Genomic DNA, 72,089 nt, shown 5'->3' on the forward strand with positions numbered 1-72,089 from the left:
AAAAATATCTTAAGAGCAATTTAAAATATTTTGATAGTATTCACACTATCTGTGAAGTTGTATCATGTTACTTAAAAGTCGACTTAGATTAATTGTAAATGTATATTGCAAACTCTAAGATAACCACTAAGAAAAACAAATTATAAAATTTGTGAGAGATAGTAAAAACATTTCTCAGAGGGAAATTTACAACATTGAAAGCATACAAATTGTGACAATTAGGCTCGTGAACTCATCCTAGAAAAAGTGCTACATAACTCGTTGCTGAATATCACTATGGTCACCTTCAAAGTACTCCCCTTGGGAAGCTATGCACTGATGCCAGTGCCTAGTCCACACTTCAAAGCAATTTTGGAACTCTTTCTCTGGAATGGCCATCAGAGCTGTTGTCGTATTACGCTTGATGTCCTGAATGTCATCAAAATGCCTTCCTTTCAATATTTCCTTTATCTTTGGGTAAAGAAAGAAGTCATTGGGGGCCAGATCAGGTGAGTAGGGAGGGTGTAACAATACAGTTAATTGTTTACTGGCTAAATCCTTCACAGACAGTGCCATGTGAGCTGGTGCTTTGTTGTGATGTAAGAAACATGAATTGTTGGTGAAAAGTTCAGGTCATCTAACTTTTTCACACAGCCTTTTCAGTACTTCCAAATAGTAAACTTGGTTAACTGCTTGTCCAGTTGGTACAAATTCATAATGAATAATCCTTCTGATATCAAAAAAGTTGAGTAACGTCATTTTGACTCTTGATTTGGACTGATGGAACATTTTTGGTCGTAGAGAATTGGCTGATTTCCATTATGCACTTTGATGCTTTGTTCCAGGGTCATATTGGTACATCCATGTTTCATCACCAGTGATAACACAGCCCAAAACATCATCTTGCCTCTCCAAAAGGTCCTGGCAAACTTTGACTCTCCTTTGCTTTCGTTCATTGGTGAGCTCCTTTAAGGCCATTTTTGCACACACATTTCTCAAGCCAAGATTTTCAGTTAAGATTTTCCTAACTGTTTCTCTATTGATGTTCACTTGGTCTGCTATGATTCTTACAGTCAGCCGACGATTTTGACAGACAATTCAATGAATTTTTGCAACACGTTCATCAGTTCTGCTCATTTTTGGCTGCCATGACCTTTCTTTATCGGTGATGCATTCTCTCCCCTCAGAAAAACGTTTGGTCCATTTTTACACTGCTGTTTTCTTCATGGCATTATCCCCATAAACTTGGACTAACATGTCCCTGATTTCACTTCCAGTTTTGCCAACTTTAACAAGAAATTTAATGTTTGTTCACTGCTTTAATTCAAGCTCAGACATTCTCGCGATGGCACACAAAAACACGCAACAACAGTAATGAACACCACTCAGCAAGACACCAACACACATCTATATGAACACAGCTGTGAGACACTGATACATTAAGGTTATGAAACCTTACCGAGCTGTTTGTACAGTACTGCAAATGCGAGTACACGGTGGCAAGTTCACGAACTTACTTGTCAGACCTTGTATATGTCTAATTAAAAAAAGTATTAAAACCACTAAACTTTTTTTACTTATATTTCTGAGCATGTTTTTGAACAACTAGAATCCTCGAAATATTCCCAATGCATAGAGTGGATTATGACTTTTGTTATCTGTTACATTTGATTAGTTACTTGCACAATAGTCCATTGTATTTTATTTATGTATTTATGTATTTATGTATGCATGTATTTATTTATTTATTTATATTTAGATATAACTGATACTTGACATTATGTTAGTTTCAGGTGTACTATATAATAATTAAATATTTGTGTACATATTTATTTTAACTTATGTGTTCATATCATAGGGTATTGTAATTAAATCTCTTTCAAAGTGCAGCTTAACTCTAGCAGCACTGGGTATTTATGAAGTACATTCAACAGTAATCTAGAATTTGCTACTTGTGACTATTTCCAAATTCATTAAGGTCTAAGAGGGTTGTGTATAAATACAAACTATTATCACATCACATAGCCAGCATTTATCAGAGACAAGAGGTAAAAACTGTTCCTGGGTTCCTCTCTTTGTTGAACAAACTATTTGATGAACATGTAAACAAAGATCCCTCCAACAGTCATTAATTCTGAAACTGCAGACTTATGGAAAAGTGAACGTATCCAAATTCAGGGTTTGAAAGTATAAACCCTTTTTCTATAACCTACTTTACTGCTAATTGCTGATAGATCCCAATCTGTAATTCAAGATTAACATCAAGAAGTATGGATCCCACCTACGTAAAGGTAGTGAGAAACAGCACCAGCATGCAAGTTGCGGAAGAGCCAGATCATATCTACTTCAAATATTTATCAGAGGCCTAACACAGTGATGAGTGTAAATTTTAGCTGTAACCTAACTAAAAATAACCAAAACAATGTGGGAAATTAATTCACTAGCCAAAGTCCAAGGATAAAGCAGCTGTAGATTTGGTTAGTTCATTGGCAAACTGAGGTCAAGAATTCAGCTTTTTCCCCACGTTTTTGTTCTGCCATGCTTAGTATGTTGGATTTCTTCATGGGTAAAAATGATTATTTCATTTTTAGGAATCCTTTGCAGATATGACAATATCAAGTGGAAAAATAATCTGCTACTTCCCAGGTATGGCTTTTTAAAAGTTAGTAAATCTTTCTTAGAAAGTACCTAAAATACTTTTTTTCTCACATTTCCTAGGCCATAACTAAGTCATATGCCTACTCCTAAAATAATATTATCGAAGAATTTCCAGGATTGATTTATACTTCTCTGAGGGATGAATATGGTAACACAGCCAGGGTTTTGGCAACAAGAAGCTAGGGAGAATTTTTCATAGGCAAACATGGGTATCTGCTAACAATTTAGTAAATATTTCTTCTCTGATACAAATATTAAGTCAGCAAGGAATCCACAATTGACTCGGAACCATGAAAGTATTTTTATGAGATTTTAAAATAAAGGAGAAAAACAAATAAAAAAATTGTACCGTACCAAGAACACCGCGGTTTAAGTCAGATATTTTTGCACAATTAGATTTTACAAGTATCATGAAGAAAGGCTAATGTCTTATAACATTTCTGCATTCTACTGTCCCTACTTTCCCCTCGAGTTTCTTTGTCATACAAATGTCTTACCGAGAAAATCAGCTTCTATTTAAAAAAAACGGAACTCTAAAAGTTAGATGTAAAAGCTGGCAGACATGAATCCCTTTCATTATCCTTGGTCCATACAGTCCTGACAAATCAATTATACGAGATCTGACAATTAAGTTCATAAACTTGTTGATGTTGCTAACCTTTGATGTTGCTAAACAATGATGTTGCTAAACTATTTTTTTTTTTATCAGAAGGACTATTCATTATGAATTTGTACCATCGGAATAGTTAACCAAGTTTACTATTTGGAAGTGCTGCAAAGGCTGCATGAAAAAGTTAGACGACCTGAGCTTTTCGCCAACAATTCATGGCTCTTGCATCATGACAATGAACCTGCTCACACAGCATTGTCTGTAAGGGAGTTTATAGTCAGTAAACAAATAACTATTGGAACACCCCACTTTACTCACCTGATCTGGTCCCCAATGACTTCTTTCTTTACCCAAAGATAAAGGAAATATTGAAAGGAAGACATTTTGATGACATTCAGGACATCAAGGGTAATACGACAACATCGCTGATGGCCATTCCAGAAAAAGAGTTCCAAGATTGCTTTGAAGGGTGGATGAGCCACTGATGTCAGAGCATAGCTTCCCAAGGGGAATAATTTGAAGGTGACCGTAGTGATATTCAGCAATGAGGTATGTAGCACTTTTTCTAGGGTGAGTTCATGAAGATAATTGTCAGGCATTGTATGCATTAATATTTGAATATTTCAGCCTTTGAATGGTATTTTATTCATATGGTTAGCCAGAAAATACTCAGCTCCTCGCCAATCTTTGCCCTCAGTAGAAGAGACTGGTACGGGATATATTTCCAGGGCTAGGAAGTTGCTCTTGTTTTCTATTCTGATTTTCCATAGGATCATATTTTCCATTTTAAATATAATTGCTTAGTTTCACATTATGTGAGAAGAGACAGAATTAGGATAGAAAAAATACATAGTAGGAGATGACAAGATGTGATATAGGAAGCAGTGATTTTGAGATTAAGCAAAGAGAAGTGTTCAAGTTAGCAAATATTTCAGTTTAATCATCCTTCTCAGTCTGTGACGCCAGTGTGGTCTGCAGCCCCAGTGCTGGCTCACAAATTGCTAGGTGTCAACAAAAAAAAAATAGAGAAATTGAGAGTGAGCCTTTAGAAATACACTGTGTCAACATGGAAATTACTCTTCTTATTATAGACCAGTTCTACATCTGTTCAGGTATTGTTGACCTTATGTGCTGATTCCCATGTAATGTGAACAACATGTATTGGTCTATGAAGAATTGGAAACTTAAAAATTAAGAACAAAAACAAAAACTTATCTTATGCCACAAAGAGCTTGAGAAACCTTCCTGTAGAAGATTTAACCTAAGAATCCAAAGGCCCCCTTTAGTCTTAAACAGATGACCCATAAGAATGTATTCATGAATTTATAAGTGAATTATATAATCGTAGTTGTAAACGTAAGGTAAGCAATAACAGATTTTTTTTATAGGTAGTTAGTGTAGGCCATCTACTCAAATGTGAAACCAGTCGTGTTTCTTTCAACCTTGTAACAAAATATTTTCGAAAGTCACGTGACCATGTTCACTCCTAAAGCTTTTGATTCAATAGTGTATGAAGTAGGTCTTATCTGTGTGATTAGAAACAAGCAATAAACAAGACATACTGCTTTGCTTATACTCCCAGAGATCAAAGTCTGAGACTCGGTGCACTACACCCTTGAGTCAACTTTAGTTAAGACTGAGACTAGCAAAATCTTGACCATGGGGATGAGTGCTGGAATTGAACCCCAGAGGTCAGGTGAGACAGGGACAGGCTAGTTGACAAGGGGCATCCACAAATTGTGAATGCAGATGTTTTCTATGTAACTAAGATGGGTTACATAGTGAGAAAGGGAAGGTCAATTATGGAATATAAAAGACAAGAAGTAGAGAAGAATATGAGAACTGCCCCATCCCAAATTAATGTTTTTAGAGCAGCTTGTAGATCTTGCAATAGTAGAGACATAGACCCTTTAAATGAAATACATTATCATATTAATAAGCAATAAAAATACAAACCCTAAATTGTAAGTGTAACTAGTTATTATTTGTTATACATAATTTCATGATGTCTTTATTCTATATTAGGTATGGACTATTCTGTAATTTTTATAATGCATTTTAAAAACAGGAAAGCACACACCAGAAAAGTAGAACTGATAGCCCAGTTTTGTAAAGCAGCATATGGGAAAAATAAAAAGTGTGGAAAACTCCAATATTTTTAAGGGTGCAAGAATGCAAACTCTCATACATTTTAGATAGAAATTGTGAATGCTTACAATAATTTTAGAAATATGGCAATACTTGTAGAAATACGCATTTTCACCAAGTCATCATGTTTGGGAAATGCCTTTATTTTAATTAAAGAAGTATCAAGTATATATGTGTAATATATATATATATATATATTTATATATATTTATATATGTGTATATTTTTATATTTATAAATATGTATAAAATATTACACATATATACTTGATACTTCTGTTATATATATCGCACCTTTATAATATATTATATATAACATTATATATATAATGATATTTATTACAACATTATTTGTAGCGGAAAAAGATTAATAACCTGAATGTCAAACAACTAGAGAAATGGTTGAATAAGCAGTGAGTCACTCCATATTACAAGATATTAAACAACTAGTGAAACAAATGAGCTACTTCTATATGTATTAAACTTAACAGATGTTATTGATGTATTGATCCAAGTTACAAAATAATGTGCAAACAAATGATTTGTGAAAACAAAACCTCAAAATTTACATGCGTGTACTCACGTACACATCATACTGTACCTACAGTAAGGTGTGGAATGATGCAACATTTCTGCTTGTATTTATTAGCCCAGGAGAAAAAGAATGGAGGGGTAAAGTGAGGGGCAATTTAATAACTTTGTGTTTGTATATTTGTGGAAGATTTCATTTATTATAAAAAGAGCATATTACTATTTCAATTTGAGAATTTTAATTAATTTTTTCTTATCTTGAAATAATTTTAAATTTATAGTAAATTTGTAAGAAGAGCACAGGTGGCTCCTATTTATTACAATTCACCACAATCTGCTTTTTTACATAATTACAAAGATCAAAATCAGAAAATTTAACACTGATACGATGCTATTATCAACACACAGGACATATTCACCAATTTTCCCCATATTTTCTTTCATATGTTTTCCTATTCCAGGATCTCAAAGCTATATTAAAGGTTTTATCAGTGTTAAATAGTATCTGATGATATAGAACAGCGCTAGTCTCTTTGTCTTTCAAGACACTCGTATTTTTTAAGAGTTTGGTCATTTTTGTAGAATGTTCTCAAATTGGGGTTTTGCTGATGTTTCCTCATGACTCGATAGATACCGGCTATGCACTTTTTCTCAGGAACATCATAATAGTGACATTATTCATGGAGTTAATGTTTTTCACTTGGTTAAGGTCTCTGCTAGATTTCTCTACTATAAAGTTACTGTTTTCCCCTTTATTATTAATAGCTAATTTCTGGGGTGGGGAGATATTTTGATATTATGTAAATATTGTATTCCTCATTAGATGCTCACCCACTAGTTTCAACATCAATTGGTAATTCATTGTTACTGTAACGGTTGCAAGATGTTGACCCTCCAATTCCATCATTTATTTTACATTGAGTAATGCTGTGCAACTGTAATTTAAAAATAACAATGTTTAATAAAGAAAATACAGTAATAGTTGCCATAACATATGGCAACATATACTGGACGTGGTCGTTGAGGTTTAACCAGATTTAGGACAAAGTGAGGTCAATAGTTGACCAATCCAAGCTTTGGCTCAAGCCCTGGCTCTAACAGGGTGACCTCTGATACATTTCTTAACCTTTCTTTCCCTTAGTTCCTTTCTTACCTTAGTTCCTTTCCCACCAAAATAAGGTAAATTACTACTAAAGCACTATTCAGAATTAGATTTCTATGAAATCTGCTGGAATTGATTAATACACAGGAATTGTTGCACTGAAAGAGGTAGCTCAAATTTAAGAGCTTTTGATGAACAAAGATGGGGGCAATTTTCCTTCTTACTATGCTTTGGTGGCCATGACTGCATTATGCACCAAGGAGTGTGATTCTGGGTAACTAGGGTACAGTATAATTTTTCTGATGATCGATCAAATTATACCTTTTGTACCAGAGCCAAAACAATAATTTGGAGAGACAGAGGCAATCTGAGCATTTAAGTATTTGTTCCATGCTTTAAAAAGATCGAATTGCATATAAAGGAAGCATTTACTGTGAAAAGTACACCTCCTCTCCATGCAAAGGATAATAATAAAGTGATATCACACCTCAATGGAACACGTCTTATTGGCAATAAAGTTTAAATAATCATCCTACAAAAGAGAGAGCTTATGCTCCACATAATTATACAGCTAGAAGGAATCTTAGACATCATGTAGTCCTACCTCTTTCTTTCACAGGTGATGAAATGAGGTCAGTTGAGATGAACTGCTGAAGGTCACGGAGAAGAGAATGCAGATTATTTGTTGTCTAGTCCATGCCAATTCTAATGCTCTTGCCTCCTTTCACAACTAAAGCTTAATCATTATGAAGTTCCAGAGACAATATTTTAGGATAAATACATTAAACCCTTTCTTGAGTAGCATGATATAAAATGTAAGAAGGTCCATGTATCCCTCAAATTATCCCCCACACGGATGACACATTATTTTCCCCTGTATTTCTAACATTACAGTTTGATTTTTGAAAATTCATTCTGTTTATTTGTGTCTTTTACAATTTCGCCATTAAATCTTCATTTCATTGAGACTTGCTAATTTATTAACAGAAAATCGTGTATTTCCTAAAGGTTTTTGAAAGACTTCCTTATATTTCCTTTATCATTTTAAATATGCATTAGTATTGGTCAGAACAGTACTAGTTTTGGTGTCAGGCAGATCTGGGTGGAATCCCAGCTTAGCCCTTATGTGCAGTTTGTTTTTGAGACAGTTACTTTAATTTTGAACCTTAATTACATCATTTGCAATGTTGTAATATTGATGGTAGACATGGAGAAACAAGTGTGAGCTCTCCTTCGCTTCTCAGCTTTTTGGCTAATATCCAGTTTAAAAGTATAAGCTCTAGAATCAGGCTGTTAGTGTTGGAATCTGAGACCTCTCAGTTATTAATTCTGTGACCCAGGGTAATTTACATAACTATTCTGATCTACTATTTACTTATCTATAAATAGACCTGATAGAAGTATCCATCTCATAGGTATGTTTTATGTTTTAAATGTGTCAGTGCAGGTAAAACATTATAGAATATTATGACTACACAATGAATATTTTGTTGATTAAATTAGATAGTCCAGGAAAACTTGAACCACATTGCCTAGCATATAGCAGATGTCTAGCAAATTTGTTATAATTTTTATTACTACTAATCATTTTTCATACTTAGTAATTGGAATTTTTCTCCTCCGTCCCTCCCTCCTTTCCTTCTTTCCCTCCCTCTTCCTTCCTCCTTTTCTCCTGCCTTCCTCCCTCCCTTTCTTCTTTTTTTTTTTCTTATTTCCAGTGTTTTATCAAGGAATAAGTGCTATGAATAAGGAATTTATTATGGGGATTAAATACCATGCAATTGTGGAAGTTAATGGAGACATTTATGGGTTAGTGGTGGCGTTCCTGGACTTAGCAATGTCACTATGGCTAGCAGTCAAGAAGAAAAGATGGAAGTAAAGAAGGACAGCAAAGACAAAAGACAAACTGGAATCTAAGTACCAACTAGAAAACTGTATCCATTTCTTATCAACTTTAACCTCAGAGAGAACCAAAATGTTCTCCAGGGGATGTTCCATATTCCAGACTTGCTACCCCTTACTCCCACTGTGTATTGGCAATTCAATTTCCCCTCATTGAGAGGATAGATAATGCAAATCTGAATTTTGAGATTTGGTTACAAAAGACTGTGACTTCCATCTTGCTAACAGACTCTTTCGTCCTCGTATTGGCTTTGATGAAGCTGCCTTGCTGGAGAGGACCACATACATATGAAAGAACTGAGAACAGCCTCTCCGACAGCCAGTAAGGAACTGAGGCCCTCAGTCCAGCAGCCCATGAAAAATGACTCCTATCAACAACAACTGAATGAGCCTGATGAAAAAGATTCTTCATTAGTTGAACTTTGAGATGTCCTCAATTCTAGCCAAAATCTTGAGTACAGTATTGTGAGAAACTCTGAAGCAGAGGACCCAGCTAAGCCATAACTGGACTTCCTACAAAGAGAAAAAGTGAGATAATAAATGTATGTTATTTTAAGCTAGAAAGTTTGGGAGTAATTTGTTACACAGCAGTATATAAACAAATATACTCTTCTTAGCACTAAACTAGTCATGAGGAATGCAGTGAGGGGAGATTTTAGGGGAAATACATTTTCCAAAAATAAGACTTTTCTTTCATTTTTTGAGAAACATCTTCAAATATATATGGGGATATAAGACATCAACATTAAAGGAGTAATGCGAAATACTACAGATAATAAAACGGCAATTAAGACAATTAAAGAATATATATATATATATATATATATATATATATATATTTCTACAATTAAATATATATATATTTCTACAATTAAATATATATTTCTACAATTAAATATATATATATTTCTACATTCTAGTCTCCACTGCTTTCAAATAGTCAAGACAGATATGCAATTCATATCCTTTCTCTCTTTTCTACACCCACTACTCCAATTCAGTTATGTCTTTAAAGGGAATGTGATGGATTGTGTGTATTTGGGGGAAGGGAGATAACTTTGTAATTTTTAAGATACTTTCAAAAATAACCTTAACCAGGGAGTGGATCTGTAAATGTCCTCTCACTGTCATGCAGGAAGTGGAACTCCTCATTATGTCTGTAATTTACATCTGGGGATTGACAATGCTGAACATCTGTTTATGTACTTACCAAACTTTTACTTATGAAATACTTATTCAACAATTCTAGGGTTTTGTTTTTGTTTGTTTGTTTGTGTTTTTTGGCATAACAGTACTTATTTATTTTTTAATTTAAAAAGTATATTTAATTTAATTATTAGTTTCAGATGACAACAATTTTATGTTTTTTAAAAATGTGTTGTTCATAATTTCTATTGACTTATAAAGTCTTCTTTTATTTTCTGGGTACAAGTATTTTGCAAATATTTACATTGTCTTCGCATTTGTGATTCACTTTTTAATTCTTTTAATAAAATCTTTCAATGAATAGAGTCTTTCAACGTTAATAAAATTAATCTAATCATTTTTTTTCTTTAGAACTATGTTTCTGTATCTTATCTAAGAAATAGTTGCCTACCTCAAGGTCATGAAGATATTTTCCTAATAGTTAGTGTTTTGATTTTCTCTTTAGGTCTAATAAAGTGATTCTGTGGAGTGATGTTCCAGCAGCATTTATTAAAAGATAGTTGATTTCCCCCACAGATTTTCAGGGAACATTTGGTATAAATGAAGTTGCTTCACATGTGTAGATATTTTTTTCAGGACCCTAGTCTGTCCTATAGATCTCTCCTTATACCAACATAGTCAGTTTTATTACTATAGTTATATAAAAATTCCTTAACTGTGGTACTATTATTCTTCCAAACTGTTATTCCTCTTTAAAATTGCTCTGGCCATTATCTGTGGGGGGTCTGTGCCAAGACTCTTAGTAGATGCCTGAAGTGGATAGTATTGAGCCCTATATATACCATATTTTTCCTATATATACATACCTATGATAAAATTTAATTTATAAATTAGGCACAGGAACAGTTAACAATGATAATTAATAAAAAATAGAATCATTATAACAATATACATGAAGCAATGTTATATGAATGTGGTCACTCTTTTCAAGGGACCCCTTGCTGAAGTCTTTGTATAGGCTTGATACTTTTTGGAGCAACATGCTGCTATCAATAAGAACACATTTTCTGCTCATGTCTTTCACCCATAAATTTAATGCTTTTTCCATCTGAAGATCTTAATATGCAATGTAGCTGTAACTTATGAAGTTTGAGGTATGATAATAAAACTAGCACGAATTTATTTTTCCTTCACAATTTCATGGGTAGAAGATTTGTTCTTGGAGATCTTAGGAACCTCAGCATATGATTTTTTTCCTTTTCTTTTTACATCAAGGACTTTCACCTTTTCACTTAAAGGAAGCTCTTATGGCTTCTCTTTGGCATATCTTTGCCAGCATCACTAATCTTACATGTTGGGGCCATTATTAAGTAAAATAAGTGTTACTCGAACACAAGCAGGGCAATACTGAGACAGTCCACTTGAAAACCAAGATGGCTATGAAGCGACTAACAGGTGGAGAGCATGCACAGTGTGGACACGCGGGACAAAGGGATGTGTTGGGTCCTTGGTTGGACAAGCATTGATGTTACAATATTTCATTACACTATCAGAATGGCATGCAATTTAAAAGTTATGAATTGTTTATTTTTGGAATTTTCCATTTAATATTGTTAGACCATGGTAGACCTCAGATAACTGAAACCATGGAAAGTGAAACTGCAGATATGGGGGGACTACCATATACCCTTTAGAAATCATGAGGAATCTCGAAGTAATTACAGGAGGGAATAAAATGTACTTTGTTACCAAATATCTAAAACAATATTTGGATTCCTCCCAATTGTGGAGTCTCTGAGTAATTTTTCCATTTCTATTGTTTTCCTATCATTTATAGAAAGACAGAAAAGATAGTACATTTGATATATGAGGTCAGACAATTAAGTTTGAGAACTCATCCTAGAAAAAAGGATACCTCATTGCTGAATATCACTATGGCCACCTTCCAAGTACTCCTCTTGGGAAGCTATACACTGATGCCAGAGCCTAGTCAATCCTTCAAAGCAATTTTGGAACTCTTTTTCTGGAATGGCCATCAGAGCTGTCGTCGTACTACCCTTGATGTCCTAAATGTCATTAAATGTCTTCCTTTCAGCATTTCCTTTATCTTCAGGTAAAAAAAAGAAGTCATTGGGGACCAGATCAGGTGAGTAGGGAGGGTGTTCCAATAGAGTTATTTGTTTACTGGCTAAAAATTCCCTCACAGATAGTGCTGTGTGAGCTGGTACATTGTTGTGATGCAAGAGCCATGAATTGTTGGTGAAAAGTTCAGGTCATCTAACTTTTTCACACAACCTTTCAGCACTTCCAAATAGTAAACTTGATTAACTGTTTATCTAGTTCGAACAAATTCATAATGAACAATCCCTTTGATATTAAAAAAGGTTAGCAACATCGTGCAACAAGTTCACGAATGTAATTGTCAGGCCTCGTATGGATGGATGCAGAACTTTCTGGGTAGATGGGATTTGAATAGTTATGCTCAATTAGAGTTTTTGGGTAGGAAGGAGACACACACAGAGAAACTAAATATTCAGACAGTCAAAAAAACCAAAGGGAAATGGAAATTTTCTTCCAATTCATTTATGATGTAGTAAATGTTCGAAAGGCTTAATAATAACATAAAGTTTGCCCATGTAAGTGAGTAAATGAAGGCAAAGGAAGCTCAGAGCCTATTTCCTAGGATAATTAAAACTTGTTTTGTTAGACGGAAATAATTAGTGTGGAATTAGGAAAGGAAGATAGCCAGGTGGATGTGTCATTACAGAACAAAAGTTTAGGATTACTTTTTTGAACTTCAATAATGTTTTGCTTAGATTCATGGACATGTGGCTAATATCCAGAAGATTTACAAGAGAAGTTTATAATTTAAATGCCTAATTGGTCAAAGATATATTAAATTTCTAGCATCTTTAAGAAAATATCTTGTCTATTATTGAGGCTAAAATTGAGAAAACACAATTTAACAAAGGTTTTGAAATTGAAAACATTAAATACTTAGAATTGATTATGTATAAATTTATTAAATTTCTATTAAAAAACTCTAATAAGATTCTTTTCTAGAGGCTAATATAAATTATTCAGAACTTAATCTTAAAATGAAAACAGAGGCTTATAGATGAAAAATAAAATTAGAATAGCTGACTCCTCTACATAATAAAATATATTCTAAAGCAAAAATAATTAATTTCACAAATATTCTGGCAGATCATTGAATTAAAAAAGAGATAACTGAGGAATTTACTTCAGGGTAGGTAATAAATGGCTATAGATTTAAACAATATTTATCTTCTTGGCTTGCTATCATGAGATGGCATTAGTGACAAACAATACACTGGTAAACAATATACTGAGACTTGGAGATTTCAAATAAAGGAATTATAACCTATCGAGATCTAAGCTATTTATAGGTAACAGCTCTCCTGTCTATATAAAGCCTTAATGTATAAAAACAAAGATTTTGCTACACATAATCCAAGAAGGAAGTTATGGTTTAATAAACAAGTATATGTTAATGTGGAATGCTAACCCAGGTTCCTCAACATATTGATTATGTAAAGACATCGAGAGAGAGGAAGAAAGAGAGACAGACAGACAAACAGAGAGAGAGAGAGAGAGAGAGAGAAGGAAACAACCAGAAGTGAATATTTTATTAATTTACTGATTGAAGACTTGGTGGTATTGGCAATTCTAATGAGAAATGTCATCAGAATTGGTTCCTCAATGCAGTCAGTGTGGAAAAATCAATGTGATAAAGAGAGTATTTGGAAATCTTTGCTATTTAAGACCCTTATTAAATGGTTTCCTCTAATCATTCATGGCTTTGAATATTAAACAGAACCTGATTTGATTCTGGAAAATACAATCTTTAAGTAGAATTTAACTGCTTATTTAATAAATTCCAAAGGGGCATGAAATGTATGCATTTGCAACCTGTCTTTGTTGTTTTTGCTATTCTAAATGAGACTGTTTCCAAATGCTCCGATTTTTCAGTTCTGTTTATCGTTTTGCTAATGATTTGAGTGCTCATTTTTGTTGTTGTTGTTGTAATTCAGCAGAACTCCCCACTCCAATTTTCAATTCACTCTTTTTGTACTTTCCATTCGTTGCTAGACTATTTTATCTTCTCACAAAAGTTAGAAAAATCTGTTTGTAATTTATTTGTCTGCCTACAATTGTGACAATTGATTTCTAATCTGCTGACATCCTTCGGGTTGAGTACCTCTGTGTCAAAGAGAGCTCATGACAAGAAGAATGTATGAAATAGAACTCAGAGTAAAATGTTCTTCCAAGACTTTGGGGCAACCTCACTATTTCCTGTTTGTTAGTGTCACTGACCTCTTCTTTTCCAGTTTCTGTCTGCACATCTAATACCTACTTACTCCTTGCTAACTTGACTGAGCTCAGTCTCTTCTCCTTTATAGCAACTGAAATAGAGACTGACATAATCCCCAGACACAACCCCCAAGACCTGCCTTATTGGCTTCTGGATTTGTCCTGGTCTGATCCTGTTGCCAACTATTATTTAAATCAACTACAACTATTGCTTCTATTAAATGTCCCCAAAATATCATTTAGTACCTAGCACCATGCTTTTTAAACAATAATTCATTTAGTCTATAATTAAGCCTGAAATACAAGTTTTATATATCCACATAGAAGAGGAGAAAACTGTTACAAAGGTTAAATAACTTGCTTTGAGACATATGCAAATTATGGAAGCAAGTGTCTTGTCCATGTATTCTGATTTCAATACTATTCTCAATTTACCACATTTCTAGTCCAGCTCAACAAAAGACCTCGTCAATTAATCCATGGACCAAAAATGGGATTACATATCTCCTTACTTTGTATGGGCCTCAAATTATCAGCGTTCCAGATATAATACAAAATACATACACTTAGAGCTAACATAAAATATTTTATTTCAGTTATTTGTACCACCATTCCTTTCACTGACAGATAAGGAAGGTGACCATTTTATGACATTTATCTGATTCTATTATCACCTGATATTTTCAAATCTAAGTGAATATCATTTTTTTTGGCAGCAATAATGTCTGATATAGTATCCTGTTCTATCGATTTTGTGTCTCTCTTTATTTTTCATATTTTCTATCTTGGCAAAGCTGAATTGTGTAATTGTTCCTGGCTTCCAATAACCTGATGATTGTTATTAATGATTTTGATATTCACAATATTTTTACCTACTACATCATAGGGGACAGAGATGGATATATTAATATTATCATCAATTTCTAAAGGAGGCTCCTATCCGACCACAGTAATTCAGGCAATATTAGAAAACAGTTTGTGCCTTTTGAAATTACATAGAATTCAAGCCCTTTCTTTCCTGACTCAAAACTTCATGTATGGCATTAGAGAACTTCCTGCGTGCTTAAAATATTTCTTGCTACTTAGATCATTATCTTCTTGCTAAAAAACCTCCATGTTCAAAGTACAGTTTCCACCCATGTGAATTTTACCCTGTGTTATGTTCCGTTCTGTACTTTGAAATTTTGACCCTGCATAGTCTTGTCTATGAAGTCACAGAGTGATCATCAAATTTCCTCTGGAATTGTAAAATCTGACAATACTACATTTGGATACTTCTGTTTCAGAATTATTTCCTAATAGAGTAAAACTGGCTGGTGATTTGCTGTCCTTCACCTGTTCTGTCAATGGACTAACCAATCTCAATCTGTTTCTCACCTCGAAAGCTTTACTTAGGCTCTTTTTTCTACCTCACTTTTGAATATACCTGCAAGAGCGTTGAGACAGGTCAGAACTCATCTTTTACCTCATGGTCATATTTATTTGACATGTTTCTAAATCCTCATCCAAGTCTGTTAGTGGCCCTTCCAATTTGGTGCTCTGCAATCTGTGTAAATGTGGTTGATTTGTTATACAGTAAACATTAAATAGATATTTGCTAAGTGAATAAATAATACAATAATTTGTTATTATATTATAATGTGTATTTGTCTTTTATAATACTTGATATATTATGTCAAAGGAAAAAAAAACGAAAAAAACACGTGAAATTATTTTTTCTATCCCATGCACCTAACACAGCCTTGGGGCATATAGAGGCTCAAAAATGTGATTAAATAAACTCACTTGCCTTTTCAGATGATGGAAAGGGTGTAGCATATACCTTTCTCTTTCCCTTCCACTTCTCCAGTATGTCAACATTTAGGTCTAGGCTGTTTGAGTGATAAAAAGTGATGGCCACTTAGAGGTTGGTGAAGAGGAAAGAATCAAAAAGGCTTTGGACAGGCCTTAAGTAAAGCTGTCTAGACCACTGGTTTATATTACCAAAGTGAATGCTGAGACCGCCTCAGGAAAAGTCTCTCAAATCTTGTAGACATGACCTAAACTTTCAGAAACTGAGTTCCACATACCAATCTACAAATGAATATGTACAAATAATTACTTGGGATTTTTGTTTCTTCTTTTGTTAAGAAAATCACTTTTTTTGCGGTAAAAATAGTGCATGCTTATTACAAAGCATTTGTAATATGAAAGAGCCAAAAAGAAGAGATAAATAAATAATCCCACATCTTATAAGTAGCTGTAAACACCTATATATTTTCTAGGTATATATTGAGATAGAAAATTAAATTAAAATTCACTCGAAATCCACCCAAGTAAAAAAGAAGTAAAATGAAAAGGATCTAAGTAAATTGCAGAACTGTTAAACATCTCATAAAAGACATTAGTTCCCCATAGCTTTCTCTAATGGGACTATATTATGACAAATATTAAGCCTTTGGAATATTTTTCATCAATAATTTTAACTTTAAACAGTAACTATTGACTCTCTGCTATGAAAGGTGAGGGTATAAGCATCACGATTCTTTTTGCTTCCTTAACTCCATAAGCCACTTCATTTACACTATTTTGTTAAGAATTACATCATTACATTTATATTGCCAATATTTACAACACTTAAATATTCCATTGCAAAACAGTATAATTTCAACAGTTCTGGATATTTGCTTTCTAGTTCCTGAGTTTATTTATGTTGAGAGTAATGCTCGGTCTTTATACTTGAAAATGGTCATTTGGGATAGGCAGCATCTTTGTTCATTCAGAACTTGACATACACAATTTTTGTCGTAGTATATTCTGGCATTGAATGCTGTTCTTGAGAAGTTGGAGGCCAACTTGATTTTTTCTCCTCTTCTTGTGTACGATTTATCTTTTTTATCTAACTTATTGTTACTTCATTTTAAAAATTATTAATTTAATTAGGTTATGTGTCAGTGATGATTGTTCGATTTTGCTAGAACATCTGTCCTTTTAATATGCAGATCTTATTCATTTTTTCAGGAAAATTTTAATTATTCTATTTTTAATGTGCTGTTCTGTTCCATTTGATTATTTCTCTATATTATAAAACAACTCATTTTTTATTTGATTAATTTTGACCTCCATTCTGCTAGTCTTTGTCACCTACATTCACTAGAATTATCTACATATTTTCTGTGTCAGTAATTTGATTTTTCTGGCCCATTAATTCTATTAATTTACATCTTGATCTTTAATTCTGTTTGGTTTTCATTGTTGTTCTTATTGTTATTGTTCTCACTGGTGTTTCTGAATTTGTTGCCTTTTTTAAATTTTTCTTTTTTTTCTTATCTCAGTTATTTTTAAAAATCATCTTACTGTAAACATTTTTATTAAGTTGAAATTATTAGTATGTTATTCTATAATTTCAAAATTCTGAGAAATTTTTCTTTCTATATACCTGAGTTTTGTTTTCTTCTTGACCAGGAAATGGCCTTGATTCAAACCCTGACTCTGCCTTTCACTTGCTATTTAACTTTGGATAAGTTATTTGATCTCTCAGTTACCCAGTTTCCTCCTATGTAAAATGCTGATGAATGAAACAGTACATACTTCAAACAATTGTGAAAATAAATGGGTAGCATATAAAGTTCATAGCCTAGTATCTGGAAAAAAGTAAAACCACCTTATAGAATCTCATTCCTCCAGTATTTATTGAAGAAGATAAATAATGTAAATCCTGACCCCCTCAAAAAAAAGTTACCAATAAAACACAGAAGGCATGATCAAAGAACAAAATAGAATATTCTAGAATAGTAAATTACAACATGGCAAGATTTTTGTTCCTTTTTTTCCCCTCAGAAGCCAAACAGGTATCCTAAAATTCCAAATCCTGAGATTTTCACTAATAGCCTCAATATTTTAAGCAGTAAATTTTCATTCTTTCCTATCACAGGAGAGAAATGAAATGGGCCAAAAAAGAAAAACCGTTAAAACAGATGTGGCAGAAATAAAAGTTATCTTCTTCCCGTTAATAAATTTACTGTTTCTTAGCATTTCTTACAGTTAGGCATGGCGATGTAACTAAGTTGTACCCAAAGGAATGTGAGTGGAACTGATTTGGGCTACTCTAATCTATGACCCTTAGAAGCCTCCCTTATTTCTCCTTCAGGCTCAGTGGAGAGGAAACAGCCCCAAAGAAGACCTTGAGAAACTACAGGTTGAAGTCAGGAGAGCCTGTGCCAGCTCAAGGTGCAGAACATTTACATGGAGCAGGAGCCATAGATGATGCACTTATTCAGTACTGCAAGATAAAGAAAAAAAATTAAAATCAACTTTTGTTGTATTTTATTTTAGCAATTTACAGATTTTATAATTTTCAGAATATCTGTTATGGAAGTAAGGCTACATTAACTACAATTCATATGATTTTTTTTTTTTAATGGTTTCTCAGTCTCTCTGATTGCAATCAAGTTTCTAGGACTGCATGCTTCTTTGGAAACTGATCTAAAGCCTGGAACTATATCCCCTGGAGCAGACTTCTTCAGCTCTGTCTGGTCAATCCTAACATGTGGCATTCATGGAACCTCAGGAGTAACGGACCAGCTCATGTATTCTAATGAAAACTACACACCACTTCAGATGAGTTTTCTCCACCCGTTGTCATTCCCTTGGATTACGGAAAAATTAGAAGAAGTACCCAGTCCTGCCTGGATGAAAGAACAACAATCTGAGGAGAAAATGAGTCTAGGTGTTTAAAGAACAGAAGGAATGTCAGGTGGCAGAGAATCATAAATAAGCAAGAGAGTTGTGTCTGAGTTAGAAATGATATTGGAAAATTTGGGGTTAGCTGATCACATATGATCTTGTATTAGGTTGGTGCAAAAATAATTGTGGTTTTGCAATTATTTTTAATCTTTTAAACCACAATTACTTTTGCACCAACCTAATAGATTTTGTGTTAGATATTATTGTAAACTTTATTTTAGGTTTTATGCAGAGAGCTATGGGAAGGATTTCAAGAAGGGAGTAGCAGGACATAATTTACATTAACAAAAAGTGCATTTCAGGGAAAGGCAAGCTAAAATCAGTTAGGAAATCATTAGACATGATAATAAAAACATTATCCATTCTCAGAAAATGATTTTCAGTTTGAGAACTACAGTAACTAAAGGCCAGAACAAGTTTTAAATCTGTTTAACACATCAATAATATTTCACTTCAGTGAACATGCTTCTAAAATCCATTCAACTAGTCATGGTCCCACACAGACTCACTCCAATAAACACACTTCTAAAACTGACATTAACCTCCTGCCACCTCTATAAACAACACAAACCCATGACTGAACTCATGAATATTGTGCAGTGATAAAAGGAGGGGGTGTTTGCAGAGACCTGAATAACTCAGCAAGTAGCTAGGATCCTTCAAATGGCTGATTTAAAATAAATAATAAAATAACATTCCTATTGTAGTATAAACTGTTTTTACTGAAAACAGTAAATCTCCTCTTGTGTGAATGGTATTGGTTTGGAATTGTTACTTGAAAATTAATTTTGTGATGGGGAGTATGAACCAAGTGAACTGGGAAAGTGGGTGCCAGGCACAGGTCAACATAAGCAGGACTGGGACATAATTTCTTAAAAGTGGTGACGTATCCATTACTTAGAAGTAGAGATGTTTATCATTTAGAATCTCTAAAAATAAATGGGTCTCAAACAAAACAATAGGTTTTCGTAATTAGTAAAACACATACTTAATAATGGGCAAGAAATTAAGGTATACGCTTAGGGCAACTTCCATAACTCATTTTTGCCTGCAAAATAATGATATCACTTGTTAGAAAGCATACAAAACCTCTCCAGTTTTGTTCACTGCCTCCTTGAGTCTTATCAGTTTTTTATAAATGCTGTTTACACCACAGTGACTAACCATAGTACCGTGTTTCCCCGAAAATAAGACCTAGCTGGACGATCACCTCTAATGCATCTTTTGGACCAAAAAGATGCATTTTGTTTTACTATAAGACTGGGTCTTACATAATATAATATAATACCGGGTCTTACATTTTACTATAAGACTGGGTCTTACATAATATAATATAATACCGGGTCTTACATTAATTTTTGCTCCAAAAGATGCATTAGAGCTCATTGTCCGGCCAGGTCTTAGTTTTGGGGAAACATGGTATTATGTTGGTGCAAAAGTAATTGCGGTTTTTGCAATTATTTCTAACCTTTCAAATTGCAATTACTTTTGCACCAACTTAATAGAGTCTCAGTAGGTATGTGTAGAATGAATGAAGACTTGAATTTTAAATATCTTAGGGCTTTCTTTGAATGTCAGTGTTCTAGATATCACTGTCAGACTTTCTGAGTAGAAATTTTTAGGAGATGGATCTTGGAATCTGAATTTTATAAGTCCCCTAAATAATAGTTAAGCTCCGGCAAACATTGAGTTATAATATTCATCTTTTGTAAGTGGTGACTGCACTTTATCTCCTTCTTATGACTTGTCTTTTATGATCCTACTCAATCTATTTGCAGTATTCTACATATTACATGTCTATATTTCCCTTTCTTCTTGAAACACTGTTTTTGTTTTATCTAGCATCATTTTTGTCTGGTTTTTCTCCTTGGCTTGCTTTCATTTTCTATCTCCTCTGCTCATCTCTAAATGTTGAAGAATCCCAGGGATTTGGGCTGTCTATTCTTCTGTATCTTTACTGTTCTCTGAGTGATATTTTCTAGTTTCAGGACTTAAATACAATTTATATGCTAATTATTTCAAACTGTATATCTCCAGCATTTACCTCTGCTATATACTCCAGATTCATATAGCCAACTGACTAAACACCTTAGAATGTGAAGCCATCTAAAGTTTAACTTGGTAAGCAGAACTCTTGGTTTTTCACCTCTCTTAATGGAATCTATCATTCCTCTCTTTGCCTCATGCCCAAATCCAATACATGGGCAACTCTTTTTGGCTCTGTAAAGAGCATATATCCACGTTCCATCATCTGCAATGCTACCTTTGTAGTTCAACATTCCACGTATCAAACCTGGGATACTTCAATATCCATGGAAGTGTTCTTCAAATTTCAGGCTTGCCTACTTCCATTCATTTCCATGCAATAGCAATAGTAGTGTTCTTAAAATATAAACAACGTCACATTATTTCTCTATATAAAATGCATCTGAGATTTTCCATCACTATTACTGTAAAGTTCAAAGCACTTTATTGGTCTACAAGGCCCCACATAATCTAGCCCTGCTTGTTTCTGATGTTTTCCTTTTGTTTTTTCCTCTCCTACTACACCCAAAATCACCAGGCTCCTTTGTCTGAGTCTTTAGCTCTTTGAAGTTTATGTTTACTAAGCCTACATTATACTCCCCGTATACATGATTATTTCCTTAGGTCACAGTACAGATACTTCCTCAAAAAGCCCCTCTGTTACTACGCTATCAAAAGAACTGTGCCTTCAATCAAACTTTATTACACATGTATATTTTAAGGCAATTATAGCTATCTGAAATATTTGTTTCCATTATATATTTATTTTGTTTTTCTTTTCTCTTCTCCAATAGAATGTAAACACCATAAGAGTAAGGACAATAACTCTCTTTTAATACTATATCTCTAAACCCACACACAGTGTCTAACATACAGTAATTATTTTAATGGGTTGAATAAACAAATTAGTAAACATATATCTTACATGAATAAGATAAAAGTGATCAAGTAGGAGAAAATAGCTATAACCCTACCATATGGTTGAGTGACAGGTGCCTGAATATGTCTGCGACTATATAGGTCAGCAGAGAAAGGAACAGTGATAAGATTATTTTTATATTCTTTGAAATTTAATTTCTCTAGTGTCGCCTGACTGGCTGGTCTTTAAAAAATTTGTGGCTGTTTTATTTATATTTTGCTATCATATTTTGAGTATCTCAAGTCTTCTGTGAACTAAGGCAGAGAATAAAAAACAAAATATCTGACCAACAGTATGAAGGAAATAGAAAATAAATAATTACAAAACCAAACATTTTCTCAGTCATCCATTATTGCCTGTTTTAAAAACTTTTTTTTCGTGATTGAAGTTAAGTTGTTACCATCTTAAAACACATTATTATAACTTTAAGATATTTTATGTAACTATAGTGGTAAGCTCAAAGAAAATATCTATAAAATCTACACAAAAGGAAATGAGAAGGGAACCAAAACATGTCTCTACAAGAAGTTAATGAAATACAAAGGAAAGAAGCAAAAGAAGAAGGGGAGAATAAAAACCACACAAGACATAGAGAAAACAATTAAAATAATGGCTAAGTCAGTCTTTCCCTATCAGTAATTACTTTAATGTAACTTATTAAACACCCCAAATAAAAGTCACAGAGTGGCTGAATGGATAAAAAAAAGTTACAATATGCTGCCTATAAGAGTTCACTTTAGATAACAGAGAAACACAGAGGCTGATAATAAAAGGATGGAAAAAGTTATATGTAAATGGCAACCAAAAATGAGCAGACATGCTCATGTTTATGTGATATAAAATAGACCTTACAACAAAAAAATTGTCACAAGAGACATAGAAGAGCATTATATAATGAGAAATGGGTCATCTCACCAGGAAGATATAACAATTGCATATATATATAAATTTACTTAAGATGTAACAATCAATATATATGCTTTACATATTTGTGTGCTCTTATGTTAACTATGTATATTTGCATATATGTTATGTTTACTAAATGTATATATACATATATGCGCATATATATATATATATATATATATATATATATATATATATATATCATAAAAGCACACAAATAAATAAAGCTAACACTGATATAACTGATGGGAGAAATACACAGTAACACAAAAATAGGAGACTTCAATACTCCAGTTTTAATTATGGACAGAACAACCAGAGAGAAGTTCAATAAGAAAACAGAGGACTTGAAGAATGTTGTTACCAATTATACTTAATAGACATGTAAAGATATCCCACCCAACAAAAGCATAATGTACATTCTTCTATAATGCACACAGAAAGTTCTCCAATATACACCAAATGTTAAGCCACAAAACAAGATTTAAGATTTAAATCACACAAAGTATCTTCTATAATCACAATGGAATGTAACCAGAAATCAATAGCAGAAAGAAAATAGGACAATCCACAAATATGTGGAAATAAAACAACTCAGTCTTTAATAACAAATGCATCAAAAAAGAAATTACAAGGAAATTTGGAAAATATCTGCAGACAAATGAAAATGAAAACAAAATATACTAAAACTTATGAGCTGTAGTAAAAATAGTGCTAAGAGGGAAATTTATAGCAATAAAAACATTAAAACAGAAGGTTTTCAAATCAACAATCTAATAATATGCCTCAAGAAACTAGAAGCAGAAGTAAAACTAAACCAAAATTAGCACAGGAGGTAAATAATAAAGATTAGAGAAGAAATAAATGAAATAGAGAACAGAGAAAAGCATAAAGTATAGAGGCAAGAGTTTTTTGTGTTTTTTTTTTTTTTGAGAAGATAAAAAAACAGATAAATTCTTAGCTAGATGAAGAATAAAAGAAGGAAGACTCAAACAAAATTAGAAATGAAAGAGGGGGCATTACAATTTATGCTACAGAAATAAAAAAGATTATAAGACATTAGTATCACAATTATTCAACAAATTAGATAACTGAGAAGAAATGGGTAAATATCCATGAAGCATACAACCTACTTAGACTAAATAATAAAGAAATACATCTGATAGACCTATAACAAGAAAGGAGATTGAAATAGTAATTAAAATCTCACAACAAAAAAGCCCAAGACCAGATGGCTTCACTGGAAAATTCTATCCAACATGTATAGAATTATCACCAATCTGCCTTTAACACATACACAAAAAAATGAAGAGAAAGGAGAAATCATTTCCAAACTCATTCCATGAGGCCAGGTTACACTAATAGCAAAATCAGATAAAGACACAACAGGAGAACAAGACTACATACTGATATACATTTTTAATATTGAAAATAATCCTAAACAAAACATTAGCAAAACAAATTTAATAGTACATCAGCAGGATAATACACAATGAACAAAGAGATTTATACCTAGATTATAGAATGGATGGTTCAACATATCAACCTATAAAAACCAATCATTGTAATACAGCACATTAACAAGTCATCACAATTGATGCAGAAAACAAAATGATAAAATGCAACAATTGTCCATGATAAAAGCACTAAACCCAAAGAATGAAAATAAACTATTTCAACATAATAAAATACATATACAAAATACCACAGCTAACACCATACTCAAGGTGAAAGACTGAAATCTTTCCTCTAAAATATGAGCAAGGCAAGTATGCTTACTTTCACATTACTATTCAATATGTTACTGGAAATCCTGAGCAGAGCAAATTGACTAAAAGAAGAAATAAAAGTCATCCAAATCAGAAATAGGTAAAATTATCTCTGTTTGCAAGAGACATGATTTTATATGTAGAAAAATTTAGAGATTGCACACACATACACAAATTGTTAAAACTAGTAAATGATTTTAGCAAAGTTGCAGGATTCAAAAATCAACATGCAAAAATTTATTGTGTTTCTATACAGTAACAAAGACTAATCAGAAAAGGTCAATCCCATTTACTATAGCATAAAAAAAAATGCTTTCGAATAAAATTAACCAAGGACTTGTACACTGAAAACTACAAACTGTTGCTAAAATAAAATAAAAGAAGAAAACTACATAAATAAATGGAAAGACATCTTGTGTTCATAGACTGGATTACTTAATTTTATTAATATTAAAAAGTGCATCATACCCAAAGTGATCTACAGATTTAATGCAATGCCTATGACAATTTCATTGGCAATTTTTTATTAATAGAAAAAAATCTTAAAATTTATACTGAATCTAAGTTGTTTCTACATTTTGGTTATTGTGAATATATTGTGAATATATATTGCTGCTATAAATATTGGTGTACAAATATCTGTTTTCATTATTTTGGGTATATACCTAGGAATATAATTGCTGAATCATTAGTAATACTTTGTTTAACTTTTCTGTTCTGCCAGCAAAGAATTCCCTCAGCTTTTGTTCATTTGGAAAATATTAATTTTTCCTTCGTTTTTAAAAGATAGTTTTGATGGATATCAGATTTTTGGTTGACAAGTTTTCTTTCCAGCACTTTACATATGTCATCCCATTTCCATCATGATACCATGATTTCTGATTAGAAATTAGCTATTAATATTATTTAGAATTCCTTGAATATGACAAGTTGCTACTCTCATTTTTTTTTCAAGATTTTTTTCTCTTTTTGTTTTCAGCAGTTTGATTATGATGTGTCCACATATGATATCTTTGCACTAACCCTACTTGAAGTTTTTGAGATTTTGGATGTGTAGATTTGTGTATTTCATTAATTTCAGAAGTTTTCCATCATTATTAATGTAAATGTTATTTTTGACACACAGTTCCTTTCTTCTCCTTTAGAGGGCCATGCTATTTTTTATATTGTCCCACAGGTCCTTTAGGCTCTGTTAACTTTTCTTCATTCATTCTTCTTTCTGCTCCCAAGACTTGATAAACACAATTGCCATCTTTAAGTTGGGTATTTTTTTCTTCTGCCTTTTCAAATCTGCTGTTGAGAAGGCAGTGAAGGCAAAATCACTAGTGAAATTGTTATTTCAGTCACTACATTTTCAGCTCCAAAATTTCTATTTGGATCTTTTTTATTGTAACCTTTTTATTGATACTTTTCATACATTTATTTTGGGTTTCCTTTATTTCTTTGTGCACAGTTTCCTTTAATCATTTGAGCATATTTAAGATAATTAAATGTTTTGTCTGCTAAATCCAACGTCTCTGCTTCACTGAACTGATTCTTGTCAATTTATTATTTTCATGTGAATGGGTGATACTTTCCTATTTATGTAATTCCTTGTGATTCTGTTTTTGAAAAATTGGACACTTTGAATATTTTAATATGGCAACTCTAGAAACAGATTCTCCAGGAAATCAAATTCTGCCCCAGGATTTGCTGTTGTTAAGTTTTTAGGTCTGTAGTTCTCTGTTTGGTGAATTTACAACTATTTGTGCAATGTCTGTATTCCTTCTGGTGTGTGGTCACTGAAGTCTGTTTCATTGTCTCAGCTCTCAGCAGTCAACCTGAAAGAGATTTCCTGAAACACCTGCAGTTAAAAAGAAAAGGAAAACAAAAAACAACAAAAAACTATCCTCCCAAATTTTTCAGATTGGTTCTGACCTGGGACATCTCTTCAATGTTAGGTGGGGCCATGTAGAATGCTTAGCCTTCATCTCTCACATGTGAAGAACCCACTGATCCTTCAAACATGCATGCCTCAGGTCTTATGAGGTCTATTCTGAGCCTACTTCAAGTCCTGGACACTCAAGTCTCAGTGGACACTGTTATTTCTTCAAGACACTTCTTCCTGAGATGCTTCTTTGCCAGGTATTAGAAATGTCTGTTGCTTGCCCCATTCACTGTCTTTTCCCTCAGGGAGGCACAATTAATATACATTTTTAAATCTTTTGACAGATGCTGTCACTGCCCATAAAGCTACTCCAGCCTGATTGGGGGAAAGGGGTGTGGGGGAGGATACAGAAATAAACATCAGCTTCTGCACTTGTCCTCCATAAAGCCACTAGTACTATACACTGAATGTTTGTATTCCCCCCAAATTTAGATACTGAAACCTAATCCATAATGTGATGGTATTTGGAGGTTGGGTCTTTGAGAGGAAATTATGTAATGAAGGTGGAGCTCTCATGAATGGGATTAGTGACCTAATAAAAGAAATCCCAAAAGCTCCCTTGCCCCTTTCACCATGTGAGATTATAACAAGAAGACAGTAGTCTGCAACCCAGAAGAGAGTTCTAACTAGAACCTGACCATGCTGGCACCATCATCTCAGACTTCCAGTCTCCAGAACTGTGAGAAATAATTTCTATTGTTTATAAGCCACTCAGCTGATGACATTCTGTTACAGCAGCACTAACTGACTAACACAACCAAATATGTCAAAATACAAAACCCCAGTACTTTAAAAATAAGATATTTATTAGCACCCAGCACCAGCAAGCTGCACCAGGAAAACTGGCCACTATCCCTATGGCTGCCATCCTTGCTGTGTCCGGGAGGTGGAGGTAATAATAGATGAGCGAAAATGCTCCATTACTCTCTTACCAAATTTTAACTCCCCTTTTCTTCATTAAGCAGTCCCCTGTTTGTTATAAATTTTGGATTAGATTAGGTTCCAGAGTTCCACAAAAGTGGATTCTGTCAGTCTTTACCATCTTATGGTTGCTTCTGTGGAGAGACCTATTATTTACACACCTTAGTCTGCCATTTCCTGAGAAATCACGCCCGGTTTCATTATCTCTTGGTCTAAGGACTGCACCTTATCTTTCTTTCTCTGATGCACAAGGCTTAGCTTCCAGGAAAGAGAGATTGTACTCGGATTAGTTTAATTCATCATCACAAATATATAAAGCAATTTGAGATAATGGCCGACTTATAGATCAGCAGTATAATTTCCATATACTAAGATGAATTAAGGTATCACCTAGGAATATCATTCACATTTCTGCCCAGGGCAATTTCTTTGCATTACTCTATTCAATTTCATTCAGCAAATGTGGAGTGGCCTGGAAATGTGTTTTTGATAACTGATATAATTATGTCTTTATTGTTATGGTTTAATTTCCATTTGCCAGAAATCTTAAACTCATATGTATTTAATTTTTTGAGAACCACAAAATGTATTAGAAAGTTATCTATTTCTAAATACAGTATTTACTAAGGTATATCATATCCAGATCCATTTCATCCTTCTAAAATAATTGTTGTTTTTCTATATATTTAAATTTTTTTCTAGGTGATTTGTGTTGATTACCAAAGTACATTAAAAAACAATATTAAAGTCAAGAAATTAAATTAAAAGAAGGAACAAACAGAGAGGTGAAGGATTTTATTTTTTTAAAGGCAGATTAAAAGCAAAATACGAAGTCAGTTTCTTCCTTTCATTGTAGTGGTATACAACTTCCTTTGAATAGACCCATATGAGATCACATAGCCACCTCATCATGGATGTAGGAAAACACACACACACACACACACACACACACACACACACACACACACACAAACACTTTTTTTATGTCCATTTTGGAAACTACTAAGGCAGTCGACATTTTGAAAATGTTTAAAAGATGTTGCTTGTGATTTTTATTTTTATTTTATGACTTTTATTGGAAATAAAAGCTTCATCCTTTCGCCAAAGATGGAGCTTCTGAAATGCTTGAAAAACCTTCTTTTTTTTCTACTTTAGCAGAAAACCAAGTTTCTCTTACTGTTGCCCCGTGTTGCTTTTTACTGAGCCATGAATTGGCATTAAAGATTCTTCCAACAACCTTGAAAGTTTTGTCAACAACCCTAAAAGTCATCAGCTTTATCATTTAAAAAATACTCTGTCAGGAAATGGGAGCAAAACACAAAAGTATTTCACTACAACACAAAAGTTTTCTGACTTTCAAGAAGAAAAGTTTTATTTAGACTAATGTTCAAGTCCAAATCGCACATGGACTACAGTCATGTCTTTTTTCTTTTTATAAGAAAAAGCAAGCGTTTTGAAACTATTCTTGAAACTCTTTTAAACAGAAAGTTTTATCCAGGTTGGTTTACCTGACAGGTGTTTTTAACAATGTGAATGAGTTACATCTTTCAACAAAAGGTCCTGAAATCACTATTGTTAATTCTTCTAGGGTAACTTGACAATGTGGAAGAAGATGTCACTCCTGAAGTCATTATAAACATTCAAATGTTGAAGGAAGAAGGAGCTTTACCAAGATTGAGTTGAGATACAACATTTCTACCAATTTTGTTTTTAAGAGAGAAATCTGCAAACACTTTTATACAATTCAGAACTTTTTCTAAAATCATTTCCTTCTTTATGGCATGAAAGTTGAATAATAGTTACACAATTTTCTTCTCTTTGATATAAATGGTATCAAAGATATTGACTTTGCTAAAGGACGCAGGCATTTTAGGACAGATGATTACTACCACTAGAAGCTCAACACAAAACTTAGTAATTAAACTAACTTTATTGTTAAATTGGAAGTTCAGAAATAACAGCTCGAAAAGTGTTAATGTCCCTTGACAATCATGGCCTTATAGAACATGCTACAGAAGACTTAAAACCACTTGCAGCAGTTGTGAATGTAGACATCTTTTTTGTTTCATAGAGAAATTTACACATGCTTTCTTTTAGAACTAGTGTAATTTTTGTATTGAGGTTGTTTATTACGTTGGAAATTATTTCTTTAGATGGTGTAAAAATAAGTGGGTTAATCATTAAACGGTTTTATGATTGTTACTGCTTATATATAAAAATGATTTGATTTTTACGTCTTATGTACAGAAAATATGAAAGGTAGTAATTCTAAAATTCTTTCCATACAGTCTCCCCCCACGCCATTTGTGTAGAAAGTAATATTACGGGAGAATTATGGCACTCTACAGCCATTCTAATTTATTTTTATTTTTTTTTAATTGGGGAATATTGGGGAACAGTGTGTTTTTCCGGGATCCATCAATGATTAGTATTGCTTTTATATAGAAATGCATTTGATTTTTACATTTTATGTACAGAAAATATGACAAATTTTAGTAATTCTAAAATTCTTTCCATACAGTCTTCCCCCCCGCCATTTGTGTAGAAAGTAATATTATGGGAGAATTATGGCACTCTACATCCATTCTAATTTTTTTTTTAATTTTTTTAAATTGAGGAATATTGGGGAACAGTGTGTTTTTCCAGGACCCATCAGTCGTTGTCCTTCAGTCTAGTTGTGGAGGGCGCAGCTCAGTCCCAAGTCCCGTTGCCATTTTCAATCTTAGATGCATGAGGCGCAGCCCACCATGCCATGTGGGAATTGAACTGGCAACCCTGTTGTTCTGAGCTCACTTTCTAACAGACTGAGCCATTCGGCCACCCTCATCATTTCCAATTTTTATGGTGATGTCTGTGCCCTCTAATACAATGTGCAATAGCAGATAACCTTATTTTGTATTTAAAGGAAATGCTTTAGTAATTCAACATTTAATTTGATATTAATTTTAGACATATACCATTTATAAAGATAAGGACATTTCAATTTTTATTTGTAACTGCATATGAATTTTATCATAAATCAATATAGATTTTACTAAATCATATTTCTGCAGCTACTTTGATGAATATAAAGATTTCCTTTTGAATCTAGTAATATGATATATAAGAAGAGTTTTCCAATATTGAAACAAACCTTTATGTCTGGAATAAACTCACCTTGTTCAAAATAGACTACCTTTTTACCCCTTATTCAATTCTCTTTGTTAATATTTTTCCTGAATGTTTAAATCTGTACCACTAATGAGACTGCTCATAATTTCTCTTTCTCCTACTGAACTTGTATGAGTTTTGAATTAATATTAAAATGGTTTTAAAATATCCATACAACAGATTTGCTAAAATCTGCTTCTTTCAAATAATAAAATTAGCCAGGCTTTTTTGACAGGATTCAAGAAGGATAAAAGAAGGCACAGATATCCAGAATCAGGAATTAAAATGGGCAGCTCATTCAGATGCTTCTGCTAAGATAATAGTATATACAAAATTATACCTATGTACTTGAAAATTTAGACAATGTGGTGAATTGTTAGAAAAATAAGACTTATAAACTGATATAGGAAGAAAAAGAAAACTTGAATTGTGGAATATTAAAGATAATCAAACAGTAGACAAAAATATTTTCACAAAGTAAAAATAAACAGATGCAGATGGCTTCATTAATGAATTCTACTAAACATTTCAGAAACACGTAATTTCATCTAGATCTAAAGTCTTTCCAGATAGTAAAGAAATGAAACTGCCCCCAAATCGCTTATTAATCTCATAGAACTTCAAAGTTGAAACATGGTAAGAACAGTATGAAAAGATCAATTACAGATTGATCATACTCATAAAAGTAGATGGAAAATATTAGCAAAAGTATTTAAAAACACTTGAACAGATAATACATTATGAACATGTTAGATTTTCCCAGGAATGTAAGGTTGTTTAGCAGTTAAAAATTAATCAATGTATTCACCATATTAGCATATGTAAAAAGGTAATTTACATAATTATCTCATAGATGCAAAATTACCATCATGAAGTAAACTTAGAAACTAATAATATTTTCTCAATTTATTAAATATGTATATATGTATATATGTATGTAAATATGCATAGCCATATTTTAGTTATACATGAAGGTCTGACAATTAAGTTCGTGAACTCATCCTAGAAAAAGTGTTCCATACCTCACTGCTGAATATCACTATGGTCACCTTCAAGGTACTCCCTTGGGAAGCTATGCATCAATGCCAGTTCCCAGTCCACACTTCAAAGCGATTTTGGAACTCTTTTTTTGGAATGACCATCAGAGCTGTCACCATATTACCCTTGATGTCCTGAATGTCATTAAAATGTCTTCCTTTCAATATTTCCTTTATCTTTGGGTAAAGAAACAAGTCATTGGGGGCCACAAGTGAGTAGGGAGGGGGTTCCAATACAGTTATTTGTTAACTGCCTAAAAACTCCCTCACAGACAGTGCTGTGTAATCTGGTGCATTGTGATGCAGGAGCCATGAATTGTTGGCGAAAAGCTCAGGTCATCTAACTTTTTCACACAACCTTTTCAGCACTTCCAAATAGTAAACTTGGTTAATGGTTTGTCAAATTGGTACAAATTCATAATGAATGATCCCTCTGATATCAAAAAAGGTTAGCAACATCATTGCAACAAGTTCACGAAGTTAATTGTCAGACCTTTGTGTGTGTGTGTGTGTGTGTGTGTGTGTGTGTGTGTCTTTGTTGGCATTTTAACCATTAATACAGAAAATTATAAATACACATGTATGTGTGTGAATGTATGTATATATTTGTGGGTATTTAATAAATATAAATGTACATTTATATTTAAAACAATTTTATTAAAATTGGAAAGAAGTCAAGAATTTCCAATCTTACCATTTCTATTCAATTTTGTGGCAATGGTATCCTGTGGAGAAAGTCAAGAACAAGAAAATGTTTAAGGAGTTTGTAGAGAAAAATAAAATTGTCATTACATACATGGATTATATAACTGTGCATGTAAATGTTTCAAAAGAAATTACCCAAGATGATGGAGTAGGGAAATTCTTTGCTTGCCTCCTTTTACGACCACACTGAAATTACAACTAAACCACAGAACAACCACCATTGAGAATTGCCTGAAGTGTACCTGAACAGAAGTCCTACAACAAAGACATACAGAAGAATCCACCTCGAGACTGGTCGAAGGGGCAAAGATGTGGAATGAGTTGGTTCCACATCCATGTGCAACAGTTAAAAATGGAGGGATATCATGACTGCAGATGTTCCCCTTGAGTTGCGAGGGGTCCCAGCCCCACGCCAGGCTCCCTAATTTACACAACCAGGAAGAGATGTTCCTATAATTCCTTTCTGTGAAAACCAGGAGAGACTGTGGCTGAGTGAAAGGAAGACAGAGTCTTTTCAAGCATTCCTCTTAAAGGACCTGAGCATACTTACTCAGTGACAAACTCACTTACTCTGACCTCCAGCTCTGGGGCAGCAGCTAGAAAGGTGCCAGGGACATATGTGAAGGAATTCAATTGTCTGGCTGCAGAGCAAGAGCTGGAGGGGCAGCTCTCTCCCAGAAAAGAATGCTGGCAGAATCCATTGATTCTTTGTTCAGCTCTTCCCACTCTCAACCTGGTGAAGCTGGTGGCATGGCTTTCATTTCTGAGTATCCATCAACCTGACTAATTCCATTTACCCTGTTCTGGCAATTATCTGAGACCCCACCCCACTCAATTTGCTGTCCCACCCAAGCTGTTTCCAGTGGCTTTTCCATACAATGCCCTGTCTTGGCTCACAATGCAGACTTAACTAAAATCTCTCAAAGGTTCACAAACCCCAAATGAGCAGCATCAGGCCTTGACATGCACCATACCTCTTGTGCATAACCCCAAGTTGGCATGGTGGCATCAGGCCTTTGTTCGAGGCTTGGCCTCCTAAGACACCTCTAAGACCTGTGCAGGTGGTGACCATCTGCAGATTGCTCTGTGACTAATGCCACATGGTCCTGGGAAGGACACAGGCTGCAGCTGAATTTTTCCTACAGTAGGGCCCCTCCCAGGAGATGCTGGGTCCGGCAAAACCAGTAGCCAGCTTCTGCCCAAGCTGGATATTACCCGGCTGCCTCCAAAGATGGCACACCCAAGGGGCAGAGTTGGAAGGCAACAGAGTCTTGCTAAAGTGAATCTTGCTCCATAGGGTCAGCCCCTATGGGCACAACAAATATACCACCGTATTCACAGCCAGTCCTCACAACCAATCAGCTATGGGTCAATCCCTTCTACTGACATGCAAATAGCAACCAACTCTCAGTTACAACAGGAAAGCGCAAACAATCCACACAAGGTACAGAGCAAGAGCATTTGGCTCAGGTGACGAGGGAGATTGCACCATGGGCCCAACAGGACACTTACTACATAAGGCCACTCTACTAAGACATTGCAGCTCTGCCTAATATATAGAAACAAACAGGAAGGCAGCCAAAATGGGAAGACAAAGAAACATGTCCCAAGTGAAGGAACAGACCAAAGCTCCAAAAAAAGAACTAAATGAAAAATAGACAAGTAATCTACCAATGCAGAGGTCCAAACACTGGTATTAAGGATGTTCAATGATCTCAGGGAGAACTTCAACAGATAGGAAAAAAAAATAAAAAATAGAGAAAACATAAAAATGTGTATGATTATATAATTGTCACCTCTAAGTTTCTTTATGCTTCTTTGAAGTTGATTCCTACCCCATGCCCAGGCAATCATGAATCAGCTTTCTTTCACTATAGATGAAGTTTGCCTATTGTAGAATTTTACATAAATGAAATTACATGGCATGTACTATCTTCTTCAGGTTCTTTTCATTCAGCATATTGTTTCTGTGATCCATCCATGTTGTTTCACTTGTGATTAGTTCATTTATTTTTATTGCATAATAGAATTCCTTTGTATGAGTATACCAAGTTTTGCTTATTCGGTATCCTATGGATGGATATATTGTCTTTTTCTAGTGAGGCTATTATAAATAAAGCTGCTATAAACATTCTTGTATTATGGCATATATTTTATTTCTCTTGGGTAAATACCTAGTGATGAATTGCTGGGTTTTATAATGTGTACATTTAATTTTGTTTTTTAAAAAACCTGACAAATAGTTTTTCAAAGTGATATGATTTACATTCCTGAAAATACTTGGATGTTTCAATTGCTTCACATGATTGCCACTGTGTTAGTAAGGGTTCTCCAGAGAAACAGGGTCAATAATGTACACATAGATACACAGAAAGAGATTTATTATGAGGGACTGGCTCATATAATTATCAAGGCTAAGAAGTTCCTTGATCTACTGTCTACAAGCTAGAGTCCCAGGAAAACAGGTGATGTAGCTCCAGTCCAAAACTAAAGGACTGAAAACCAGGGGAGACAATTGTATAAGTTTCAGTCCAAGTGTGAAGACCAAGAATGGAAGATCAACAGTGTAAGTTGTTGTCCAGGGTTAGGAGTACTTATGTGCAAGGGAAAGAGAGGATGGATGCCCCAGCTCAAGCAGACAGGAAATTCAGCCTTCCTTTCCTTTTTCATCCCTATGATGACTACCTCTTATATTTTAAAACTTAAGTGCTTCGCTCAACCCACCATAGCCCCTGCCTTGAGAACCACTGCTCTCCAATGAAAGTCTGAGGCTCTCTATAATTTATTTCTAAAATTTCCTGCTCTAAACCACTTAAATCATAGGTGATCCTGCTCCTTCAAGATATTGACTGGAAATAATTTTTTCCCACCTCAACTAATAAGTTGTGAAGAAAAAACAATTTTAAAAAATGTTTTGAACATTAACTGCATTTTTTAAATACAGTGGATATTTGATGTACAGAGATTAAGGTTAATGAACCAGATATTAAGGATGGGAAGAATTAGGGATATAGCCACTTTCCCCACTCTTGCACAGAACCCAGCACTACTATGAAATCATCAGGACATTGGTTTGGGGAGCATCGATACAAAGTAGTCTGTCAAAAACATTAGCATTATTATAGTGAATACCACATGGAATGCCATAATGACTGGCCTGAAAGTGATGCGTCAGGAATGAGAAGAATATGTGTGGCTAAAAATACCTGGTTAATAAGTGCATGTGAGGTATCCTTTGGGGACTCTTGGTAATACCTCAGGTGTTTGGGCATTTAGAAGAGTCAAATGTCGGAAATGCAACTTTGCTTACTACTATTAATAAGGTATTATCTAAACGACAGGCTGGTGGGGAAAGCCTGGGAAACTTGGATTTTAACTAGATTAGCTATTTAACAATTTGTTCCAGGGAAATTGTCCTTCATTCTCATCGTACTCCTTGCAGCCTCCATGAACTTGGGGATCTATTTTTAAGCAAATTTCAAATTGGTGAAGTGGTCATTGGTGCTCTAACACTTACTCTCCTGTAAACTTTAACCTCTTTCAAGTTCAGAAAAGTAGGCTCTTTCTGACTAAATTTGTGTGAGAATCAATAAGTTATATCTGACTGAATGTTATGTCTAATTATAGAACGGGACATTTTATTTCCCATAAAAAAATTCAGTTTAAGTCTCTATGACAAATAAAAAATGGAGAGTTTTCTTATAATCCCTTGTTTTGTGGATAACTACCATATTTTGCTGTGTATAATGTGTACTTTTTTGCCCAAATTTGTGAGGAAAAAATAAAGATGAGCATTATATATGGGTAGTACTGATTCCACATCTATATAAATGTTTTTAAGTCTTTTATTTATGCCTATGAGTTAAAAGTGTAACTCTAAAAATCATAATGATATCTGTACGCAAAATAATACCCTGGAATACAATAATCGGTTTTGTTGACCTTACGATAAACTTGCAAACAAGGAAGAGTTCTTGACCTTCTATGATGCGTAAATATCATAAATTTGTTACCAGTACATAAAATTTCTTGTACCATAATATATTATGAAATAAATGCTAAAATTCCTTTATAATACAAAAAAAACAAGTATCTAAATGTAAACAAATAAAAATTTGAATTAAAAAATTAAAGTGAAAGAATATTTTCCCTGAAAGTTTGGGCCAAAAACATGGGAGTGCATTCATTATACATGGCAAAATATGGTAATCTGCTAATCCATAGGGCTAGTCTCATACCCAGAACATACTTATTTCTTTGTTCTTCTTTTTACTGATTCCCTTGTTGGTGTGAATTATCACAGTATTTGCCCTGAAGAAACTTTTCCAGTTTATGCTCTGAAAACCTTTCTATGCGAGTTCCAACCCAGTCTGTCTACATCCTCCATTCTTTTCTTCCCCCTTCTCCTCTAGGGCCCCTAGAACACAGAATGATTTAGACAAACAAACAAAAAACTTTCCCTTATTTCTGTTATATTACTAAACAAAGTATCGTTTTAATCTCTCATAAAACAACTTCATTTCCACTATCTTTAGGCTTTCTTTCTTCATGGAACCAATATTTTACCTCTTAATTTCTATCACTTTTTACTTTGGTATATAAAAGTTACCCTAATTTTCTTAAAATGTGAATGATGTATACCCTACAAACTTATAACTTATTTAATGGCTCATAAGATTGTTTTATAAAACATTACTGGATGTCTTTGTCTTCAGCTGTTGACCCATTTGACTGAATATTCTTGAATTGGACAACACATGGATGTTCAATAGACCAAAATAAAACCAGACAAGAGTTTCATCCACATTTCTTTTTTTCAACTATTTTAGGAATATTATATTAAAATGAAATAAACTACTTTTTTTATTTGTTTGCTGTTTACATATGTGTTTAACCTTCTTTTTTTACCTTCTATAATGATATGATAGTACTGAATATGTGTAAACAAATAATTAGAACCAATAAGATATTAAATTATTGTTGCTGAAATAAAAAAGAACATATAAAACAATATTTCTCTTCTACAACAGAGTCCATTAAAAATAAAGCAGAAAAAAATTATTCCATTCACAGCAGCAATGAAACATTTAATTTCCCAAAAAAGAAACTAGATAAATATGGTCAAATCCTTTAAAGAGAAAAATTACAAAATATATTGAAACAAACAAAAAAAATAAAATATATACTATTTTTATTTTGGGATGCTCAATACCATAAAACCCCTAACTTTCCGAAAATTGACTTATAAATTAATTACACTTCTAATAAATACCCCAAAAAACATGTTTGAGATCCTTGGTTAGTTGATTCTAAAATTTACAACAACTTCTGCTATAGACTTAATTGTGCCTTCCCTAAAATTTATAAGTTGAAGCCCTAACCTTCAATGTAGCTACATAAAAAAGGGGGGGCTTCAGAAAGGTAATTAAAATAAAATGGGATCATAATGGTGGGATACTAATCCAAAAGAACTAATGTCCTTACCAAAGATGAGAAGAAACTAAAGGTGTGTATGTATGTATCTATTCTCTCTTTCTCTCTCTCCCCTCACTTCTCTCCTCCTCTCTCTCTCTTTGCATGCACACAAAGGAAAGGGCATATGAGGATACAATAAGTCGACAGCCATCTAACAGCCAAAATAAGAGGGCTTACCAGAAACCAACTCAAAATGCACCCTCATCTTGGACTTTTAGTCTCCAGAATAGTGATAAAAGAAATTTCTGTTACAAGTCACCCAGTCTAGTATTTTTTTTAATGGCAGCCCGAGAGGACTAATACAAACAGTGTTACTGAGAAGTGGAGTGCTACTATAAGAAACATTTAAAAATTTGGAAATGGCTTTGGAACTGGGTAATGGGTAGAGACTGAAAAAGTTTTGAGGTGCACGTTATGAAAATCCTAGATTGCTTTCAATGGATTGTTGGTAGAAACATGGACATTATAGATAATTTGGGCTCAGAAGGAAAAGAGGAGAGCTGAAGTAAAAGCTTCTATCATGTTAGAGAATGCATTTATCATGAACAGAATGCTGATAGCAATAGAAACATTAAAGATGTTTCTGGTGAGGTCTCAGATGGAAATGAGGAATACTTTATTAGAAGCTAGAGCAAAGGCAACCCTTGGTATCAAATGGACAAGAACTTGGCTGAATTATGTTCTAGTCTTTCATAGAAGGTAAAACTTGTGAGAGTTGATCTTTGGTATTTAGCAGATATTTCTAGGCATAATGTTGAAGGCCACGTGCTATTTCTTTTTACTGCTTATAGTAAATTGTGAGGGGAAAGAGTTAATTGAGGGGACTATTAAACAAACAGTAACCAGCACTTGAAGGTTTGGAAAATTCCCAGCCTGTTTATATCGCAAAAAATGAGAAAGTATGTTCTAGAGAGAACACCAAGAATGTGGCTAACTAAGCACTGCATAAAGAGAACATCCATGGGTTTAACCGTTTAGCTAACTGAAACTGGGGATAGAGATGGGATTAAACCAGCAGGGACACTTCCATTTTGGACTAAAGGAAACAGAGACAGGATGAAATAAAAGAAGGCTTTCTAACTTACGGGTTTCTACAGGACTGGACACTAGATCTATTTGCTGCAAACATGCTTTATCCATGAAGGAAAGAGAAGACTGATCACCAAGGTGACTCTGAGATGATCAGGTCTGCCACTCCAATCACAGGCCCAGGAGACTAGGCTGCTTTCTCCTCTGTTTCAGAGGGTAGGGTCACCTTTTTACTTTCTATGAGCTAGGCTGCCTCTGCACAGTGCAGCAAGTGCAGAGCTGTCTCAAAGAGCCAAGAGTGAATGTGTTTATGGGTTAGGGTATGGGGGGTCCACCCATAGCCAAAGGGGTGAGACTCCATCCAGAGTCAAAGGGGTATGGGTGACACCTAGGTGAAGCTGTTGCCGCAGTAGGTCCTGATGGCAGAACATTCAGCCAGAGGATTATAATTATTATTGTAAATAAACTTATTTCCACAACAAAACACAGCTTCTCTTTTCCCCAGGAACATAAATTGATCTGGGCCATCAAAGCACAGGACAAAAGGCTGATACGTGACAAAGGCAGGGGTTGCTAGAAAAATAAATTATCCCCCAAGGTTCTCCTCCTGGAGACCCAACTGCTCTCCAGCTTCCCACCAGGGCTCACCAAGTGGAGAGAACTAAAGACAAGACGAGAGGATGAAAACTGACAAAAGGAACTCTACTTCACAAAGAGGAAAGGAGTCTAACAGTGAAAAGTGTGGGGTGAGCTTTGCTCCTAGATTGAGTGCTGGGAAAAAGAGGAAGAAAATAATTTATTGGGGATGTAACTATATATAATTTCAGTCAAGTGAACTATTCCAGATTTCTCACTGAAGCTAAATTCAGGCCAGTTTATGGAGGTAGAATTTTGGGATACAGGGAAAGTTTAGAATCTTCTCCTTCCCCAGCAGAGTAGATGGTTATTTCCCAACTCTATTCTTTGCCTACCCTGCCTACCCCGAAAAAGCCTCCAAATCCCTTAGCTAAAACTTGCATCAGAAAATTGAATTGGGATGGGGGTAGTCATGAGTTTTGTACCAATATTCCAGCCTGAGAATTGACTTGAAAAGTCGTAGAACACGGGTGGGGAAAGGGAACTTAATGAAATTATATATCCCCTCCCCTACTCAAACTCAGGCCCTGGACAGATGAGGGAAGGGAAGACCAGGCAGCTGTTATCAGGGACCTGGGCAGACCTGTTGGACCTATAATAGGTGAGAGGAGGCCAGGAGGGTTCTTCTAGAGAGAAAAGCAAAGTCCTGGAATCAAGGGGAAGCAGGAACAATGCAGTAACAAACAGTGGGAGGAGCCTTTGACCCTCAAACAGAGGCCACCCTCCACCACCACCCGTGCCCCTCCCCCTCGCCAGTGCTGACCAGAGGGGACCCTGTGGGTGGCAAGACTGATCAAGGGCACAACTTGATGTGGGTGCCCTTAGAGAGCACCCGGAAGAAAGGGAAGACACGCTCACCCAGGAAGGCAGCCGAGAAGGTGTGCACGTGGGCCAGAGACTCTGAGTTGTACAAGTCCAGGCGCCCGGCCTCATAATCCAGGTACACACCAAAGCGTTGCGGTTTCTCACTTGGGCTCAGCAGTGTCTGCTCCGTTGAGCTCAGTGCCTGATAACATGTGCCATTGGTGCCCACATACCACACTTCCCACTGGAGCGGAGGCTGCTGGGTTAGCCGATTGGCTGCCGGTATAACTGTAGCGGCTATGGAGGAGAGCCGAGGACTGCCAAGGACAGCCGAGGATTGCCGAGGAGCCGAGCAGAGCCGAGCAGAGCCAAGCAGAGCCGAGGAGAGCGGAAGAGAGGAGAGGAACAGAGTCGAGAGAGTGGAGGAGAGTCGTCGGTGGGTTGGAGGAAAGGCCAAAGGCAGTTCGCGCGTCCAGTGAACCCAGCCTCCAGTGAGACCGTGGTGGTATGGCTCCCCTACCTATGGCTCTGTGGGTGTTCCTTTTTGGCCTCACCATATCCTGCGTTCTTGTGTGGGGAGCAGGAGCAGAGACCCTGCAGGCCACCCTGCCTGAAAAATGGCGCAGTGAGCAGGGTCTCCCACACGACAAATGGTCAGCAACCTCTTGCTGTGGCTCTGCCAGTCACCCCCCTGTGATCAGGGGACAGTATCAGGGCCCGGTGAGCCATGTCGGGGTCCAGCGTCAGATCTGCTCGGGCAGCCTGACAGAACATCCGGCTCATTTTCCTCACGATGGCGTCTGTCAGGAAGTAATGGCTAGGGATTGACAGGGGTCAGAGGACCAGACCTCTGGGGGCTGCAACCGCACCTTTTCACACCTACTGAAAGTCTCCTTGATGTCCTGGAGCAGCCCCAGACCCCGCTGCTGGCTCCGCTCCTGGGCCTCCGTCAGCAGGAGGCTCAGCAGGACGGCCTGCTCCGCAAGATGGCTCACCGCTGCTCCTGCGCACCTCCACTGGGCTTCGTGCTTCTCTCCGAGGCACAGCTCCAGCCTTGCCTGCTCTTCGGCCAGAAACCACGACGTGCGCCTGAACTCCGAGTCCACAGCTGTCAGCTCTGACTTCATCTGGCTCTGGGATGACGCAAAGGGAACTGCGGATACTTCCTTCAGCTCTGTCACCCGCCTCTCCTCCTCGGCTTTCATTTTCTGCACGGAACTCCAGGCTTTTCCTCAGAGGTTCCAGGCATCCCTGCAGTTTGGCCTTGTACTCCTGCACCACCTTCTCCAAGGGCACCACGCTGTGCTGTTTGTGGCTCCTGGATTCTCGGCTCCTCACACAGATGAGCTTCACCGCCTCGCAGAAGAGCTTCAGGACTTCTTGGTGTTCGGTGCAAATGCCCTGCTCCTTCCCAAAGCTCTCCCGACCAGGGCCTGGGTGCATTTGCTGAATCACTTGGACCATACTGGCCAGCTGCAGGTTGGGGCGGAAGCTCCGCCTGGGAAAGCTCTTTCGGCACTGAGGGCAGGTGCAGCACCTCTGAGGGGCTGGAGGCGGGGGCAGTGGCATGACGGGGTGTACTTCCTCTTCCTCGTCTTCCTCTGTGTCCCCCAAGGAGAGGTCCAGGTCTCCGTCCTCGTCCTCCTCCTCCCACAGATAGTCCATGTCGTTCCAGTTGGACCTGCCCGTGCCACGGGTCCAGAACACACCCTCCTCTTCCTCGTCGACATCTTCTTCCAAGTCTTCCTCATAGTTTTCATCCCTCAAGGGGGTGTCCCACCCCCAGCCGGCCCCCACAGCCTCCACTTCCTCTTCTCCAACCTCCTGCTCCTCCTCTTCCTGGATTAACTCGTCTCTGTTCTCCTCATCCTCCTCTCCCCACAACTGGGTCACACACCCTCGGCAGAAGTTGTACCCACAGCCAATGGACACCGGGTCCTTGAAGTAGTCGAGGCAAATAGGGCACCCCGCCTCCCCCTGAAGGGTCCGCACAAGGTTGGGTGCCATGGCGACGGCAGCCTCTTAGTGTTCAGCTGGCCAGTGCACACGGTTGGCGCGGTTGTGGGGGGCAAGGATCTTCCCTCTCAGATGCCCGGATGACTCGGTCTCACACCCCTGGCCCTTCCTCACCACAATTTGACTCAAGCACGGTCAGAGAAATGTCCTCCCAACAACCCACTCCTCCACAGTTTTCTACTCCCAAACGACAAAAACTGTGTCTACGAGGGGACAGGACAGAACTCAGCGTTATCTACAAGTCCCTCTAGCTCTGAGTTCAAATCGGCCCCAAGACTTCCTTGGCCTCCTTATAAACCTCGCCCCTCCTCACTTCCTGGCTCCACCCCCTCACTTCTGGCCTCTTTCCCAACACTTTTGGTGCCCAGGAGCCACCCAAACTCGCTAGTTCCCTCTGTGGTTGGGCTAAGGCCCCCTTCTTCTGCCCTAGGCCCCTGGATGACAGGAAATGGTGAGGAGACACTCTAGCAGGCACTTGGGAACAGGGCAGAAGGGCTAGAATGATGGAGGCCCATGTCTCTGTGGTGCAGTGGTGCGGGAAGAAGGACCATCCCTCCTCCTCCCTCCACTGGGTATAAATTTCCAGAGACCTTGGAAGCCTTTGGGGCCCTCAGCTCTCTGTGCAATGACCTCACCAGCGTCAACCTACCTGCAGGATACAGAGGACTCCCCACAACCAATACCCCAAAGAGGACTCTTTTTGAGCTTTAAGATATAATGGAATTTTCCTTACTAGGTTTTGGACTTGCTTTGGGCCTATCACCCATTCCTTCTTTCCTAATTGAAAGAAGTAGGATATCTATTTGATATCCTACTTGAAGTAGGGTATCTATTCTATGCCTCTCACACCATTGCATATTTGAAGCCTCTAACTTGCCCGGTTTCACAGGTTTACAGCTGAAGAGGAATTTTGCCTCAGGATGAGCCACACTTCCAGTCTCACACACTTGTTTTTAGAAGAGACTGTGCTTGGAATGGATTCTGGAACGGGTTGACTTTGAGGCTGATGGGATGACATGAATGTATTTTGCAAGCGGAAAGGACATGGACTTTGGGAGAATAGAGGGTGGGATGTCATGGATTGAATTGTATCCTCTACCTCATTCATACATTGAAGCCCTAACCTCCAATGTAACTATATTTGGAGATGGAGTCTTTATAGAAGGAGTTAAGATTAAATAGTCATAAAGGTGAGGACTTAATCCAATATAACTGATGTATAAAAAGACAAAGAGACATCAGATCTCTCTCTTTCTACATGTGCATAGAGTAAATACCATGCAAGCACATAGCAAAAAGTTGGGCATTTACAAGCTAAGAAGAGAGGTCTAACCAGAAACCAACCCAGACAACACATTGGTCTTGGACTTCTAGCCTCAAGAACTGTGAGGGGGAAAAAATTCTATTGTTTTAAGTCACTCGGAGTGTGGCATTTTGTCATAGAAGCCTGAGTGGACTAAGGAAGAGCAAGGTGGCTTACTCTAATAGAGACTATGCCTTTATATAAAGCTATATTAAAACTATAAATAAATGAGATTAGAATAACTCATTAAGCATGTAAAGACAGATAGATAGATGCCCCACAATACACCACACAGGTAAACCAACTCCAAATTAAATGGAAACTGCCCCACTAACATCAAAGAAACCAAGAACCTCTCTCAGAAGTGTATTTTACTGATTATTACAGTGCTCATTTAGCTTTTGATATTTTGAGTAATTGGAAATATATAAAAATGGAAAAATGTAAAAATTACTTTCTCAGATAACACTAGATTACAAAGGACCAAGGATAGATAAATTTGTGCATATTAGTTTTTATTTTAGGAAGGAATGTTAGTCGAGTAAGAGGTGTGACGTAGAATCTCATATTTAAATTTAGGTAATTATAAACATGAGTTTTGCAAATAAAGGATTGTCCGCCCCCACATACACACAAAGCTAAACTCATTACATATGTTACAAACTTGTTAAAGCTTATTGAAATGAAAACAATTTTGTAGATTTCAATTTTTTAAGAAATGTCTGTTTGGAAAGATGAATTCCAAACAAGTAATATATAAATAATCAAAAGTGTAAAATATGATGAATGTGAATTTGAAGAATTTTATTGAATGTGATTTGTTGATTTTTATCCAAAAAGTAAGAATAACACTGAATTTCTGCTTATGAAGTTAAAATATATATGAATTAAATTATTTTCAGAATGTTTCTTTAACAGTTTTAAGTTCAATTAAAGAACAACATTATTGCTTCTTGGCCTTTTGGCTAAGATCAAGTATAAAAAACAACATTAATTGAATTTGATAGAGAAAAGCTACAGGCCAACAAATTAATAAGAGGGTTGAGGCCTCGTCTTTAGTTTTAGGAAAACAATGAGGAAACATGAAATTATACCAGGTTCTAGAATGATGAGGAATTGAATTATGCATCTCTGTCCCCATTGATAAAGCCATATATTTAACCATTTTCTTCTAAAATGTTAATTCCAATTTGGAGATATTTATTAAATGTTTTTTAGATTTAAATAGTCTTTTAACTAATTAATTGGATGACAAAAAGAAATGTATTAAGTTACCTTATTATAATTCTATGTGCCTATTATTAGTTTGACCTGCATGTAGCAATAAGTTTCTTTAACACAAAATGTAAAATTAATATTAGATTATGTATACAAATTTGATTGTCTCTCTTAACAGTAAATTGCTAAAGCTATATGTAAATGTTATAGATAACATAGAATATTGCATTTAAATGGCTATATAACTTGTAGAATACTCATTCTGTGATATAGAGTACTTAAAGTGAATGAATCAGACTACATATATTAACATAGGTAAGTTTCAAAACATAATGTAGAAAAACAGAATCAGGGAAAAATACAAATATTATATTAACATTTATTAAAAATGAAATATTACTATAAAATATGTGTGGTTATGCACATATAATGGAAAATATACATGTAGTGTAAAACACAAATTTTTTGTAGTGATTTCCTCTGAGAAGAAAGAGAGGCATCAAAACTATACATGTAATCTGAAAAAAATTACACCCATGTCAGGATGTACTACAAGTGGTAGCTACATTAAAATTCATTATTTTATAAATTCTTGTCTCCTTTTTGAGGTGTTTCTTTAAACACATTTTAAGATAAAAGGATAAGAGGTGACATAAAAGTACTATCATCTGGTTCATAGATTAAATTTCATGAAATGAAGATAAAACTTTTCAATTAAGATTTTCGTATTACAGGTCACATATAAAAACATAGTTCAACAAATCCAGAAATTAGATTTATTATATATGTATATATAGATGATACATTATAAATATATATCATATATATATATACAAATTTATTTTCATTTTATATATCTATATATACATATACATATGTTTTAATTTTGATTTCATTGAGCTATGTCCTAAGAAAATATCTTACACCAAACATGATAGAGTAAAAGAAGTACCTGTCATAACTATTAAGAAAAAAATTACCTACAGAACAGTACATTTGACTTAATTATACGTTGAATATGAAATCTGGATTTCCATTTCTGGCAAGAAGCCATTCACTTGAATCGATTTTCAAAACCACATCCTTCTCATCACCTTCTCTTGAGCGATATGGATTGATTCCAGTGTGTTCCTTTCCCAGTCTGGAGTTCCTCTAACCTCATCCATCTATGGCTTTTATTTGCATTGGAATGACATGGAACCATGTATAGATAATATTCTGGTGATAAGTGAGAAAAATGAAGGCATTTATACAGTGGCATCAGAAAAGTACAAGGCAAGACTGTCTCCTATGCATACGTAGTGGAACACTGGCTTCAATTATGGGGTTACTTTCATGGATAAGCTATTTTGTGGAAGGAAAATTGAGGTTCCCAATATATTTCACAAGTCTTTATGTATTGGGGATGACAATTTTAACTTGCTAATAAAAATTTAAAGGAAACATAAGTTTGGGAGAAAACCCAGAAATTATTGAAAGAGAAATGACTATTTTCATTGTGCAGTGCAAATGACAAGAAATATTTTTCTGAGTGTGTGTGTGTGTGTGTGTCTTGCAAATATTTATGTATGTGTTGTTATGGATTATTTATCTTAGGTTTTGTTTCTGATTTTGGTTTTCTTGGTATCACAGCAGTTTTATCATAGCACCATTTCACACCAATCACTTTGAAACTGAGTATTCTAATTCCTACTTGTCAAGAACAAATAGATGAAATGTGAGGAAACTACTTCACAAGAGGCAGGTATTTGTGTACCATGGATGATATTCACTACACCCACTGTGAATCCAATGTATAAAATTCTTCTGTCTTGGCCATGATCGGTGTTTGAGGTATTTTTCTACAAAGGAATCTCAGGTAAACATCTTTAATAAAACACGTGTCTCCCTGTTGGCCTCTACTTTATTATATTGTGATTCCGGGATTCAATTTTATACAAATGCATACATAACATATCTGAATTCCAGGTTTTATAACTGTTGCTTCTTTTACTTCTATTTATTATAATGTTACCATGTGTATTGTCTTGCAACTATAATTTAAATATCAGGGCACTATAACTACTATAAAAACTACTTCAGATAACTGCCTAGAGTTAGAGACATGAAGGGCGTCCAGCTAGAAGTATGTGCTTGAAAAATTTGATTTTGTATATCTACTTTCTCAATTAGAGATGTTTTAATTTGTAATAGGGCATTAAAATAGTGTTCTTTAAATGCAAAATATACCTGACGTGAATAGCGCATAATTCTTTGATCAGTATCTTACTCTTGGTGTGTGTGATGGTTAATTCTATGTGTTAACTTGACTGGGCACAGAGTGCCAAGATACTTGATAAAATATTATTCTGGGTCTTTCTGTCAGGGTTTTGTTTGTTTGTTTTTTGTTTGGGATTAACATTTAAATCAGTAGACTGAGGAAAACAGATTGATCTCCTTAGGTGGGTGAGCCCCATCCAATCAGTTGAAGGCCTAAATAGGACAAAAGGACAGGCCCTTTCACATGAAAGAGAATTCTTCCTGACTGATGGTCTTTGATCTGGAATATGGGCTTTTTCCTGCCTTCTAACTCAAACTGAAATATCACCTCTTCCTGGGTCTCAAGCCTGCTAATTTTCACACTGGAACTACACCATCAGCTCTGTAGTGGGTCTTCAGCTTTTGACTCACCCTGCAGATCTTGGGACTTGCCAACCTCCATAGTCACACAAGCTAATTCCATGTAATAAATCTCTCTCTCTCTCTCTCTCTCTCTCTCTCTCTGTCTCTCTGTCTCTCTATCTCTCTGCATATATATTCAGTTGGTTCTCTTTCTCTGGAGAACCCTGACTAATGCTAATATAGTGTGAATAAGTTTAACAATTTTAGTGAGGGACAGTATCAAAATTTTGACTAATAAATTGAGATTACTATATTTTTGCCAGATGTCAAATAGAGAAACTCAGAAGACATATAAAATAGAGTAGACTGATATATAACAAATTACTACTTTCTTAACTACTTCAGGTAATGAGAAATGAGAAATTTAAGATAAAATTATTAGCTATTTTGTCATATCTCTCCATATTAATTTTTTAAACAATCATTTACTAGCATTTTAAGAAAAAATGTAATAAATAAAATTAAAATAAAACAAAGCTTAGATATGATCCAAATCTGCCAAATTTCATCAACATTTATCTGTAATAATTGTTCATTACAATAATTTTTAAAAGTTTATCTTATGACCCTAATTGTTAGTATTCTGTCACCTTAAGTTTAGACTGTCTATTGATCTTTAAAGGTGATTTAAAACAAAAATGAGTGGCTAAAATTCCACATTATTTTCCTCATACATAGTTGTATTATTCAGAGACCTCAATTTAAAAAAAAAAAAAAAATGGTATGACATTTTTGGTCTTTCAACATTTTTTTACAACACACTAAACAAAAAGGCAGAATTACAATAAGCATTTGATTTTCTGTGAATTCCAATTTATATGTAAATCTAAGACTAGAATATAGAGTACAGTCAAATCTCACTACTTGAAAGTCTGCTTCTGTGAAAATTTAGAATTAAAAATAATTTAAAAACCATTATTAAATTAAAATAAGCTTATCAATATTTATAAGAAACACTCCCCAAACAACAGTAGAAATACTCCAAGTACACACTAAACATGTAATAATATAAACCATATTCTGGTTCATAAAATAAGTCTCAATATCTTTAATGGATTTAAATCATATGATGTATATTATCTCTTTGCATTGGAATTAAATCATATATGAATAACAGAAAGCTATCTATAAATCTCCTAATGGGGCAAAGAAAACAATATACCACTAAATAGCTTATGCATCAATGTAAAAAACAGCATGTTAATTTCTAAGCCTCAGCTAAAGTAGTGCTTAGGGGGAAAAGTGTAGAATTGAACACAGTCATTAAAAAAAATACAAAGAGCTCATATTTATGACCAAAGTATCTACCTTAAGAAATTAAAAAAAGAGAAAAGATTAAACAGAAGAAAAGAAATAAATATAAAGGCAGAAAACAATGAGATAGAAAAAATACTATAGAATATCAATGCAATAAAAATATTTTTTCTTTGAAAACATCAATAATATTGATAAACCTTCAGCAAGGCTGATCGTAAAATACGAAAAAGTAAATTATCAATATCAGGAAAAAGTAAGGTGATATCATTGCAGATTTTATAAGTCTTAACAAATCAATAAGGGAATGGTATGAAGATCTGTATAGCAATGCATTCAAAAGCTTAGATGAAGAACCTTGAATCCCACAAATTACCAACCACATTCAAGAAGTAATGTAAATTGGTACAGCCACTATGGAAAACAGTATGAAATTTCCTAAAAAAAATTAAGAATAGAATTACCATATGACCCAGCAATCCAGCTTCTGGGTCTCTACCCCAAAAATCTGGGTCTCTACCCCAAAAAACATTTATTCATAAAGATGTATGTACCCGTATGTTTGCCGCAGCATTATTCACAGTGGCCAAGACATAGAAACAACTGAAGTGTCCTTCGATAGATGATTGGATAAAGAAGATGTGGTAGATAATACATTGACATGTTTCTTGGCCATAAGAAAAGATGAAATAATGCCATTTGCGACAACATGCATGGGTTTTAAGATTTTCATGGTAAACAAAAGAAGTCAGATAGAAAAAGCTGAGAACCAAATGATTTCACTCACATGTAGAATATGAAACTGAAAGCAACAAAGGAACAAGACAGACAAAGAAACAAAAAACTTATAGACACAGACAACAGTTTAGTGGTTATCAGAGGGTAAGGGGGAAGGGGAGTGGTAGAAGAAGATAATGGTGTCAAATATATGATGATTAAAGGAGAACTAACTCTGGGTGGTAGACACACAATATATAGATGATGTATTTAGGAACATACACTTGAAACCTATATAATTTTACTAACCAATGTCATCCCAATAAATTAAAAACATAAATAAGTAATATATATCCTAAATAGACATTTGTCTATGAAAGAAATTGATATTGTAGATGAATCCATCACACAAAATTTCAGTTTCAGATGACTTCATGAGGGAATTCCACCTAACCTTTAAGGAAGACACAATTTCAATTCTACAATAGAGTAGCAGGAAACACTTCCCAACTCATTATATGAGATCAGTATTACCCTGACATTTCCCTGACAAACCAGACATAAATATGACAAGAAGAGAGAACTACACAGCAACTTCCCTCATGAAAATAGCTAAAAGTTCGAACCACATTTTCGAGAAATCAAATTCAATAAGCTATAAAATGATAATACATCATGACTAAGTGAAGTTTATCCTAGGAATACAAAGCTGATTTAATATTTAAAAAATAAAAAAAAGATTATCAAAGCAAATTAACAAAGCAAATTCAAATGATCATCTCAAGCACTTGACAAAATTCAATCTCCATTCATGGTGAAAACTCTCAGCAAACTAGTAACACGAGCAAATTTTCTCAACCTGGTAAAGAACATTTTTGAGAAAACTATAGCTAACATCATATTTAATACTTGTGAAAAAGTGAATGTTTTTACTCTAAGATGAGAAATGAGGAAAATATGCTTGTTTTTACCTCTTCTATTAAACATTGTATTGGAAGTTTGAAAGTGCAGTAAGGTAGGAAAAAAATAAATAAAATCATAGATAAAAGGCAAAAATTAGCTTTTTCACAATTGATTTGCTGCCAGAAAACAGGTGTAGTGAAAACCACCGCTAAATTTAACCTGAAATGGGAAAGGAAAAGACACATATCAACATCTTTGTCATTGGACAGGTAGATTCCAGCAAGTCTACTGCTACTGGTCATCTGATCTGTAAATGTGGTGGGATCAACAAAAGAAATATCGAAAAATTTGAGAAGGAGGCTGCTGAGATGGGAAAGGTCTACTTCAAGTCTGCCTGGGTCTTGGATAAACTGAAATCTGAATGTGAGCGTGGGATCACCATTATCTTCCTGTGGAAATTCTCGACCAGCAAGTATTATGTGACCATCACTGATGCCCCAGGACACAAAGACATTATCAAAAACACAATTACAGGTACATCTCAGGCTGACTGGGCTGTCCTGATTGTTGCTGCTAGTGTTGGTGAATTGGAAGCAGGTCTCTCCAAGAATGGGCAGACAGACCTGTGTGCATGCCTTTCTGGCTTACACACTGGGCGTGAAACAATTAATTGTTGGTGTTAACAAAATGGATTCCACTGAGCCGCCTTACAGTCAGAAATGAGGAAATCTTTAAGGAAGCCAGCACCTACATTATGAAAATTGGCTACACCCCTGACACAGTAGCATTTGTGCCAAATTCTGGTTGGAATAGTGACAACATGCGGGAGCCAAGTGCTAACATACCTTAGTTCAAGGGATAGAAAGTCACCCATAAAGATGGCAACACCAGTGAACCTGTAACTGCTTGAAGCTCTGGATTGCATCCTGCCACCAATTCATCCAACTGACAGACCTTTGTGTCTGCCCCTCCAGGATATCTGCAGAATTGGTCGTATTGATTCTGTCCCTGTGGGCTGAGTGGAGACTGGTATTGTCAGACCCAACATGGTGGTCACCTTTGCTCCAGTCAATGTTACAACTGAAGTAAAATCTGTTGAAATGCACCATGAAGCTTTGAGTGAAGCTCTTCCTGGGGACAATGGGTTTCAATGTCAAGTATGTGTCTGTCAAAGATGTTCGTTGTGGCAGTGTGGCTGGTGATAGCAAAATAGACCCACCAGTGGAGGCAGATGGCTTCATGGCTCAGGTGCTTATCCCGACCCATCCAGGCCAAATCTGTGCCAGATATGCAGCTGTGCTCGGTTGTCACACAGCTCACATTGCTGGCAAATTTGCCCAGCTGAAGGAGAAGATTGATTGTCATTCAGGGAAAAAGCTGAAAGATGGCTCGAAGTTTTTAAAATCTGGTGATGCTGCCATCGTTGATATGGTTCCTGGAGAGCCCAGGTGTGTTGAGAACTTCTCTGACTACCCTCCTCTGGGCCATTTTGCTGTTCATGATATGAGACAGACAGTTGCTGTGGGTGTCATCAAAGCAGTGGACAAGAAGTCAGCTGAGCTGGCAAGGTCACCAAGTCTGCCCAGAAAGCTCAGAAGGCTAAATGAATATTATCCCCAATACCTTCCATCCCCATCTTAATCAGTGGTGGAAGAATGGTCTCAGAACTGTTTGTCTCAGTTGGACATTTAAGTTTAATAAAAAACTGGTTAATGACTGCAATACATTGTAAAACCTTCAGAAGGAAAGGAGAATGTTTTGTGTACCACTTGTTTTTTTGTATGGCAGTTTTTAAGTTATTAGTTTTTAAAATCAGTACTTTTTAATGAAAACAACTAGACTAACAGTCTATCACAGAATTTTGAGACCCATTAAAACAAAGTTTAATGAGGAAAGAAAAAAGAAATAATTAAATTTCTTTATTCACGATGACATGGTTATCTATGCAGAAAATTCTAAGAATCTACAAAAAATCTGTTATAACTAGTAAATGTATCTAGCAAGGTTAGAAGATATGAAGTCTAAGTGCAAATATAAACTGCATTCCTACATATTAGCAACCAATAATTGGAAATTCAAATAATATAAAAAACAGATGACACTTTGGAATAAATTGAACAAAAGTTGTACAAAGGCCTCTAAACCAATAGAGACAAAATTGATTAGTATCTAAATGAATCTAGAGACATACCAAGCTGATGCAAAGGATGCAACATGATTGTGTTAGTCAGGGTTTTCTAGAGAAACAGAACCAGTAGGATATATCTATATGTATAGCTATATGTATATGTATATCTATATCTATAATCTCACAAGATTACAGAGGTGAAGGCTCACAATCTGCCATCGGCAAACTAAACAAACAGGAAAGCTGGTTGTATAATTTAGTCTGATCATGTGGCCTGAGAACCAGGGGAGCTGATGGTGCCCCAGTCCAAATTTGAAGTCCTGAGAATCAGGAGCAGCGGTGCCCAAGGATAAAAGAAGGTAAATGTCCCAACTCAAGCCACAAAGCAAAAAGTTAATCTCTTCCAGAAATACCCTCCTAGACATACTCATAAATGATGTTGTACCAGTCATCTGGGCATACTTTAGCCAGTAAGGTTGACACATAAGATTTAATAATCACAATGATTCAGATGCCAATTATCCCCAACTATATCTGTATATTCAATGCAATTCCAATTAAAATTCTAACAAGTTTTTACATAGAAATTGTCAAGCTGATTCTAAAATTTATGTAGGATTTCAAAACACCGAGAAAAACTACTTTGGAAAAGAACAAATTTAGAGAATGTATGCTTACATTTTTTAATTGAACTATTGATACACACAACAACTTGGATGAATCTCAAACTAACTATGCTATGTGAAAGACGCCAGATCCCAATGTGTGCACTCCTGTAAACAAGCAAGGAGAGAAAATAATGCAAATAATAATACTATTTCTTCTTTGAGACTATTTATATAATTTTCTAGAAAATGCAAACTAATCTATATAAGATAAAGCAGATCACGGGCTGCCTAAGGAAGGGTAAAGACAGAGGAATGTACTAATTGCAAGGAGGTATGAATACACTTTTAGGGATGGTTGAGATGTCCCTTTTCTTTGTTGTGGAGATATTCTTATGAGCAAAGGCAGTCCTTACTTCTCATTGTAAGGAGTTAACAGAAACTTATGCGTATTAGAACTGAGTCCTTGCACTCCATGTTTCCACGGTAACTTGTATCACAGAACTGTGCTAAGCAAGGATGTTGTTCCAATATGCACCCTTCCGTTATGCAATATCATATTGTAGACATTACATATGTGCAGTTTATTTTGGGTGATTTAAACTTAAATGAAACCGTAAAACCTAAGTTTTCTCTTACCACATGTCTTTTTATGAATAAGATAAAAAGCACCAAATTAGTTACAACTTTCAAAACAATTCCATTTCTTTCATATAAATTGATACAGCTGGTGATATGTCATTCCCTGAAAAATAATGGTAGCTGCCTAAATCTGAATATTTATACATATAATCCAACAATCATTCAGATTAACAAAGAGAACAAGGAAAAACTCCCATATCCTTACCCAGAATGAGTAAGAGAGAAAGAATAAATACTACAGAACCAAATTATATTAATATGTCATTTCATTTCACAGCCAGCTGCATTGACAATGCAGAAGCAGGATTTGATGGAGATTTCTCTGGAAGAGGAAAGTTCTACTCTGAAAGAGGAAATATTGCAAGCGGGGTCAGGTTGATCAGATCACTGGCCACAAGGAAATTGAGAATAAGGGTCACAACTTCTGGGAGGAGGGACATGAATTGGAAGGGCAAGTGTGGGGACAGAGCCAGGAGTGCAGTTTCCAGGCTCTCGGCCTCACGTGGAAAGGTGCTCACTCGGGTAGTAAATGGCCATCAACTGTGATTGGATAGCTATCTGCTGTGGCTAGTTGGCCGACAGCTGTAACCAGTGAGCCATTGGCCACTAATATAACTGTCGTGGCTATGCTAGCAGAAAAATGGGGGCTAGCAAGAAGATGGTGGCTGGCAAGCACGGATTGCAGCTAGCATGGAGGACTGCAGTTAGCAAGGGGTCAGTTGGCAGGCGGACAGCAGGTCGCACGACATGTGAATCCAGCCTCCAGTGAGACTACAGTGGTATGACTCCCCTACCTATGGCTCCGTGGGTGTTCCTTTTTGGCCTAGCCACATCCTGTGTTCTTATGTGGAGAGCGGGAGCTGAGACCCCGCAGGCCGCCCCGCACGACAGAAAGTCTTCCCTTGGAGTCTTGGTGGTAAAGGGAAAGAAGGACCTAAGCTGTTAAAATTAATTTTCCTACATAAACACTCAAAAAAATTCACAAATTCATCCCTCTCTATCAATAAGGCACCAAAAAATTAATGAACCTTCATTCTATCAGAAGAGAAGACCCTTTAACTCACAAGTTGACCAAACCCATCCTCCTGCATATGTTGAAACAGTCAAATTTAAGCCAAAAGCTTTTGGCTTAATTATTTTTCTCTATTATTATTTTTTCATCTTCAATTTTATTGATATCTGTTCTTCTTTTTATTATTTACCTCCTTTTGCTTGCATTGGGTTTTATTTTTTCTTCCTTTACTAGTTTCTTAAGGGTGAACGCTTTGCATACTCTTTTGAGCACATTTTTTCTTTCCTATTATACACATACAATGCTATAAATTTCCCTCTGAGCATTTGTTTCATTGCATTCACAAATATTGATATGTTCCATTTTCATTTTTTTATAGCTGTCATGATTTATGAAGAGAAACATTATTATAACTAATATCTCAGTTCCTCTATACATGCCATGTTTCTGTTTGTTTGATTTTTTTTCCTCTTGTTGTTTTCAAAAATACCTTTTTCATTTGTTTGGTTATTTTTGTTTTATCCTGGTTTCTGTTCGCAAGATTCTTGGAACTGTGGTTCGGCTTCTGTTTTTCATTTTGAAAAATTATTGGCCACTATTTCTTCAAATACTTCTTTATCATTCTCCCCATCTCCTCTTCCTGGGAATCCAATCCTATGCATGTACAAATGTTTGACATTGGCGTACAATATTTTGATGCCGTTTTCCCTTTTGTCTTCTTTTAGTTTCAGCTTCGGTAATTTTTATAGACCTATTTGAAATTTCATCTGATCTTGGCTATTGTCCAACTTTTTAGTAGAGCATTTTACATAGTAATCACGATTATTTTAATTTCCTTTCATATAGCTCTAATATCTGACTCTGTTTTTGATTATTGTTTTGTCCTTTGTTTTCTTTTTACCTTGTCATGTGTTTCCTATATTTGTATTATTAATATTATCATTGAAAGTCAGACATCTAGTGTAGTAACATTAAAATGGAAATAAGTTTTAATACCTGGAAACAGGCATGTCTTTCCTTCTATTGGTCTTTAGCATGGAATTGACATAATCTAAATAGAATAATCTAATTAGGAGGTTTTTCTTATTGATAAACACCAGTATCAATGTACCAATTATTTTTAATTATTTTAGCAATACGTTGTGTTTATAGCAGGAACTGCTTTGCCACACTATTTTTCTGTGTCTATCTAACTCAGCTTTAGGTCTTTTAACTGTACTTTAGAGAGGGTCTGGCTTTTGCAAGTTAATTATTATTATTTAATGCTTATTAGCCTGGGCATGGGTAGGGAAGAAGAAAAGGCAGTATGTGATGTTCTGATTAAGCCTCAAATTTAGGCAGGATCTATTTCCTAGGGTCTTAGGGGCATGACGTTGTCAGTACTCTCCTGCTTCTCTCCTAAGTATATTTCCTCACCCAGCATGTTTTCCTACTCATCTTTGAGGTGGAGGGCCTTTTCCTGTTCCTTCTCCAGCTGCAGTGGATTTCCTCCAGTGTCAAAGGCAACAGTGTATATGATCATTTTCCTACAGATCATGCTTTTTATTCTGTAAGAAAGATGGGAGAAGAGTTCCACTGGGGCTTTGTGTCCTTTCTGCTATGTCTACTGTTTCTCTCCCCCATATCTGTATCCAAAGGAAGATTTTCTCAGGACTCTCCCAAGGTTTTCTTGAGTGCCTAGGCTTCAGGGAACAAAATATTGCAAAATATGCAGGCTCTCCATATATTTTTGGACCCCAGAACCTTCACTTTCTCACCACTCCTATGCCAGTCTCCCTAACTGAACTGTTTCAAATTGTGTCCTGCTGCATTTTTTCCCAGATCAAGCAGCTCTCATGTCTGTCACTCTTCTCCCTGCTGGCTCTGGTGTCTACTAAAAATTGAGGCCAGTTGTTGCCCTGTGACCGTATCACTGGAATGGGTTCAGAAAAGTCTTGGACTTGCTATTTGCCCAACTTTTTTTTTTCATTTTAACTTTGAAGATCATGTATTTCCCAGCTCTATGAACACCTGAGCAGAATCCAGAAACCCAAAGTGTTTTTTTTAAACATCAAATGTGTCATCCTCTGTCCAAGGCACTTGGATGTAGTCATGGCAGAACATGGAGCAATACTAATTCTTTCAAAACAGTGATTGTGACAAAATAAGCTAGTCAAAATATACACATGGCTCTACTTCCAAGGAATGTTAAGCTTATATGACCTATTTTCAGTTTGGAAAGATATATGGCTTGAGCTAGAGATCATAAACTGAGAAGATCTATATGCTTATTGCCTCTCAAAACTCTAGCAATTTTATGTGATAATAGAAAAATATTCGGATGTGCTGTTTGCTTTCCAAAGACTAGATTAACTTTTTATAGGTGCTCTCCAGTTAGGAAGGGGTTCTCTACCTTGTTGATTCATTTTAAACAATTATATTCTCCATTCAGGATTATTGGGCATTGGTATTCCAAAGACAATCCAGAATGAGCACTTTCTTTGATTTTCCATGGGACCAGATACCTGATATAACTAAGAGAAAAAACAGATCATTAAAATCCTAGCCACAATGAGGTATGATGCCTGAGGAAAGAGGAGGATTATAAAAGAAAAACAAACTCCTTAGTTGTTATTCTTACAAACACACAATAGCTTCCAAAATCTTATTAAGGGCCTTAATAAGACAAACAAAGCAGGATAAAATAAACAACAAATAGATTTAGGTTTGCTTATAGACTTCAAACCAAACCTGTAATAAGTCCTTGCTAGATAAAATCTAAAATGTCGCAGACGCATGCACACATTGAAATAAATTATTGTTTAATATGGGGTGTAGTATTGGGGCATACTCATACAAAAATGTTATTTATCTGAAATTTCAATATAACTAGGTATCCATTATTTTGGTTATTATATCTGAAAAAACAAACCTTAATTTAAGGGATGTCTGGAAATCTTATATCAAATTGCCTCAATATAATGTTAAACCCTAAGAAAAGAGCATCACTAAGGTTTCTGAGGTCTTGAGAAGGCACGGCCTAGAAATAATGATTCAATCTTAACCCAGGATATTTACCACAAGAAGTTTTGTAGTCTAGTGGAGACTGCCCCACTAACATGAAAGAAACCAAGAACTTCTCTCTCAGAAGTACATTTTACTAACTATTACAGTGATCATTTAGCTTTTGATTTTTGAGTAATTGGAAATATATAAAAATGGAAATATGTAAAAATTACTTTCTCAGATAACACTAGCTTACGAACGACCAAGGGTAGATAAATTTTTGCATATTAGTTTTTATTTTAGTAAGGAATGTTAGTCAGTAGGAGGTGTGAAGTATAATCTCATATTTAAATTTGTGTAATTATAAACGTGAATTTTGCAAATAAAGGATTGTCTGCCCCCACATACACACAAAGCTAAACTCATTACAAATGTTACAAACTTGTTAAAGCTTATTGAAATCAAAACAATTTTGTAGATTTCAATTTTTTAAAAAATGTCTGTTTGGAAAGGTGAATTCCAAACAAATAATATATAATAATCAAAAGTGTAAAATATGTGAATTTGAATAATTTTATTGAATGTGATTTGTTGGTTTTTAGCCAAAAAGTAAGAATGACACTGAGTTTCTGCTTATGCAATTAAAACATATATGAATTAAATTATTTTCAAAATGTTTCTTTAACAGTTTTAAGTTCAATTAAAAATAACATTAATTGAATTTGATAGAGAAAAGCTACAGGCCAACAAATTAATAAGAGGGTTGAGGCCTGAGTCTAGGTTTTTAGGAAAACAATAAGGGTGCATGAAATTATACCAGGTTCTAGAATGATGAGGAATTGAATTATTTATCTCTGTTCCCATTGATAAAACCATATATTTAACCATTTTCTTCTAAAATGTTAATTCCAATTTGGAGATATTTATTAAATGTTCTTTAGATTTTAATAATGTTTTAACTAATTAATTGGATGACAAAAAGAAATGTATTAATTTACCGCATTATAATTCTACGTGCCTATTAGTTTGACCTGCATGTAGCAATAAGTTTCTTTAATACAAAATGTAAAATTAATATTAGAGTCCACATACAAATTTGATTGTCTCTCTTAATAGTAAACTGCTACAGCTATATGTAAATTTATAGATAACATAGAATACTGCATTTGCAATGTGTTGTAACTGTAGAAAACTGGCTTCCTCTAGGAAATGGTTAAACAGGACCAAAATAATCCAGAAATCACATGAATCTACTAAAGGGTATCTGCTTGTACCTTTTCTGCATTTGGTTTAACATTTCTCAGTTATTGTATTTCAAAGTTAATTAAGCTTACTTAATATATTCGCAGTGTATTTTATAACATTCTTAATTAGCTTGAATGATTTTTAAATCTGTGGATTATAAGGTAATAGATGTTTATATTCAATCAATGTCCACAGAGAAACTCATTTTTTACAGCACACTGACTCATAATTTATATCAGAACACTGTTAATATAGATGGAAAGACTGTATTTTGACCCATGAGAAAAAAAAAATGTTCAGGAAAAATTTTAAATGATTGAATTATTATGCTCATTATTATTCATATGGAATTCAAAGATAATGGATATCAGCTTGATTCTCTAGAGAAAAGTAAAGATTTGACTGGTACTGGGTCAAGAAAATGATATTATAGCCTTTGTTATAACAATAAATAGTGGGGCATTTTAAATCGGTAAGGGAATGTTGAATACATAAAATGAAGAAGAATCTTTAGCCTGTAAAAGAGGACAATATACATAATAAAGCTTTATTATTAAGATAAGACTTGTTAGAGCTAAATTTAATTGATGATAAAAATATTTGGATTTTAATACTATTAAAAATTAAGTAATAGGAGGTAGAATTGTTTAATTCATTCAGATACTGCCCCCTGCCCCTCCCACACACACGCACACACTTTGTTGTGGTTCAGTTCAGCAGAGGTTACTGGTAGTGGAAGAGAAAGAGAAAACACTAATTTTCTAGACAAAACACAGCAGTTCATGATGTTCCAGAATTGAGCATATTCTAATTTAAACAGGAACACTATCAAATTTCCAAATAATCTGGTCAACCAAAGCAAAACTCTAACTAGTTTGAATGTGGATAAATGCACAGGTCAGAAACAGAAAGACTTATATAATGTACAGGTTTTTGGCTTTCAGTTTTGGTTTGTCTTTGGTTGTGGTTTTGTTAAAAAAAAAGTTATTTATTAAATACCTACTGGAAATCAAAGTGGAATGCAAAATGACACGTTCTTCTTAGAACACCCCAGCCCCAGCCAAGCAAGCTAGGGTTAGTGTTGAACTTCAAGCATAGTGCAAACTTAAGTACTGCATACAGAACCTAAATTTAAAACTCAATCCTTCAATGCTGGTCCCAGTGTTAGGAATAAGAAATAATTGGGTTAGTGAGTTTTCAGCGTCCTGCCAAAAGCAGGCTCATGGGATGTCTTTTCTGAGTACAGACAGTAAAAATGTTTATTGTCTATAGAGATCAAAAGAACACCAAAACTAGCTAAAAGTCAGTCTGATTTTATTATCACCATGCGCTGGCAATATCAGTGATACACTCCTACTGGGGCTGACAACTTCTACTGCCAGTTCTCCCTACCCACCACCCGGTATGCTCCTTGGTCCAAGGCTGCTTAATCTCTGATGGACACTAGATCCTAGATTTACAGGCAGAAATATTTGTTCTAAAGCCCTTCGGAATGGGAGGACTGAAGCTCCTTACATATTTCCTATTTAGACATGTTTTGCTTTGGATATAGGATAAATACAGTCTTCAATGCCTGGACCTATGAGAGGTTACTAAAGAATGAGCGTGGTATTCTTTCAAAGGTTAAATGGAAACCAGGAAAATTATATGCCTTGTGAATTTCTTTTTTAAGTAAGTGAGTAGTAAACATTTACTGTGTCAAGCAGCTGAGATTTGGTTGTTTTTTGTTACAGCAGCTAATGATATCAACATTAACTAATACATTCTTGAGTATTGTGTACAGAAGTTATCTTACCAATAATGGATAACTTTTTCCATTGTGTGTGTGTGTGTGTGTGTGTGTATGTGTGTGTGTGTGTGTGTGTGTGTGAATGGATGAGTAGTACGTGTTTACTGTGTGGACTAAGACTTTTTGAATTACATAGAGAAAATTTAACACATGACCAAATTTCATCAACAACTCAAAACCCAGAAGTTCCTCCTGTACTTGCTTTTTTTGGAGGGGGGTTGTGGGGGACAAGGGTGGGAAAAGATTGACTCAGTTTTCAAGATACAGCAAAGAATAATGGTTGATAGTACAGATTCTGAAAACAGCCTGCCTACAGTTGAGCACTTGCTGAGCTGGCATTTAAGCCCAATGTGGTGTAAACTCTAGGTCCATCTTCTTTCCACATTGCTTCTCCTTTCAAATATAAAATTAAAGTCAGTAAAATTGCAGAAATGCTTGACTACTACATATTTTGCAGCAAAGGGACAATGAAATAAACCAATTATAAATAGCAATGTCTTCTGAAAGAACTAAACTTTTTATGTTGCTTAGGTTCAGTGAGTATTACAAATGAAATCAGTTGAAATATGATACATAGCTGTTGGACTGCTATAAACACTTTAGGCTTCACAATTTACTGTTAAAATTCATCTAATTTTCATCTCAAAGCTGTTGTAAATGCATAGCTGAATGAATCAGTCAGTTGTTGATTTTCACTGTGGAATTCAATAGATTTGCAATTATATCAATGCAAATGTCCTGAAAAACTACTTTTTTACTAAAGAAAGTACCAACTATTCTTGAGGTTTCTTAATATTTACATAAACATGTGCATATATATGTATGCCTTGATATCTCCATTGAAAATTTCAATCAAACTTTATCTTACACTTTTAAAAACTGTCACTTTATATTAATAAAAAAATGATGAATTGACAATCATTTTACTTTTCAGTTGTAAATTATCTGACTGGAAGCATTTGAAGTAAAGACATATATTTTATATGTTTCTGATACATTTTATGTTTTTCTGTGTTATCCAAAAATTTCCAATGTCAGAAAATAAATTAGGAATGAACTAAGAGTACTCTAAGTTTCATATTTTGGGCCAATAATAGTGTTAACTTCTTTAATTCCTTTCAATTACAATTCCAATAACGTATTATGATTGTTCTTATCATTATCATAATACCAAGTTAATTAGTAGCACTTTAATGCTTTATTACAGCCTTCAATTATAGACAATAGAGCAGGCAATTAAACTGAATAAGATGTAACTCTTTCACCCCTTCACAAGGAGTTTCTGTTTTCAACCAACATGTTAATTGAGAGGTGTGTTTACTATACTGTTTGCCTGTTACTTTACTTCCAAACACAGAATTAAGGTTAATTTCCCTCTGCCCTCCTGACTTAAGGACCTCAGAATTTTTAAAAGGTTATCACTTTACAAGCAAGTAGTAACAAGTAGACCAGAGTGAATTGTTCCTACTTGTTATTCAAAATTCAATGCTCCAACTTCTGAGCAGGTAGGTAAAGACTAGAAACAAAATTCAGAATAAAATGTTGTTAATTTTTACCTACTGGCTTATTCATTAAGGACTATAGGTACAATTCCCATACTAATTTTGGCGACCCACGGAAATGACTAAATTATAATTTATTTTAAAATCAAAAGAAAAAATGAATGGTATATGACTAATGAAGATATAATAGTATTTTGAGTCTGCATTATAATCATATTTATATCAATGTGATTGTAAAATATAATTCTTATAATTTTTATAGAGGAAGGGGCCCATGCAAACAAAAGTACCTAGGTTTCATGGTAGTCACAATGTAGCCCTTCTCTTGGTTATAAATTTTAAGCAATTATTTGAAGTAAGGGATAATTAATTAAAGAAATTTGAGCCGTCTGTATAGAGTACTGGGTTACCAATACTGGGCTTTCAAAATTTAATTACCTCAAGATTTAATTTACACTAGTTAGCTTTATATAAATTAGTTTTTATAATTATACTAAAGAAATTTGTATTCACTTAAAATGTTTAGAAATGTTTTTTGACAGTCCAGAAATCAAATTCATAGGGAGTATATTTTCTTACTGGAAAAGACAACAGCAAATAAACTAAAATAGTGCTTAAGCAAACATTGTTTTCTAAATTATGCTCCATAAACACTGATGTTTGTGTAAGGGCATTTATTAGAACATATTGTTATAATGTTGTAATGTTTTAGTGAAATATCAAGAAAACTCTTTAGTGCATATTAAATACTAAATTGCAAGCATGGATTAATGACAAGGAATGATCATAAATGGAAGTGTGATAGTAGTAGGCAAAAAATAACTCAGGCAGATTTAAACAACCATCCTTAAAATAACTTTTTTTTTTTTTTTAAATCACAGGTTAGAGAAAATCTTTGGGAACCAGACATTCATTTAGATATCACTTATTAAACAGTATATAGTTGTTAGCTATAATTCCAACTAAACAATAAAAATACTGCTCTAATAATAGATGTCTCATTTCTTTTGGAAGAGGCTAGCCTAAATATCATCAGACTGTCACCTTTTTCAGTTAACTTAGAAAAGTATTATCAAATTGTCATATTTTAGTGTATTAGCTTTACAAATGCCAAAGATATTTTTAATTTATAAAATTAGAGATAAAAAAATGTTAAATTAGATAAACAAGATCTCCCTCTCAACCTAAACTTTTTTCAATTGAACATCTAAAATACAATATCAGGTCTATTAGTACAAAGGTATGATATGTGTGTAATAAGTGAGATGATTTAGATTTAGCTTTTGGGGATATATGCAATTGTAGGTCCATTCGGGTTCAAAAATGTAATTTTGATGAGTGATGGTGCTTTACTGAAAATTCAGTACCATGTTTTGTAAACTTGGTTCTTTTGTTTTCACCAAGAAATTTGAGGATTTAAACGGGCTGTAGGCAAAGAAGTTAGTATAATTAAGTGGAATTCAAATAAATTGCTTGAATGCTTACTATGTACTAGTACCTCAAGCAGAGACCTGACTTAAGCTTATGCTATTGTCATGACTGTACTTCAAAACAATTATCATGCAGTACACATGGAAAATAGTTTGGACCAAATAAAGACTGGGGTCTTGAAGAGTGTATTGGTAGTAGTAATGAAGAAGAGAATACATTTGATAGACATTTTGAAAATAAAAATTTAAAAATCATTGAATAGATTGATTAGATTTGGAGGCAAGGATAAAAGGAAGAGTCAACATGGACTGCAAATTTTTGACGTACGAGTTGATTGTGCTACTAACTGGTACAGCAATTACAAGAAGCAGATATATTCGGTGGGAGAGTGAAACAAGATGAGTTCTAGGTTCATGTTTTAATTTGGCACATATGTAGTCAGTAGTTGGCTATAGCTGTCTAGAACTAATTCAGAGAAATAAATATTGATGAAAAAAATACAGAGAGTTCTTGCAAATATGGATGAGAATGAAATCACACAGACGGAGATGTGAATGAGAGAGAGTACCAACATTTGAGACAAAGAAAAAGAACCAACAAATGAGATTATAATATACTACAGGTGAGTTGGATTCAACCAACTGCCCTCTGCCCCTGCAAAAAAAGTTTTCAGAAGGATGGAATTGTCAAAAATTTTAATAAATGAAAGGAACCATAGGATTTTATAAGAAACTAAACATAGATGACCTTTGTTGCAACTGTTCTGTAAAGTGTTAGAGCAGAAACTAGATTGCAATGGGTTAAGAAATTTATGGGAGAAGACAAAGTAGAAACACAAAATGTCAAACAGGTTTTAATAAAATGTGTCTCTTATGATTTCTTTTCTTCCCCTTATAGCCCTTTAAGGGAAGAAAAAGTATCATAGGATTAAGGGTTTATGGTTGGAGAGAAATAGGAGAGATCAAAAATATGTTTAAGTGCTGATGGGAAAGCCATTAGAGAAGGAAAATTGAGAATAGAATGAAAATTTAATCAATTATTTCCCTTGAGATAGATGTGGGTCCATTACAAGAAGAGATACCACTTTTTAAAGCATTGGTTTTACATTTCCCTTTGTGAAAGTAGGGAAAGATGGAAGGATTATGTAGATGGAGGTAGGGGAATATTAAACATTTGTATTACACTTATTGTGTACCTTCCATGGTTTTGAGTACACCCACAAACACACACACAAGGTCGGACAATTAAGATCACAAACTTGTTACAATGATCTTGCTGACCTTTTTTGATATTAGAGGGATTATTCATTATGAATTTGTAGCAACTAGACAAACCATTAACCAAGTCTACTATTTGGAAGTGCTGAAGAGGTTGTGTGAAAAAGTTAGACGACCTGAACTTTTCACCAACAATTCATGGCTCTTGCATCATGACAGCACACCAGCTCACATGGTACTGTCTGTGAGGGAGTTTTTAGCCAGTAAACAAATAACTATAATGGAACACCCTCCCTACTCACCTGATCTGGCCCCCAATGACTTCTTTCTTTACCTGAAGAAAAAAGAAACATTGAAAGAAAAACGTTCTGATGACATTCAGGATATCAAGGGTAATACAACAACAGTTCTGATGGCCATTCCAGAAAAACAGTTCCAAAATTGCTTTGAAGGGTGGACTAGGCACTGGCGTCAGAGCATAGCTTCCCAAGGGGAGTACTTCAAAGTTGACCATAGTGATATTCAGCAATGAGGTATGTAGCACTTTTTCTAGGATGAATTTGTGAACTTCATTGGCAGACCTCATGTGTGTGTATTTATATAATATATAATAATATATATAAATATATATTTATACAACATATATATGTAAAATTTTATATACAATATATAATTTTATACATTATATAAATGATTAATATATAAATTATTATATATAATATATAATATGTAATATACAATATATAATATATAAAAATATAAATATATAGTATTTTGTAGGTGGTAGATGAAACTCTTCATAATTATGTTTATATGTAGGAGTGATATAAATGGGGATGTGGAATATGGAACAAGGACTAGAAAAGAAAAGAAACAAACTGAAATAGTCTTTATGGAAAATTGCTAAGCATGCAGACTTTACCTAAGATGATCAATGGATCTTAATTAGGTTAGCCTTATAATAGGAGAGCCTTTCCCAGATGTTTGCTTCACTGATTAGTAGATTTAGTCTTACTGTCTGGGATATTTGCCAAAAATGATCCCTTTTCTTGCCATGAGATTCCAGTCATTTATATTTGACCTCATTTTTCCACTATATTGCTTCTACTTTTTTGGCAAGGTGAACCTATAATCTAAATGACAATGAATTTTGTCTTCCTAGTTGATGCCAGCTTTCTATCCACAGAGATTATCCTAAATCTAGATGAAATTCTAAATGTGGTAATGAGTTGAGCAGATTGGCTTCTAAGAACTGTAATGTCCATTGCCTGAACTCTTTACTGCTTTGATCAGACCAAAGGATGGAAACCCTTGATAATATTAAATAATATAAAACACTCTCCATAATAGGCTGCTTATCATATACTTCATAATGTGTAGGACATTGTAGATAAAGAAATAGCTTTTAATAATATCATATTAGTTTAAAATATGTTATTTTGAGCAAGTATTCTCTTTTCACTGGTTTTGTAAGAATTTTTTTTTTTAATTTTCTCATCTTTATATTGAAGTCACCATTCAAACTAGTTAAATACCTCAAAATTACCGCACTTTTTTCACAGCAAACTGCAAAGTAAACAAAAAGGCAAGTTGCATTAAGAGTGACAGACCTATTATTTTAAAATGCAATAGAATATATTGTACATAAGAAAGAACAATATCAAAGGGAGTAGTAAATGGCAGATTTCAAAATGGAATTAAAGACACGTAACAAATTAGATGTCTTTTCTGTCCATTCTGTGAGACACCAGTCTTTTCATATTCAATGTTAAAGGTTATGTAAACAATGAAATGAAAAGCAAAGCAAGATATCATCACTTAGGTGGCTATCAATAAACATTGATGTACTTGGTTATTTTAACATTAAAATATTTTTCAAAAACACATCTCATCACCAGTCATTATAGAGGTTTTATGCCTTGTGATATTTGTAGTGATTTAAAAAAGATAAGTCAACAATTTAGAATAAAAAGATAATCTAGATAAACTAGATTATAAAGATAAATGGTGTAGGTCAAATAAAGCCTTTAGTTGACACCATCTCTTTATTTAGTGATTTTCTCAAAGATAATCTTTCATCAAACAGTGATTTTTTACAGGATTAGTATATTCATCTCTCAGTCAACAATTTTGCTTCTCCTTTTACCTACCTGAATATATACAGTACTATAAACTCTCTCTGACACATTCAGATAATTTGGAGAAAGATAAAGAATAACAAATCAGATATGGCTTGCCATAGGAAGCAAACCAGGTCAACTGCATCTGTTTTTTGCTGAAAAAGATTTTGCATTTGTAACATAAATTTATACTAATGCTTACCACAACAAATATTCAAAGACACAGTACACTTGGAAGATAACTATAAGCCTCTTCGCTATCTGTATTTGAGAAGAGTTGTATTGTTTATAAGGAAGAAATAAATGTCACCTGACCATTCCAGTATATGACAAAAATATTTTTTCTGCGCTACAAAGGTTTAGGGAAAAGGCTTAGGATGATTATTGTTCTAAACACCAACAATAATATGTTTTTCAAATATGTCCAGTTATTAGGACTAAGTGAGCTTATATTTTGGCATCTTTAATTTTAATATAAATGTGGAGACAAAAACTGAAAAGATCCAATAATGACACATTGTACTGCATACACCTAACAGAGTCAGTGTTATTGTTTAAGAAATTGCAATTCAAATGTGTGGTACTTTTAAGGAACTATCGTGTTTCCCTGAAAATAAGACCTAGCCAGACCAACAGCTCTAATGCTTCTTTTGGAGCAAAAATTATTGTAAGACACGGTATTATATTATATTATATTATATTATATATTATATTATACTATATTGACCCAGTCTTATATTATATTGTATTATATAAGACCTGTTCTTATATAAGACCGGGTCTTGTATTATATTAAAATAAGACCAGGTCTTATATTAATTTTCCCCCAGAAGACACATTAGAGCTGATGGTCCGGCTATGTATTTTTTTGGGAAACACAGTAATGACAAACAGGGAGGAGTTGATGGTCTAAGACAGAGTTGAGGACAGTTAATTTCAGATGGTCATTAATTCCTGGGAATATTTTGTACTTGTTATTTTCTCTAAATTTTGAAGTGAGAAATAATGCAGTGATATGATTTCTTTTTATTGCAAAATTGATAGTTATAACAGCAATTACAAAATTCAGATAAAGCTTTGCCCATGTTAACTTACTTAATTACCTAACCTTTCTTATGCTACTCAGAAAATATATACAGAAATGAAAAACCAACAACCACCTAAAGCCCTGCCTGGCTATTTATGGGATATAAAAATAATAGAGATAGGGAAAGCAGCAGGTTTACTAAATCTTTTTTTATTAAAATGTATTGGGGTGACAATGATTAGTAAAATTACATAGGTTTCAAGTGTACAATTCTGTATTACATCATCTACATATCACACTGTGTGTTCACCACCCAGAGTCAGTTCTCCCATCTCCATATATAATATTTGATTCCCTTTACCGTCTTCTACTATCCCTCCTCCCCCTTTATCCTCTGGTAACCACTAAACTATTGTCTGTGTCCATGAGTTTTTGTTTCTTTATTCGTTTATCTTTTTTCTTTGTTGCTTTCAATTTTATATTCTACATATCAGTGAAGTCATACGGTTCTCGACTTTTTCTGTCTGACTTACTTCAATTAGCATAATAATCTCAAGATCCATCCATGTAGTCACAAATGCACTGTTAAACATTTTATAAGCTGTGACTATATCCAACCTTTGGCAACTCTCAGTTATGCAACTTTGGGCAAACTATTCTTTGAATTTAATTTATTCAACCACATATTGGGGTATACACCAAATATAATATAGAAATGTTGCACAGATTAACTAGCCCAACATGTGTAAAGTCCTTACCATAGAACATTGTACATATTTAAGACTCAATAAATGTTATTTGAGTTCCTTTAGTTCTGTAATCACTTGGAACTTAATTGGGTACGTCGGTGCAAAGAAAGAAATGATAGCAAATGTGCTCACTATCCTCAATGTATATCAAAAATGAGCTCCAAGGAAATATAGTCTCTCCACATGTTCTGAAAAGAAAAAAGCATTTTTTAGCCAAGAAAGTTTACAAATTAAACTAGGTAGATAGATAAATAATATCTACCCATTTATAAATATACTGGGGGTGCCAAAACTAAGTATATAAGTGGACACTTTGGTCAACGTTGCTCAAGCATTAGTTCACAATAATCAGAAGTGTCTGGACACTGATGGTAACCACTTTGAGCACCTCTTGTAATTGCAGAAGTCAAATGTGACTTGTATTCATCTTTTGTTATTGGTATATATTAAGTATTACAAGGTAATACAGTTTTTTTTTCCCTTTTTTAAAATGTGTATATATTTTGGCACCCTCTGTATAGCTATATATCTATATGTATATCATCTATATCTATAATCTCCTATTTAGTAGATTCATAATGCATAGTAGCATATTAAAAAATCTGAGAAATTCTATAATAAAAAAGTCTATATAATTTTTAGAGTTATTTTTCTTTCACCTCTATGAAACACTTATTAACATCTTTTTCAAGGAATGAACATTAAGACGTACAGGCTTAGACTTTGCTGAAGAGTTAATTGATTGTATGTATTCTAATAATAAAAAAAATATTTTGAATTTGTACAAGATCTGAAGCTTGCTTATGCACGTTATCACATTTAAATAAAACTAACACATGAAAGGATCATTTAGGATTGAATTGTAATAGCAACAGAATGTCAAAAGAGCTGGAGAAGACCTCATGAATGAGACTTACTGTACCTGGCTGGGTCTTGAAGTCCACACAAGATTTTTAAAATTTGTCAAGCATCATTTCTTGAGACAATAGAAAGCCACAGGTTCAAGGCATGGTGATATGGCCAAATCTCTAAAAGAGTTGTAGCAGAAGCAGAGTCTGCTAAACCTCATTTATCTTTGGCTTCCATGGTAAGGTTACAACTTACTCTCTGGAGCATCTCAGATATGCTCTGGTCCAAGTCCTATTGGGCAAAATCAAACTTGTTTGTTTTGACATACAGGTATGTACTGTGTCTTTTCCTGTCTAAACTTTATTCAGGAGAAATAGATGGTTTGCGGGGGCATTTTTACACACTTTTGACTGAAAACATTACCTTTTATTGAGAATGGTACCCACACAATAGGCCTACTAACTTAGTAAGATTTGTTCTTGAAACCTCATGTTGACAATTCACAGTAGAAATTTAGGGCTTTGAACGTAAAAGACTTCCACAGTAACTCTTTGCTTCTTACATTTCTCAACCCTCCCATACCTCTCTTCCCCCACATACACACATTAACCCTTGGGTGTTTTCCCTAAGCCATTGGGAGTAAATTAATAGGTTAGTTTAAGGCAAAATTCCAGATGTACTCCAAAAAAGATATGGGAAGAAATTTATCAATATTCACAAGGTGATACTCTTTATTATTTATCTGTGAGATGTGCAAGATGGGGCCATGGTTATAGTAAAGGAAAGGAATGATTGTAAAGTCATTATGAAGATTTCCTGCAGGAATTTCTATGAGCTATTTTGAAGGCTATGAAACAAGAGAAGACCAAGCGACAGAAATATCCGCCTCACATGGGCTGAGATTCAGTTAACCATTAAGGTATCACATTTCAGCTTTGGCATATAATCTACTTCATGCAAGATGATCGTCAGAGATAGTCCCAGAAAAAAAATGGATAATACCACATTAGGTATGTAAAAGTAATAGACAACCCATTTCTTTTACTCATTTAAAAACATGTTTGAATACTGGCCCAGTGTAGGTTCAGCACACTTTCATTCACTTAATCACTTAAATATACATTGTTGGATTAATTAAGCAGCTACAGATAAGAAGTCAATTTACTTCAATGTAAGTCCAGTGATTCTAGGCACAATATATGGACAGCCTTTCATAATAAACTCAACTCCTTGGCCCCCTATAATCATTACTGTCACCTCTTAGTCATCTCTGTCACACATATTTCCAAGATTCCATGAGGTAGTAGAAAGATCCTATAAATTGAATTTCTCTTTCCAGAGGCTATGTTTTCATAAAGCATACCACCAGACAAGAACAGTGGCTCTTATAAAGGATGAGGACTATCTTTCCACTTGCAGAAAAGTGAAATTCATGTTTGATATCTTATTATGTGTGGTTCTCTGTGCCCACATCTAGTAGAATCTTCAATTCAAGTGATCCAATATACAGCCTACTTACATAAACATATTTGTAATGCCCAGTTTTTTTGGGGAAAAACAAAACAAAACACTATGAGACAGATTCTAGGGTCTCCAAGAAAACAGTTTTCCTTGACTACCAGGATGTAAATGCTCCTGGTATGAAAATTGCCAGAACTCTTAGCACTTAAGAATTCCATCCGAACCCCTTCACTAAGAGACTCAAACTTTAACATGGCTTCTAGCTCCATAGGGTCACGACCCTGAGATGACTAACTCCCCTCTGAGTTCCTGTCTGGAAAAACTCAGGGCTGTCAAAAGAATGTACTGTTTGTTCCAGCCAATACCTGACAATAGGTCTCTCAGCACTCTTAGAGCATTTACTGAAAAAAGCTCACAACTGTTCATCATCTCCATGTCCCTTCAAGGTGTATATGTATTTCCTACAACTCAGGAGTGTTTCTCTCAAGGATCTGAAAGGCATTTCTTTAAAATGTGATCATCAGGAAGGATAATGCTATTGTCTCTCAATCTCTGTGGGAGGATAGAATCCTAACTTAGGTCATTGTCAGCTAGCAGACACAGCTGGCCTAATGGCATTTACACTGATCAACTCTTTGTAATTTTTCAGTTTTCTGACTCTATTTGAGATCCTCCTTCCTCCTCCCTCATTCTCACTGTAAAACGTCCAGTCAACTTGTCATGCAAGGTGTCATGCGGGGTCTCAGCTCCCGCTCCCCACATAAGAACGCAGGATATGGTGAGGCCAAAAAAGGAACACCCACGGAGCCATAGATAG

General features: G+C 34.8%; 2 pseudogenes; one reads left to right on the forward strand and one right to left on the reverse strand.

Moving 5' to 3' along the window:
- Positions 1-40,427: 40,427 nt before the first annotated feature.
- LOC109456142 (E3 ubiquitin-protein ligase TRIM41) lies at positions 40,428-47,676 on the reverse strand (annotated as a pseudogene).
- A 3,058-nt stretch (positions 47,677-50,734) lies between these two features.
- Positions 50,735-52,160, forward strand: LOC109456144 (elongation factor 1-alpha 1; annotated as a pseudogene).
- Positions 52,161-72,089: the final 19,929 nt, after the last annotated feature.

Source organism: Rhinolophus sinicus, linkage group LG01 (assembly GCF_036562045.2).
Source record: "Rhinolophus sinicus isolate RSC01 linkage group LG01, ASM3656204v1, whole genome shotgun sequence".
NCBI lineage: Eukaryota > Metazoa > Chordata > Mammalia > Chiroptera > Rhinolophidae > Rhinolophus > Rhinolophus sinicus.